This window comes from Triticum aestivum, chromosome 4D (genome assembly GCF_018294505.1).
Source record: "Triticum aestivum cultivar Chinese Spring chromosome 4D, IWGSC CS RefSeq v2.1, whole genome shotgun sequence".
Taxonomy (NCBI): domain Eukaryota; kingdom Viridiplantae; phylum Streptophyta; class Magnoliopsida; order Poales; family Poaceae; genus Triticum; species Triticum aestivum.
Genome location: NC_057805.1, coordinates 506,109,340 through 506,181,428, shown reverse-complemented (window position 1 = coordinate 506,181,428; position 72,089 = coordinate 506,109,340). Strand labels below are relative to the sequence as shown.

General features: G+C 45.3%; 1 protein-coding gene across 1 annotated transcript; it reads left to right on the top strand.

Moving 5' to 3' along the window:
• The first annotated feature begins 35,094 nt into the window (after nt 1-35,094).
• Nucleotides 35,095-41,749, top strand: LOC123099110 (trans-cinnamate 4-monooxygenase). The gene is made up of 4 exons (XM_044521252.1): nt 35,095-35,497; nt 39,302-39,738; nt 40,367-40,488; nt 40,954-41,749. The coding sequence occupies exons 1-4, from the start codon at nt 35,153-35,155 to the stop codon at nt 41,550-41,552; spliced, it is 1,503 nt and encodes a 500-aa protein (XP_044377187.1). The 5' UTR covers nt 35,095-35,152; the 3' UTR covers nt 41,553-41,749.
• Nucleotides 41,750-72,089: the final 30,340 nt, after the last annotated feature.

Genomic DNA, 72,089 nt, shown 5'->3' with positions numbered 1-72,089 from the left:
TGCCGAGCTACAGGCCGGGAAGGGGCCCTCATGGACCATATTAAGTCGCTGGATGTGATTGCCGATAGTGCTGGTCTCTCTGTCGATGAGTTGATGTTGCGCTATAACCTGGAAGCCTCCCTTATGGTTGTCTTCAAGGGTGAGGAGCTATTTTGGCAACGTAGACGGGTCAGAATTGGCTCTTGAAAGGGGGACGCTAATACTACCTAATTCCAAGCCATAACTAATGTACGACAACCGAAGTGCTCCATCCCTTGTTTATGGGATCGAGAGGTGCTGCTCGAACACCCTAATGAGTTTAGTTCCCACACTTATTCCTTTTAGGTGGGGTTTTTGTGACAGATGACTTTTGGCCAACTGAGGCCAGTGCCTTCGACTTTGAGAATAGGAAGCTGACACACCCATTCCTTCCGGAGAAGGTCGGCAGCGGGATCATGGCCATGAAGGCGAGCCCTGCTCCTAGGCCAAATGGCCCGCCGATGGCCTTCTTTTAGAAGTTTTGGCCTCGGTTTCAGCCGGTTATCATGCAGATATTCCATGAATTCTACATTGGGGAACTTGACATGGCGGGCTTGAACTTTGGTGTCATTACCCTTATCCCCAAAATAGTTGGGGCAATGGATATCCAACAATTTAGGCATATCACGGTGATTAATTCATGTGCTTGAGCGTAATTTTGCGAAGGTTTGTGCAACACATCTGGCATCTATTGTGGAGCGTCTGCACACCCCTTCCAATCTGTGTTCCTGAAGGGTCGCCGCATCCATGATGGGATCTTGGTGTTGCGGAACGCAGTAATTTCAAAAAAATTCCTACGATCACGCAAGATCTATGTGATGCATAGCAACGAGCGGGAGAGTGTTGTCCACGTACCCTCGTAGACCGTAAGCGGAAGCGTCAAGTGACGCGGTTGATGTAGTCAAACGTCTTCGCGATCCAACTGATCAAGTACCAAAAGCACAGCACCTCCGCGATCTGCACACATTCAGCTCGGTGATGTCCCTCGTACTCTTGATCCAGTTGAGGCCGAGGGAGAGTTCCGTCAGCACGACGGCGTGGTGACGGTGATGATGAAGTTACCGGCGCAGGGCTTCGCCTAAGCACTACGGCGATATGATCGAGGTGTGTAACTATGGAGGGGGGCACCGCACACGGCTAAGAGAAACTTTGTTGTGCCTTTGGGGTGTCCCTTGCCCACGTATATAAAGGAGGGAGGAGGAGGAGGCCGGCCCTAGAGGGGGCGCGCCAAGTGTGGGGAGTCCTTCTAGGACTCCCAAGTCCTAGTAGGATTCCACTTTTCCTTTCCGGAGTAGGAGAGAAGAAAGAGGGAAAGAGAGAGGGAGTAGGAAAGGGCAAGGGGGGCGCCGCCCCCTTTCCCCTAGTCCAATTCGGACCCGGAGGGGGGGGGGCGCCTCCTTCCCTTTGGCCTGCCTCCTTTATTCCCGTATGGCCCAATAAGGCCCAATACTTCTCCCGGCGAATTCCCGTAACTTTGCGGTACTCCGAAAAATACCCGAATCACTCGGAACCTTTCCGATGTCCGAATATAGCCTTCCAATATATTGATCTTTACCTCTCGACCATTTCGAGACTCCTCGTCATGTCCCCGATCTCATCCGGGACTCCGAACAAACTTCGGTCATCAAATCACATAACTCATAATACAAATCGTCATCGAACGTTAAGCGTGCGGACCCTATGGGTTCGAGAACTATGTAGACATGACCGAGACACATCTGCAGTCAATAACCAATAGCGGAACCTGGATGCTCATATTGGCTCCTACATATTCTACGAAGATCTTTATCGGTCAAACCGCATAACAACATACGTTGTTCCTTTTGTCATTGGTATGTTACTTGCCCGAGATTCGATCGTCGGTATAACCATACATAGTTCAATCTCGTTACCGGCAAGTCTCTTTACTCGTTCCGTAATGCATCATCCTGCAACTAACTCATTAGTCACATTGCTTGCAAGGCTTATAGTGATGTGCATTACCGAGAGGGCCCAGAGATACCTATCCGACAATCGGAGTGACACATCCTAACCTTGATCTATGCCAACTCAACAAACATCATCGGAGACACCTGTAGAGCATCTTTATAATCACCCAGTTACGTTGTGACGTTTGATAGCACACAAAGTGTTCCTCTGGTAGTCGGGAGTTGCATAATCTCATAGTCATAGGAACATGTATAAGTCATGTAGAAAGCAGTAGCAATGAAACTGTAACGATCATAATGCTAAGCTAACGAATGGGTCTTGTCCATCACATCATTCTCCTAATGATGTGATCCCGTTCATCAAATGACAACACATGTCTATGGCTAGGAAACTTAACCATATTTGATTAATGAGCTAGTCAAGTAGAGGCATACTAGGGACATTATGTTTGTCTATGTATTCACACATGTACTAAGTTTCCGGTTAATACAATTCTAGCATGAATAATAAACATTTATCATGATATAAGGAAATATAAATAACAACTTTATTATTGCCTCTAGGGCATATTTCCTTCAGTCTCCCACTTGCACTAGAGTCAATAATCTAGTTCACATCGCCATGTGATTTAACACCAATACTTCACATCGTCATGTGATTTAACACTCTATAGTTCACATCGCCATGTGCCAATACCCAAAGGGTTTACTAGTCAATAATCTAGTTCACATCGCCATGTGATTAACACCCAAAGAGTACTAAGGTGTGATCATGTTTTGCTTGTGAGAGAGATTTAGTCAATGGGTCTGCCACATTCATATCCGTATGTATTTTGCAAATTTCTATGTCTACAATGCTCTGCACGGAGCTACTCTAGCTAATTGCTCCCACTTTCAATATGTATCCAGATCGAGACTTAGAGTCATCCAGATCGGTGTCAAAGCTTGCATCGAGGTACTTTACGACGAACTCTTTATCACCTCCATAACCGAGAAATATTTCCTTAGTCCTCTAAGGATAATTTTGACCAATGTCCAGTGATTTACTCCTAGATCACTATTCTACTCCCTTGCCAAACTCAAGGCAGGGTATACAATAGGCCTGGTACATAGCATGGCATACTTTATAGAACCTATGGCTGAGGCATAGGGAATGACTTTCATTATCTCTCTATCTTCTGCCGTGGTCGGGCTTTGAGTCTTACTCAACTTCACACCTTGCAACACAGGCAAGAACTCCTTCTTTGACTGTTCTATTTTGAACTACTTCAAAACCTTGTCAAGGTATGTACTAATTGAAAAAACTTATCAAGCGTCTTGATCTATCTCTATAGATCTTGATGCCCAATATGTAAGCAGCTTCACCGAGGGCCTTTTTGAAAAACTCCTTTCAAACACTCCTTTATGCTTTCCAGAAAATTCTACATCATTTCCGATCAACAATATGTCACTCACATATACTTATCAGAAAGGTTGTGGTGCTCCCACTCACTTTCTTGTAAATACAGGCTTCACCGTAAGTCTGTATAGAACTATATGCTTTGATCAACTCATCTAAGCGTATATTCCAACTCTCAGATGCTTGCACTAGTCCATAGATGGATCGCTGGAGCTTTCATACTTTGTTAGCACCTCTAGGATCGACAAAACCTTCTGGTTGCATCATATACAACTCTTCTTTAAGAAATCCATTTGAGGAATGCAGGTTTAACATCCATTTGCCAAATTTCATAAAATGCGGCAATTGCTAACATGATTCGGACAGACTTTTAAGCATCGATACAAGTGAGAAAATCTCATTGTAGTCAACACCTTGAACTTGTCAAAAACCTTTTTCGACAAGTCTAGCTTTGTAGATAGTAACACTACTATCAGCGTCTGTCTTCCTCTTGAAGATCCATTTATTTTCTATGGCTTGCCGATCATCGGGCAAGTCAACCAAAGTCCACACTTTGTTCTCATACATGGATCCTATCTAAGATTTCATGGCCTCAAGCCATTTCGCGGAATCTGGGCTCATCATCACTTCCTCATAGTTCGTAGGTTCGTCATGGTCAAGTAACATGACCTCCAGAATAGGATTACCGTACCACTCTGGTGCAGACCGTACTCTGGTTGACCTACGAGGTTTGTAGTAACTTGATCTAAAGTTTCATGATCATCATCATTAATCTTCCTCACTAATTGATGTAGGCATCACTGGAACTGATTTCTATGATGAACTATTTTCCAATTCGGGAGAAGGTACAATTACCTCATCAAGTTCTAGTTTCCTCCCACTCACTTCTTTCGAGAGAAACTCCTTCTTTAGAAAGGATCCATTCTTAGCAACCAAGATCTTGCCTTCGGATCTGTGATAGAAGGTGTACCCAACATTTTCTTTTGGGTATCCTATGAAGACACACTTCTCCGATTTGGGTTTGAGCTTATCAGGTTGAAACCTTTTCACATAAGCATTGCAACCTCAAACTTTAAGAAACAACAGCTTAGGTTTCTTGCCAAACCATAGTTCATACGGCGTCGTATCAACGGATTTAGACGGTGCCCTATTTAACGTGAATGTAGCTGTCTCTAATGCATAACCCCAAAACGATAGTGGTAAATCGGTAAGAGACATCATAGATCGCACCATATCTAATAAAGTGCGGTTACGACGTTCGGACACACTGATACGTCTCCGTCGTATCTACTTTTCCAAACACTTTTGCCCTTGTTTTGGACTCTAACTTGCATGATTTGAATGGAACTAACCCGGACTGACGCTGTTTTCAGCGGAATTGCCATGGTGTTATTTATGTGCAGAAACAAAAGTTCTCGGAATGACCTGAAACTCCACGGAACTTATTATTGGAAAATATTAAAAATATTGGCGAAAGAATCAAGGCCAGGGGGCCCACCACCTGTCCACGATGGTGGGGGGCGCGCCCCCTGCCTCGTGGGCCCCCTGGAGCTCCACCGACCTCAACTCCATATATTCATGTTCGGGGAGAAAAAAATCAGAGAGAAAGATTCATCGCGTTTTATGATACGGAGCCGCCGCCAAGCCCTAAACTCTCTCGGGAGGGCTGATCTGAAGTCCGTTCGGGGCTCCAGAGAGGGGAATCCGTCGCCGTCGTCATCATCAACCATCCTCCATCACCAATTTCATGATGCTCACCGCCGTGCGTGAGTAATTCCATCCAGGCTTGCTGGACGGTGATGGGTTGGATGAGATTTATCATGTAATCGAGTTAGTTTTGTTAGGGTTTGATCCCTAGTATCCACTATGTTCTGAGATTGATGTTGCTATGACTTTGCTATGCTTAATGCTTGTCACTAGGGCCCTAGTGCCATGATTTCAGATCTGAACCTATTATGTTTTCATCAATATATGTGAGTTCTTGATCCTATCTTGCAAGTCTATAGTCACCTACTATGTGTTATGATCCGGCAACCCCGAAGTGACAATAATCGGTACCACTCCGGGTGATGACCATAGTTTGAGGAGTTCATGTATTCACTATGTGTTAATGCTTTGGTCCGGTACTCTATTAAAAGGAGGCCTTAATATCCCTTTGTTTCCATTAGGACCCCGCTGCCACGGGAGGGTAGGACAAAGGATGTCATGCAAGTTCTTTTCCATAAGCACGTATGACTATATTCGGAATACATGCCTACATAACATTGATGAATTGGAGCTAGTTCTGTGTCACCCTATGTTATGATTGTTACATGATGAACCGCATCCGACATAATTCTCCATCACCGATCCAATGCCTACGAGCTTTTCACATATTGTTCTCCACTTATTTACTTTTCCGTTGCTACAGTTACAATCACTACAAAACCCAAAAATATTACTTTTGCTATCGTTACCGTTATTTCCATAATACTTTGCTACTATATACTTTGCTGCAGATATTAAGTTATCCAGGTGTGGTTGAATTGACAACTCAACTGCTAATACTTGAGAATATTCTTTGGCTCCCCTTGTGTCGAATCAATAAATTTGGGTTGAATACTCTACTACTACAGGAATCAGCTAATTTGTCGTCCGCCAAGGCGGACGACAAAGGCACGGACGGCGGACGGCAAAATGCACCGGCAAAGAATGGATCGGTAAGACCTTCTTTGCCGTCTGCTTTCTGAAGCGGACGGCAAAGGGGCCTTTTCCATCAGCGGCTGACGGCAAAGGAAGCCGACGGCAATAAATTTGCTGTTAGTCCGTTAGGTGGCTAACGGCATTATTTGCCGTCCGCGGCTGACGGCAAATAACATCAGGCCTTTGCCGTCCGCCTAATGACGTCAGTTGGATGTCACTGCCCACCAAGGCTTTGCCGTCCGCCGCTATAGTCAAAGGCTTTGCCGTCCGCCACTGTAGGCAAACTGACCAAATGGGTCAGCTCCCAGGAAGCACAGTTGGCTGCCACGTGGCTTCTTTGCAGTCTGCCGCGGATGGCAAAGAGCCCATTGCCGTCGATGGCTGACGGCAAAGAGCCTGCATTGGCTCTTTTTTTTCTTTTTTTTAAATCCAACAATTTTCACAGCAAATATATGTGACATATATAGATATATTTCACAGGGTTATTTCACAGCAAACATATGACATATCCAGCACATAAGTTTCATCGTACATACATATATAGTTCCATCCATTCATACATAGAAAGTTGCACATACACATTGTTCCATCATAGCAAGCTAAGAATACTAGAAGAGAATGAAAGAAAAAACAAGCACTCCATCATAGCAAGCTAGCTTCCGTGAAGTGAGTGAGATCTGCAAAATGGCAAATAAGAAAGTTAGAAAAAAGGTGACTAGAAGAAGAAGTATATGTCATTTATGAGCTAACTTAGGTGAAATGGATCATTTATGAGCTAGCTTAGGTGAAATGGATCGTTTATGAGCTAACTAAGGTGAAATTGATCGTTTATGAGCTAACTAAGGTGAAATGGATCGTTTATGAGCTAACTAAGGTGAAATGGATCATTTTAGAGCTAACCTAGGTGAAATGGATCGTTTATGAGCTAACTTAGGTGAAATGGATCATTTATGAGCTAACTTAGGTGAAATGGATCGTTTATGAGCTAACTTAGTTGAAATGGATCGTTTATGAACTAACCTAGGTGAAATGGATCGTTTACGAGCTTAGCTAGGTGAAATGGATCATTTATGAGCTAACTTAGGTAAAATGCATCATTTTAGAGCTAACCTAGGTAAGATGGGTCATTTTGGAGCTAACCTAGGTAAAATGGGTCATTTTAGAGCTAACTTGGGTAAAATGGATCATTTATGAGCTAACTAAGGTAAAATGGGTCATCTTAGATATAACTTAGGTAAAATGGATCGTTTATGAGCTAACGAAGGTAAAATGGATCATTTTAGAGCTAACTTAGGTAAAATGAATCGTTTATGAGCTAACTAAGCTAATTATGCCATTTTTGACATAAGTAAGCTAAGTACATGTCATTTTGGAGGAAACAAAGCTAAGTATAGATCGTTTTAGAGCTAACTTAGGTAAAATGGATGGTTTTGGAGGTCAGTAAGCTTATTAAGTCATTTTGGAGGAAATAAAGCTAAGTCTAGGTCTTTATGCATTTGTTAAGCAAAACACTAGAGAAACTTACCGTGATCATGGAGGTGTAGGAGCGGGCTACTAATAATCTCGATCACTATCATCAATAAATGCATAATCATCATCATCACTATCATCAATGACGTGCTCATAGGGTTCAGCGGCATCAACATGTGGAAGGCCACCTTGACGTAATCGTTCAAGCATTGACAAGTCATCCGCAGCAGTAACCTCTTCTTGTTCCGGCTCTTCTTGTTCCTCCTCTGGGGTCATGCCGGATTCACTGTCGCTGTCTACTCCAATGTTTTGGGCTGAAGTATAGCGGTTCTTGAAACGTTTTTTGGAAAGACGTGTCTCTTGGAAGAATTCTCCTTCATATGTGTCTGGGTTAATGTGAGGTTCATAATCCTCTTCCTTTGGGGGAGATAGTCTAGCACGTGGCGGCACTTCATAAACGACATCCCAACCTTTCAGATTTGGATTAGTTTGGCAGGCCCACGGTAGATAGAATACTTGGGTCGCCTGTTGAGCCGTAATATAGACATCAGGAACATCTAAATGGGTGCTTTGTTTGATTTCAACTAGCCCTATATGTTCATGAGTCCTTCTAGTCTCCTTCGGCTGAAACCAATAACATTTGAAGAGTACGACATTCGGTGGGTTTTCACCATAGAATAGAAGTTCATAAATTGCTTCAACTCTCCCGTAATACTCGGTACCTCCTTCGCCGATAGCAGATACACAACAATTTGTAGACTTTCGGTCAGCCATAGATAGCTCTTTGCCATAGGTACGAAAGCGATACCCGTTGATGTCGTATTTGTCAAATGAACGGACCTTATAGTCAAAACCATTAGCGACTTGTCTCAATTCGGCGTCCATAGACTCTGAATTAGCCTACAAGTTTAATATGAAAGGATTGTTGCATTAGGCACAAATTAGCAAATGAAATGAAATGGTCTAATAGAAATTACCGTTTGTTTGAACCAAGAGATGAAACCGGGATAGCTGCCTCCTTGCTTTGCGAGAAGCTCATACTCTTCGGCGGAATCCTTTTGGATCACCGCTCCATATGAGAATATGGCGACGTATCGACTGTATGAAATATCCAGGAATAAGAGCAGTTCAAAGGAAATAGAAGTTGCGAAACAATGTACCGAGAACTTACTCGATGTACGTCCGCACTTCTGTCAGGTTGTTGAAGATATACAACGTAATGGTCCGCCATTCTTCGTTATCCAAAGATACTGGTTTCGAACCACTGGCTGGTGCGAGATTCCCTTTGAATAGGCTGAGGTTGGATCCACCCTTTTGAGGTTCGTCAGCATTGTACCGAGGCTTCGGATTATGCAAATGACGATTTTTGGCTTCGTAGTGTACTGTCACGAAGTTTTCCGCCTCCTTAGTGATGAATGCCTCAGCCATCGATGCTTCAATTCTACGATTATTTTTACATTTTGGTCGAAGCGTCTTCTGCATCCTCTCAGTTGGGTAGCACCAACGATTTTGCATGGGCCCCCCCAATCTTGCCTCGGTCGGGAGATGCAAAATCAAATGCTGCATTGGATTAAAGAAGCCCGGTGGAAAGATCTTCTCTAACTTGCAGATCAACTCCGGCGCCAACTCTTCCATTTCTTCTAGCACGCCAGGCGATAGTTCTTTCGCACAAAGAACACGGAAGAAATAGCTGAGTTCTGCCAGTACTAGCCATTCATCCTCAGGGATGAAGCCACGCAACATCATCGGCATTACCCGCTCAATCCATATGTGCCAATCATGACTCTTGAGACCAAATATCTTCAATTTATCAAGATTTGCTCCCCTCTTTAGATTCGCTGCATACCCATCGGGGAACATCAACTGTTGTTGCACCCACAAGATAATTTCCCTCATAGCTGGCCTTCCAAGATTGAACCATGCCTTTGGCTTCTTCTAGTTCTGCTTTCCTTTCGGTTCTTTCGTGTTTTGTAACGGCCTATCACATAGCGCCTCCAGATCGACTCTAGCCTTAGTATTATCCTTTGACTTCCCATCTATGCCGAACAATGTACCAAAAAGTGCCTCGGCGATATTCTTCTCAGTGTGCATCACGTCGATGTTGTGTGGGCAAAGGAGGTCTTTGAAGTAAGGCAGATCCCATAAGCATGTCTTGTGAGTCGCGTGTTTAGAATTATACCCCTTGAAGTACCCTGGACACTCTGGATCTGGCTTGAGAGCGTTTAACTGATCAAGGGTCTGTTGGCCTGTCAACGCAGGTGGTGCAGAGTTTTTGACAACTCTACCTCTGATGAAGTTCTTCTTGTCTTTCCTGAACTTATGGCGAGGATCCAGGAACTGTCTATGCATGTCGAAGCAAGAAAACTTGCGACCAGCCTGAAGCCAACGAAACTCAAGAGCTCCCTTGCATGTGGGGCACGGGAACCTTCCATGCACACACCAGCCAACGAATAGCGCATACGCCGGCAAGTCATGCGTTGAGTACATGTACCAGACACGCATTATGAAGTTCCGTTTGCTATAGGCATCGTATGTCTTGAACCCATTATCCCAGGCTTCTTGCAATTCGTCCTTAAGCGGCTGCATGTACATCATATTTTTCCCCGGATAGTTGGGCCCTGGAATTATCAACGTCAGGAAAATGTTCTTTCTTTGCATAATCTGTCCGGGGGGGAGATTGAGTGGAAAGACAAATACGGGCCAACAACTGTATTGGGTTGCCATCAGAGCAAACACACTAAACCCATCCGTGCTGACGCCGACTCGAGGATGCCTCGGATCTGCCGCTTTGTCATCATGTAATCATCAAACTTCTTCCACGCAACACCATCCGATGTGTGTACCATCATCAGATTCCCATCTGCATCTAGTTTGGTTCTTTTGCCCGTTTTGTGCCATGTCATCTGTCTGGCCGTCTCTTCAACCATGAAAAGACGTTGAAGTCTTGGTACGATTGGCATATACCGAAGAACACTGACGGGGATTTTGGTCTGGGTCTTCTCACCCATACCGTTGTCTACCACAACATACCTGGAAGACTTGCGAATGGGACAATAGTTCAAGTCCGCATATTCAAGCCTAAATAAGGCACATCCTTTCTCACAGGCATGTATCTTCTCATAGGGCATCTTCAGTGCACGGAGGATTTTGTCCGACTGGTACAGGTTTGCAGGCATTACATGGCCTTTGGGTAGAAAGCGTCCAAATACTGTCATAATTGTGTCGTAGCATTCTCTACCCAAGTTGAACCGAGCCTTCAGAGCCATTACTTGTGAGATGGCATCCAACTGACAAAGCTCAGTGTGCTCGTGGAGCGGACGTTTTGAAGACTCCAACATTTCATTGAAGGCCTTTGCAGATTCCTCCATCTCCTCGTCCGAATCCCGAGCATCATCCAAGTCTTTCACCATGTTTTCCATCCCAGTACTATGCTCGTCGGTGCGACGACGAACCACCTCAGCTCGGTCACGTTGGGCAGACTCCCCATGAAATGTCCACACCGTATAATTGGGCGTAAAACCACTCTTCTGCAGGTGTTTGCCCATTTCAGCCTCTGTCCTCTTTTCCCAATTGTCGCACCGGGAACAGGGGCACCAGGTTTTCCTCTGGCCATTTGCAAATGCGGCATGCACAAACGCCTTGGTTTTTGTGAACCATTCAGTGCTCCATTTGTTCTGACCAGTGTGACCGGTGTACATCCACGCACGATCACTCATCTTGACTTTCAGAGCTACTGGACACACAACAAATATATATATATATATATATATATATATATATATAATTCACCATGTATATATTCTTCAGTTGATCTAGTTTGTCAATTTTATTACGTCCATGCAACCTACACTCTAATAGGTAATGATAGGTCCTAATCCCACCCGAGTATGTGTAGATTGGGGTCCTTTTCTCCTGCTATGCTCCGGATCCGACGCAAAATTTCGGCAGCACCTCCCCGCTGTTCTCCTGATACACGTCTCTGCAATAAACAGAGAGGATGTGTACCCGGAGAACAACAGGGGGGCACTGACGAAATTTATGCGTTGGATCCGGAGCAAAGCATATGGGAAAACGAACCCAATCTAGACATACTCAGGCTGTCCATGGACAGCGTTGAACAATTCGAAAGAATCACGGTTACAAATATGCAAATGCATGCATATTTATAGATGTAACCCTTTCGAACGGGAGACGCATAGTGGTTACGCATACTGATGATTGACACCTATAGCTAGCAAGTTTCATCGGCACGAAGACCGGAACAGAGCAAATGAAGGGGGGAGGAGGAGTTGTCATTTGTGCTCACCAACGAACGCAGGGGCGGAGCTCGTCGAACACACGGGGAGGTCGTCAAACACCACACCCTCGCAGCGACGAAACAACTGCACATTTGAATTCACCCGAGAAACACAAATATGTATGATGTTTTGCATAACAAAATCGAAAAATATACGACCTAACTCATAATTCACAAATATATGACCCCGTCGGCCTCTGGAAGGCCAAAGAGCACCTTCTACATATTCTTCTTTTCTTCTTCTTCTTCTTCTTCTTCTTCTCCTCTCCTCTTCTTCTCCTACACTTTCTTCTTCTTCTTCTCCCCTCCTCTTCTTCTCCTACACTTTCTTCTTCTTCTTCTTCTTCTTCTTCTTCTTCTTCTTCTTCTTCTTCTTCTTCTTCTTCTTCTTCTTCTTCTTCTTCTTCTTCTTCTTCTTCTCCCCTCCTCTTCTTCTTCTTCTCCCCTCCTCCTCCTCCTCCTCCTCCTCTTCTTCTTCTTCTTCTTCTTCTTCTTCTTCTTCTTCTTCTTCTTCTTCTTCTTCTTCTTCTTCTTCTTCTTCTTCCCCTTCTACATATTCTTCTTTTCTTCTTCTTCTTCTTCTTCTTCTTCTTCTTCTTCTTCTTCTTCTTCTTCTTCTTCTTCTTCTTCTTCTTCTTCTTCTTCTTCTTCTTCTTCTTCTTCTTCTTCTTCTCCCCTCCTCCTCTTCTTCTTCTTCTTCTTCTTCTTCTTCCCCTTTACATATTCTTCTTTTCTTCTTCTTCTTCTTCTTCTTCTTCTTCTTCTTCTTCTTCTTCTTCTTTTTTCATCTTTTTTCTACTTCTTTTAATTATATGACTAATTATCTAAAACCCGTGCACTAAATCTAACACTAACACATATATATCTAGCACTAAACATAACACTAACAATTAAACAGCAAAAAAAAGAAAAATAACTCACCGGAGCCGACGGGGGCCGGGGCTTCGCAACGGCAGGGTGGCGGTGGCGACGGGGGTCGTAGGGCTCCGGCCGGGGCGGTGGAGCTCATCATTGGGGAGGGGCGGTGGAGCTCATCAGGGGGAGGGGCGGTGAGCGGAGGCCCTGAGCCGGCAAGGAGGCGGGGGCGATGGGGCCGCGGTGGCGGGTGGCGGGGGCGGCGGCGGCGCCGGGGTGGTGGGGCGTCGGGGCGTCGGCGGGTGGGTGAGGCGGCGGGGTGGTGGGGCGACAAGGCAAGCGGCGACGGCTGGTGGGGGCGGCGGCGGGTGGCGGGGGTGGCGGCAGGGGGTGGGGGCGGCGGCGGGTGGCGAGGGCGGCGGCAGGTGGTGGGGGCGGCGGCGTGGTGGCTCGGGGAGGAGAGAGGGAGAGAAACATAGAGATGGATCCGGGGCGGGGTGTGTCTCGCCGTTAGTTAGGTTAGTTCTTTGCCTTCAGCTTTTTTTCTCTTTGTCATCCGCTAGCTGACGGCAAAGAGGGGGGCCGTTAAGTTTTTTTAATCAGCTCGTTAGTGGGGACCACCACTCTCTTTGCCATCTGCTAGCTGACGGCAAAGATTCTTTGCCGTGCGCTAGCTGACGGCAAAGATTCTTTGCCGTGCGCTAGCTGACGGCAAAGAATTAGCTGATGGCAAAGACCGTTCTTTGCCATCAGCCAGTTCTTTGCCTTCCGTTTTCTGTATGCGGACGACAAAGACCTTCTTTGCCGTCAGCCAGCAGACGGCAAAGACTTGGCTGATGGCAAATAAGCTAATTCCAGTAGTGTACCCTCGAAAACTGTTGCGATCCCCTATACTTGTGAGTTATCAAGACTATTTTCTGGCGCGGTTGCCGGGGAGCATAGCTCTATTCTTTGAGTCACTTGGGATTTATATCTGCTGGTCACTATTAAGAACTTGAAAGACGCGAAAACAAAAATTTATCCCTCAACTACGAGGGGAGATAAGGAACTGCCATCTAGCTCCGCACTTGATTCACCTTCTGTTTTGAGTAAGGTTGCGACACCTAAACCTGCTTCTGCTATTAATTCTGATATGTCGCATGTTATTGATGATGCCACTTCTGCTATGCATGATACTTATGATGAAACTACTTCTATGCTTGATACTACTGTGCCACTTGGTGAATTTCTTGATGAACAACTTGCTAGGGCTAGAGAGAATGAAATTATTGAAACTGATAATATTGATGAAAGTGATGATGAAGGCTCCCCTAATAAATATGAATTGCCTGTTGTGCCTGAGGGCTATGTTATGGATGAAGAAACTAAAAGAGACTTTCTTGCTTGCAATGATAGAAGTGATCTTAAGAAATTATTAGCTAAGCTTAAACAAAAAACTCTGAATGCTAGAATGAAATATGATCCTGCTTATGCTACTTCACCTATCTTTGTTAATGATAAGGATTATGAATTCTCTATTGATCCTGATATAATTACTTTGGTTGAATCCGATCCTTTCTATGGCTATGAATCTGAAACTGTTGTGGCGCATCTTACTAAATTAAATGATATAGCCACCCTGTTCACTAATGATGAGAGAACTCGCTACCTTTATATCCTTAAAATCTTACTAAATATTTCCGTTCACTAGTGATGCTAAGATATGGTTTAATTCTCTTGATCCTGGTTGTGTGCGTAGTCCCCGGGATATGACTTATTACTTCTCTGCTAAATATTTCCCTGCTCATAAGAAACAAGCTGCTTTAAGGGGTATATACAATTTTGTGCAAATTGAAGAAGAGAGTCTCCCACAAGCTTGGGGGAGGCTTCTCCAATTATTTAATGCTTTGCCTGATCATCCTCTTAAGAAAAATGAAATACTTGATATCTTTTATAATGGACTAACCGATGCTTCCAGAGATTACCTGGATAGTTGTGCTGGTTCTATTTTCAGGGAAAGAACACCGTATGAAGCTGAAATTCTATTGAATAATATGTTGACCAATGAAAATAATTGGACACTTCCTGAGCCAACTCCTGAACCTATTCCTAAACCAACTCCGAAGAAGAGAGGTGTTCTATTTCTCAGTCCTGAAGATATGCAAGAGGCAAAGAAATCTATGAAAGAAAAGGGTATTAAAGCCGAAGATGTTAAGAATTTACCTCCTATTGAAGAAATACATGGTATTAATTTACCGCATGTTGAAGATATATATGATCTTAATTCATCACCTATTGAAGAAACGCATGGTCTTGATAACCCGACACAGGTAGTAAAGGTAAATTCTCTCTATAGATATGATAAAGCTGAAATCCCTCCTACTAAGTTTGCTAGCCAATGTTTGGATGAGTTTGATAACTTTATGGCTAAGCAAGAAGACTTCAATGCTTATTTTGGTAGACAATTAAAACAAAATGCTTATATGATTGAACACTTGGGTGATTATATGTCTAGAGTTAAAGGTGAACTTAAACTAATTAGTAAACATGCTTCTATGGTTACCACTCAAGTAGAACAAGTACGTAAAGCTCAGAATGATTTGCTCAATGAATTAAATAGTAAGAATAATGACTATGCTGTTAGAGTGGCTACTAGAACTGGTAAAATAACTCAGGAACCTTTGTATCCTGAAGGCCATCCTAAGAGAATTGAGCAGGACTCTCAGATAAATAATATAGATGCACCTAGTCCCTCTAAAAAGAAGAAAAAGAAAAATGATAGGACTTTGCATACTTCTAGTGAACCTATTGCTGAACCACCTGAGAATCCAAATGATATTTCTATTTCTGATGCTGAAACACAATCTGGTAATGAACATGAACCTAGTGACAATGTTAATGATGATGTTCATGTTGATGCTCAACCTAGTAATGATAATGATGTAGAAATTGAACCTGCTGTTGATCTTGATAACCCACAATCAAAGAATCAACTTTATTATAAGAGATACTTTGTTGCTAGGAAACACGGTAAAGAAAGGGAGCCATGGGTTCAGAAACCCATGCCTTTTCCTCCCAAGCCATCCAAGAAAAAGGATGATGAGGATTTTGAGCGCTTTGCTGAAATGATTAGACCTATCTTTTTGTGTATGCGATTAACTGTATGCTCAAAATGAATCCTTATGCTAAGTACATGAAAGAAATTGTTACTAATAAAAGAAAGATACCGGAAGCTGAAATTTCCACCATGCTTGCTAATTATACTTTTAAGGGTGGAATACCAAAGAAACTTGGAGATCCAGGAGTACCTACTATACCATACTCCATTAAAAGAAATTATGTTAGAACTGCTTTATGTGATCTTGGAGCCGGTGTTAGTGTTATGCCTCTCTCTTTATATCGTAGACTTGATTTGAATAAGTTGACACCTAATGTAATATCTTTCCAAATGGCTGATAAATGAACTGCTATACCTGTCGGTATTTGTGAGGATGTGCCTGTTGTGGTTGCAAATGTTACTATTTTAACAGACTTTGTTATTCTTGATATTCCTAAGGACGATAGTATGTCTATTATTCTTGGAAGACTCTTTTTGAATACTGCAGGGGCTGTTATTGATTGCAACAAAGGCAATGTCACTTTTCATGTTAATGGTAATGAGCATACGGTACACTTTCCGAGGAAACAACCTCAAGTCCACAGTATCAATTCTATTGGAAAAATTCCATCGATTATTATTGGAGGTTTTGAATTTCCTCTTCCTACTGTCAAGAAGAAATATGATATTCTTATTATAGGGGATGTGCATATCCCCGTTGAGGTAACATAGTGTTATTCGAAATTTCTCCGGTTCCATGTTATTCGAAATGAGTTTGTTAACAAGACCTGATCAACCTTGTTAGTGGATTCCTTTTGATGAGCATGAGATGGATGAAGTTATAAAGCACAACCTTCTGTATCCTCCTCTACTTTCTGTTATTTAGTTGAAATAAAGTAAAAATAGTATTTCTGTCAGTTTTCTGAATTATCCATGCAATATAAAAATACCCAAAAATAAAAGTTCTCCAAATGCCCTGAAATTCAAATATGATTTTTTTCTAGAATATTTGAGAATATTTGGCACTGAGAACACAGCAGGGGGAGCAAGCACCTGGGCACGAGGGTCCAGGGCACGCCCCCTGCCTCGTGGGCCCACGGTGGCTCCCCTCCACTTATTCCTGCACCCACACACTTCTTCTTCCTCCCAAAAAAATCACCATCCAGCTCAAGCACGAGTTGTAGCTCATTTTGCTGCGATTTTCGATCTCCTTGATCAAAGCACCTCTCACAAAACTGCTTTGGGGGATTGTTCTTTGGTATGTGACTCCTCCATTGGTCCAATTAGTTTTTGTTCTAGTGCTTTATTCATTGCAAATTTGTGCTGCCTAGGTGACCATGTTCTTGAGCTTGCATGTCAAATTTATATGGTTCCAAGTAGTTCTAATGCATGATATAGTCTCTAGGCACTTGTGGGAGTAGTTGCTATCAATCTTGTTGAGCTTGGTTCACTTTTATTTGAAGTTACTAAAATTTTCAGAAATTTTTCAGAGGAAGAAATATGTTTAGGAAAATGTACCAATGTGGTTCTTCAAGGAAGCAAGGACCCAGGCTTGCAATGCGTGATGCTGACGATGAACCACCAAGGGACGCTCCAGTGCGGCCTTGTGAATGGCCTTCAGAAGACTTTATGGATCGAGCGGGAATCAAGGAAGAATTTAACACATGTGTGCGTAACGCTGATCTTGTGAGCTTCGAGGCAGACAAGTGCCGTCAGTACCACTATCTCACTAGTTCCTTTGTGAGGAGGTTTGAACTTTCATCTTCACGTAATTCTCAAACTGTCCTGTTTGATCTCTATGAAAATTCTTATACTATGGACCTAGAGGACTTAACCACTGCTTGCAAACTTCCACAATGGGGTAGTACTAGTGAACCTCGGAAATCTGAATTTAGAGATTTTCTTGCTAGTATAACTGTGGGGGAATCTAGTGACATAGCACAAGCTACCATAGGGAGCATTCATTTTCCTGCTTTACATTATTTTGCTCTCTTCATAGGTAGGTGCATAAATGGTAAAGATGAAGCATGTCACATGTGTGTCCCTGACCTCAGTATTCTCAGGAGTGCTGTGTTAGGAGATAAACATTATAATATGGGAGCCATTGTTGCATGTAGGTTGCATCATAATAGATTTAATGGAGTTTTCTTTGGTGGAATTTATGCAACCCGTATAGCTAATTTTCTTGGTATAACCATACGTGAGGATGATATTGAGTTGCCTCCTGCTTATTTGGATTATGAGGCTATGATTCGTCATCATTTTGTTGAGAGGAACGATCAGTTCCTCCAGTACCGACTAATCTTTGACAGACGATGCACCTATCACGTCGCTCTCCCTGCTTCTACCTTCTTTGACTCTGAGGCAAAGGGGAGATATTACATAACCAGAGAGGAGGCGGAAGAGTATAAGAGGAAGGCTGAGATAGCTCGCCTCCAAGCTGCATCCCACGATGCAATGACTGCTGCATCTCAGTACGACCCCAACTATAATTTTGGATATCCGCCAGGCCATCCGTGGCAATAGACCAACTTAGGCTAAAAACCTAAGCTTGGGGGAGTACGTATTTCCCACCGACATTACATTTATGTTTACACACTCATTGCTAGTTGTCGGTGCTCATACTCTTTCACTGTAATATCCATGCTAGTTTATTTTCTTTTTCTGCTTTCTTCTTGTGTGTTTGATAAACCTTAAGAAAAACCAAAAAAAATAGTAATAGCTTTTAGTTAGTTTACTTTTCTTGTTGTAGTAATAATTAAAAAGAAAACCCAAAAAGATTTCTCGTTCTTCTTTTGCTTGTTGGGAGCTTTCCCGTGTAAATAGTTTTATTTCTTTTCTTTTCTGTGGGGGGTCGATAGGAGAAGACCATGATGAAATTGTTGAAGTGGCTCTTATATGCATTATTGTTGATTTAACCAAGAGCCCATATTGCCTTGTCTTCTCCTATTTATTGAATGCTCGCAGATTCCAGCTTAGTCCAATGCACGTGCACTATTATTATTATTCACATCGTTCGACCGTGCAAGTGAAAGGCAATTATGACGATATATGATGGACTGACTGAGATGAGAGAAGCTGGTATGAACTTGACCTCTCTTGTTTTTGTAAATATGATTAGTTCATCGTTCCTGATTCAGCCTATTATGAATAAACATGTTTGCAATGACAATTAGAGATTATAGTTGCTTATGCCATGCTTAATTAGCTAGGAGTTTATAATGGTTTACCTTGCGTGCCAACATGCTATTAAAATGGTTGTGATGTGGTATGATGGGGTGGTATCCTCCTTTTAATGATTCAAGTGACTTGACTTGGCACATGTTCACACATGTAGTTGAAACAAATCAACATAGCCTTCACGATATTTATGTTCATGGTGGATCATATCCTACTCATGCTTGCACTCAATGTTCATTAATTTTAATGCATGTTCATGACTATTGTCGCTCTCTAGTTGGTCGCTTCCCAGTCTTTTGCTAGCCTTCACTTGTACTAAGCGGGAATACTGCTTGTGCATCCAATCCGTTAAACCCCAAAGTTATTCCATATGAGTCCACTATACCTTCCTATATGTGGTATCTACCTGCCGTTCCAAGTAAATTTGTATGTGTCAAACTCTAAACCTTCAAATGAAATTCTGTTTTGTATGCTCGAATAGCTCATGTATCAACTAGGGCTGCCCGTATCTTCCATGTTAGGCGGGTTATTGTCAAGAGGAGTGGACTCCGCTCCTCACTCACGAGAAAATGGCTGGTCACCGGGATGCCCAGTCCCATGCTTTATGCAAATCAAATCAAAATAATTGCAAACAAAACTTCCCCCGGGACTGTTGTTAGTTGGAGGCACTCGTTGTTTCGAGCAAGCCATTGATTGATGCTTGTTGGTAGAGGGGGAGTATAAACTTTACCATTCTGTTTGGGAACCGCCTATAATGTGTGTAGCATGGAAGATATCGCCATCTCTTGGTTGTTATGTTGACAATGAAAGTATGCCGCTCAAAATATTATTCATCTCTATTTCAAAATCGAGCTCTGGCACCTCTACAAATCCCTGCTTCCCTCTGCGAAGGGCCTATCAATTTACTTTTATGTTGAGTCATCACCCTCTTATTAAAAAGCACCAGCTGGAGAGCACCGCTGTCATTTGCATTCATTACTATTAATTTATATTGGGTATGACTATGATTGGATCTCTTTTACCATGAATTACAATATCTAGTCAGTCCTTGATCTTTAAAGGTGCTCTGAATTTATATTTTGTGGTCTCAGAACGGGCTAGCGAGATACCATCTTGTTATATCATATTATGATTGTTTTGAGAAAGTGTTGTCATCCGAGGTTTATTATTATTGCTCGCTAGTTGATTATGTCATTGATATGAGTAAACATGAGACCTAAGTGTTATTGTGAATGTGGTTAGTCATAATCTTTGCTGAAAACTTGAATGCTGACTTTACATATTTACAACAACAAGAGCAAACAGAGTTTGTAAAAGTTTTTCTTTATCACTTCTAGTTTATCAACTGAATTGCTTGAGGACAAGCAAATGTTTAAGCTTGGGGGAGTTGATACGTCTCCATCGTATCTACTTTTCCAAACACTTTTGCCCTTGTTTTGGACTCTAACTTGCATGATTTGAGTGGAACTAACCCGGACTGACGCTGTTTTCAGCAGAATTGCCATGGTGTTATTTATGTGCAGAAACAAAAGTTCTCGGAATGACCTGAAACTCCACGGAACTTATTTTTGGAAAATATTAAAAATATTGGCGAAAGAATTAAGGCCAGGGGGCCCACCACCTGTCCACGAGGGTGGGGGGCGCGCCCCCTGCCTCGTGGGCCCCCTAGAGCTCCACCGACCTCAACTCCAACTCCACATATTCGTGTTCGGGGAGAAAAAAATCAGAGAGAAAGATTCATCGCGTTTTACGATACGGAGCCGCCGCCAAGCCCTAAACTCTCTCGGGAGGGCTGATCTGGAGTTCGTTTGAGGCTCCGGAGAGGGGAATCCGTCGCCGTCATCATCATCAACCATCCTCCATCACCAATTTCATGATGCTCACCGCCGTGCGTGAGTAATTCCATCGTAGGCTTGCTGGACAGTGATGGGTTGGATGGGATTTATCATGTAATCGAGTTAGTTTTGTTAGGGTTTGATCCCTAGTATCCACTATGTTCTGAGATTGATGTTGCTATGACTTTGCTATGCTTAATGCTTGTCACTAGGGCCCTAGTGCCATGATTTCAGATCTGAACCTATTATGTTTTCATCAATATATGTGAGTTCTTGATCCTATCTTGCAAGTCTATAGTCACCTACTATGTGTTATGATCCGGCAACCCCGAAGTGACAATAATCGGGACCACTCCCGGTGATGACCATAGTTTGAGGAGTTCATGTATTCACTATGTGTTAATGCTTTGGTCCGGTACTCTATTAAAAGGATGCCTTAATATCCCTTAGTTTCCATTAGGACCCCGCTGCCACGGGAGGGTAGGACAAAAGATGTGATGCAAGTTCTTTTCCATAAGCACGTATGACTATATTCGGAATACATGCCTACATTACATTGATGAATTGGAGCTAGTTCTGTGTCACCCTATGTTATGATTGTTACATGATGAACCGCATCCGGCATAATTCTCCATCACCGATCCAATGCCTACAAGATTTTCACATATTGTTCTCCGCTTATTTACTATTCCGTTGCTACTGTTACAATCACTACAAAACCCAAAAATATTACTTTTTCTATCGTTACCGTTATTTCCAAAATACTTTGCTACTAAATACTTTGCTGCAGATATTAAGTTATCCAGGTGTGGTTGAATTGACAACTCAACTGCTAATACTTGAGAATATTCTTTGGCTCCCCTTGTGTCGAATCAATAAATTTGGGTTGAATACTCTACCCTCGAAAACTGTTGCGATCCCCTATACTTGTGGGTTATCACACACCATTACGTTGTTGTGTTCCAGGTGGCGTGAGTTGCGAAACTATTCCGCATTGGTTCAAACGAAGACCAAATTCGTAACTCAAATATTCTCCTCCACGATCAGATCGTAGAAACTTTATTTTCTTGTACGATGATTTTCCACTTCACTCTGAAATTCTTTGAACTTTTCAAATGTTTCAGACTTATGTTTCATCGAGTAGATATACCCATATCTGCTCAAATCATCTGCGAAGGTTAGAAAATAATGATACCCGCCGCGAGCCTCAACACTCATCGAACCGCATACATCAGTATGTATTATTTCCAATAAGTCAGTTGCTTGCTCCATTGTTCCGGAGAACAGAGTCTTAGTCATCTTGCCCATGAGGCATGGTTCGCAAGCATCAAGTGATTCATAATCAAGTGATTCCAAAAGCCCATCGGCATGGAGTTTCTTCATGCGCTTTACAGCAATATGACCTAAATGACAGTGCCACAAATAAGTTGCACTATCATTATTAACTTTGCATCTTTTGGCTTCAATATTATGAATATGTGTATCACTACGATCGAGATCCAACAAACTATTTTCATTGGGTGTATGACCACTGAAGGTTTTATTCATGTAAACAGAACGACAATTATTCTCTGACTTTAAATGAATAAATGTATTGCAATAAACATGATCAAATCATATTTATGCTCAACGTAAACACCAAATAACATTTATTTAGGTTCAACACTAATCCCGAAAGTACAGGGAGTGTGCGATGATGATCATATCAATCTTGGAACCACTTCCAACACACATCGTCACTTCACCCTTAACTAGTCTCTGTTCATTCTGCAACTCCCATTTCGAGTTACTACTCTTAGCAACTGAACCAGTATCAAATGCCGAGGGGTTGCTATAAACACTAGTAAAGTACACATAAATAACATGTATATCAAATTTACCTTTGTTCACTTTTCCATCCTTCTTATCCGCCAAGTATCTAGGGCAGTTCCACTTCAAGTGACCACGCCCTTTGCAGTAAAAGCACTTAGTCTCAGGCTTAGGTCCAGACTTGGGCTTCTTCACTTGAGCAGCAACTTGCTTGCCGTTCTTCTTGAAGTTCCCCTTCTCCCCTTTGCCCATTTTCTTGAAACTAGTGGTCTTGTCAACCATCAACACTTGATGTTTTTCTTGATTTCTACCTTCGTTGATTTCAGCATCGCGAAGAGCTCGGGAATTACTTTCGTCATCCCTTGCATATTATAGTTCATCACGAAGTTCTAGTAACTTGGAGATAGTGACTAGAGAACTTTGACAATTACTATCTTATCTGGAAGATTAACTCCCACTTGATTCAAGCAATTGTAGTACCCAAACAATCTGAGCACATGCTCACTGGTTGAGCTATTCTCCTCCATCTTGTAGGCAAAGTACTGTCAGAGGTCTCATACCTCCCGACACGGGCATGAGTATGAAATACCAATTTCAACTCTTGGAACATCTTATATGCTCCGTGACGTTAAAAACGTTTTTGAAGTCCCGGTTCTAAGCCGTAAAGCGTGGTGCACTAAACTATTAAGTAGTCATCATACCGAGCTTTTTCAAATGTTCAAAACGTCTGCATTTGCTCCTGCAATAGGTCCGTCACCTAGCGGTGCATCAAGGACATAATTCTTCTGTGCAGCAATGAGGATAATCCTCAGATCACGGACCTAGTCCGCATCATTGCTACTATCATCTTTCAACTTAAGCGCGAGCTATTGATCTACAACATAGATATGCAAATACTATCAGGACTAAGTTCATGATAAATTAAAGTTCAATTAATCATATTACTTAAGAACTCCCACTTAGATAGACATCCCTCTAGTCATCTAAATGATCACGTGATCCATATCAACTAAACCATGTCCGATCATCACGTGAGATGGAGTAGTTTTCAATGGAGAACATCACTATGTTGATCATATCTACTATATGATTCACGCTCGACCTTTCGTTCTCAGTGTTCCGAGGCCATATCTGCATATGCTAGGCTTGTCAAGTTTAACCCGAGTATTCTGCGTGTGCAAAACTGGCTTGCACCTATTGTATGTGAATGTAGAGCTTATCACACCCAATCATCACGTGGTGTCTCGGCACAAAGAACTGTCGCAATGGTGCATACTCAGGGAGAACACTTATACCTTGAAATTTTAGTAAGGGATCATCTTATAAAGCTACCGCCGAACTAAGCAAAATAAGATGTATAAAAGATAACCATCACATGCAATCAAAATATGTGACATGATATGGCCATCATCATCTTGTGCTTTTGATCTCCATCTCCAAAGTACTGTCATGATCTCCATTGTAACCGGCATGACACCATGATCTCCATCATCTTGATCTTTTATCACCGTGTCGTCACATGGTCGTCTCACCAGCTATTGCTTTTGCAACTATTGCTATCGCATAGCGACAAAGTAAAGCAATTACATGGCACTTGTATCTTATGCAATAAGGAGACAACCATAAGGCTCCTGCCAGTTGCCGATAGCTTTAACAAAACATGATCATATCATACAACAATTTATATCTCATCACGTTTTGACCATATCACATCACAACATGCCCTGCAAAAACAAGTTAGACGTCCTCTACTTTGTTGTTGCAAGTTTTACGTGGCTGCTACGGGCTGAGCAAGAACCGTTCTTACCTACGCATCAAAACCACAACAATTTTTCGTCAAGTATGTGCTGTTTTAACCTTCAACAAGGACCGGGCGTAGTCACACTCGATTCAACTAAAGTTGGAGAAACTGACACCCGCCAGCCACCTGTGTGCGAAGCACGTTGGTAGAACCAGTCTCGCGTAAGCGTACGCGTAATGTCGGTCCGGGCCGCTTCATCCAACAATACCGCCAAATCAAAGTATGATATGTTGGTAAACAGTATGACTATTATCGCCCACAACTCATTTGTGTTCTACTCGTGCATATAACATCTAAGCATAAACCTGGCTCTGATGCCACTGTTGGGGAACGCAGTAATTTCAAAACTTTTCCTACGATCACGCAAGGTCTATGTGATGCATAGCAATGAACGGAAGAGTGTTGTCCACGTACCCTCGTAGACCGTAAGCGGAAGCGTCAAGTGATGCGGTTGATGTAGTCGAACGTCTTCGCGACCCAACCGATCAAGTACCGAAAGCACGGCACCTCCGCGATCTGCACACGTTCAGCTCGGTGACGTCCCTCGTACTCTTGATCCAGTTGAGGCCGAGGGAGAGTTCCGTCAGCACGACGGCCTGGTGACGGTGATGATGAAGTTACCAGCGCAGGGCTTCGCCTAAGCACTACGACGATATGACCGAGGTGTGTAACTATGGAGGGGGGCACCGCACACGGCTAAGAGAAACTTTGTTGTGCCTTTGGGGTGTCCCTTGCCCACATATATAAAGGAGGGAGGAGGAGGAGGCCGGCCCTAGAGGGGGCGCGCCAAGTGTGGGGAGTCCTACTAGGACTCCCAAGTCCTAGTAGGATTCCCCTTTTCCTTTCTGGAGTAGGAGAGAAGAAAGAGGGAAAGAGAGAGGAAGTAGGAAAGGGCAAGGAAGGGGGGGGGCGCCCCCTTTCCCCTAATCCAATTTGGACCCATGGGGGGCGCGCGCCTCCTTCCCTTTGGCCTGCCTCCTCTATTTCCGTATGGCCCAATAAGGCCCAATACTTCTCTCGGCGAATTCCCGTAACTCTGCGGTACTCCGAAAAATACCCGAATGACTCGAAACCTTTCCGATGTCCGAATATAGCCTTCCAATATATCGATATTTACCTCTCGACCATTTCGAGACTCCTCGTCAGATCCCCGATCTCAACCGGGACCCCGAACAAACTTCGGTCATCAAATCACATAACTCATAATACAAATCGTCATCGAACATTAAGCGTGCGGACCCTATGGGTTCGAGAACTATGTAGACATGACCGAGACACATCTCCGGTCAATTACCAATAGCCGAATCTGGATGGTCATATTGGCTCCTACATATTCTACGAAGATCTTTATCGTCAAATCGCATAACAACATATGTTGTTCCTTTTGTCATTGGTATGTTACTTGCCCGAGATTCGATCGTCGGTATCACCATACCTAGTTCAATCTCGTTACCTGCAAGTCTCTTTACTCGTTCCGTAGTGCATCATCCCGCAACTAACTCATTAGTCACATTGCTTGCAAGGCTTATAGTGATGTGCATTACCGAGAGGGCCTAGAGATACCTCTCCGACAATCGGAGTGACAAATCCATATTTGTAACTCCATCTCTTGCCATTTTCGGCTATGTGTTATGATATTCCCTTCGTGGTCGGGTTTTGTTTTTCGTTTTTGCATTTTGTTCATGTCATGCATCTCATATCATGTCATCATGTGCATCTCCTTTGCATACGTGTTCGTCTCATGCATCGGAGCATTTTCCCCGTTGTCCGTTTTGCAATCCGACACTCCCACGTGCACCGGCGCACCCCTCTTGTTTCTTTTTGTGAGCGGGTGTTAAACGTTCTCGAAATGGACCGAGGTTTGTCAAGTGGCCTTGGTACACCACCGGTAGACCACCTGTCAAGTTTCGTTCCATTTGAAGGTCGTTTGACGCTCGAACGGTTAACCGGGTAACCGCAAAGTCCTTTTGTGTGTTGCAGCAAAACCCTCCTCCAAACAGCCCAATAACCCGTCTAAGTCACCTCCATGCTCTCGGTCGTTCGATCACGATCGTGTGGGCGAAAACCGCACTCCATTTGGAGTCTCCTAGCTCCCTCTGCCTATATAAACACCCCCCTCCGAAATTTCGGATCAAACCCTAGATCAATTCCCCTCCGCGCCGCCGGACGTTTCTTCCTCAGCCGGCCGGACATGTCCGCCGCCCTCACCGCGCCACGTGGCGGCTCCTGATTCGCCGAGCCGCCGCGCCCACTTCGCCTGCGCGCCGGCCCGCCGGCGCGCGAGGCCCACGCGAGGCCCCCCGGAGCCCGAGCCGCGCCCCACGGCTCCGACCGCGCCCCTCCACCCGCGGATCCCCGCCGCCGCCGCCGTTCCCGCCGCCCGCCGCCTCGCTCGGCGCCGCCTCCTCTCCCCGTCTACGCGCCCGTCCCCGACCACCGCCGCCGTCCTCGTCTCCTCCCGCACCTCCTCCGGCCGCCGCCGTCTCCCTCCGTCTCCGGCAGCCGCGCCAGCCCCGCCTCGGAGTGCGTGCCGGATCTGGATCCAGTGAGGTTGACCCCGAAAATCCCCCAAGTCCCGTATATTTCACATTATGTGCTCTTGTTCATTGCATCACATCTCATCGCATACTGCTCCATTTTGCGTGCATGATATATCGAAATGTTCGTCTCAAGATGCTCTTCATTTTGTTCCATTGTGCCATGTTCGTTTGAGTCCATATTGATGCCCAAATCTCTGTCGCAAGAGTGCTATATGATGTTTACTGCTGTTACTTATCAGAACTTCGTGTTTTGTTATTTTTGTTGCATTTGATGTGTGCATCTTATGGGCATGAGCTCTACAGGTGTTTTGATCTATGCCATGCCATATTTACAGAGGTATATGCGATGTATTTTTTTGATCTATGTGGTGACTAGCAGAAGCATGTAAACTAGGCTTCGTGATGTTTCTGTTTTCAGGGACTTAGAATTTTGCTAAGTCTGTGACTGCTGTTATTTTGTTTCCATGTATCCATGTGTCTACAGAGAGATCCATGCTTCTTTTGGGAATGTTCAGGAAGGATGTTTTGTATATATAGTTGTGCTCTATCCATCCATGCCCCTGCTTGCAATTATAGAGTGACATAGGATGTCTTAATCTTGCTCTACTTTTGCTATAAAATGTTTCTGGCAAATTGTTAACATGATATTCAATTTTCCAAGGTTGTTGTAGTTGATCCATACATTCTATGAACTTTGCTTTTGCCGTGGTTAGCTTCATAAACATGCCATCTTCCTATAGGTATGCTTGTTTTGTCATGCATTGCTTTGTGATGAGTGAATCAAGCTCACAAAGATGCCCTCATAATTTCTGTTAATGCCATGCTCTATTTTCTGCTAAGTCTGAAACCTGTTAACGAAACTTGCTATGTTTACATGGGTGCCATCATATCTTCAGTGCCTTTTTGGCTCATGGTCAGTAAGGGACTTTTGTTCTATGCATTTAGTAGATTCATGCCATGCCTTGTTTTGCTATGTTAAGTTCCTGTAGCATGTTGATTGCTTGCTCTGAACATTCCTACCTGATGCTGTTTCAGCCATGTCCAGTAATTTCACCAAGTCGGTGAACCTGATATCTTTTGCACTTTTGCCATGCTTGTTTGAACCTGTTATGGTGTGATCTAGCCATAGCTCAGTGTTCATCTTTTGTCAAGCATCTCCTGTAGATCATTACCATATGTTTTGTTACTATGTTGGAGTGCTTTAGCATAGTTACTTGTTGCATTCTAAGTGCTATCATGCTGTTGATCGCAGAATCGTGTCATTCTTGTTTTGCTTGCCATTTGCAAACCGTGCATCCGTTTCCGGTGATCTTTATATCAATTTCGACCGAAATCATCTCATCTTTCCAGTGGCATACTTGGTTTGCCAAGTTACTGCCTTGTTCATCCTTTTTCTTCCGGAGCACGCATACGCATCACATATCATATCTCGCATATCATGCATGTATTGCATCATGTTGCTTGTGCATTTCCCGTGATTGATTATGGTTCCATTGCTTGTGTTCTTGCTGTGGGTAGAGCTGGGAGACGAGTTCGTGAACGAGGAACCTGTTGAGTACGCTTACGAGGATCAAGCTTTCGACAACTCTGAGAACCTTGCAGGCAAGATGACCATACCCTCGAAATCACTTCTATCTTTGCTTTGTTAGTTGTTCGTTCTATTGCCATGCTGCGCTACCTACCACTTGCTATATCATGCCTCCCATATTGCCATGTCAAGCCTCTAACCATCCTTTTCCTAGCAAACCGTTGTTTGGCTAAGTTACCGCTTTTGCTCAGCCCTTCTTATAGCGTTGCTAGTTGCAGGTGAAGTTGAAGTTGGTTCCATGTTGGAACATGGATATTTTGGAATATCACAATATCTCTTATTTAATTAATGCATCTATATATTTGGTAAAGGGTGGAAGGCTCGGCCTTATGCCTAGTGTTTTGTTCCACTCTTGCCGTCCTAGTTTCCGTCATACCGGTATTATGTTCCTTGAGTTTGCGTTCCTTACGCGGTTGGGTGATTTATGGGACCCCCTTGACAGTTCGCCTTGAATAAAACTCCTCCAGCAAGGCCCAACCTTGGTTTTACCATTTGCCACCTAAGCCTTTTTCCCTTGGGTTTTCGCGAGCCCGAGGGTCATCTTTATTTAAACCCCCGGACCAGTGCTCCTTCGAGTGCTGGCCCAAACTGGGCGATGTCCGGCGCCCCCTGGGCAACCAGGGTCTATGCCAACCCGACGTCTTGCCCATCCGGTGTGCCTTGAGAACGAGATATGTGCATCTCCTATCGAGATTTGTCGGCACATTCGGGTGGCTTTGCTAGTCTTGTTTTACCATTGTTGAAATGTCTTATAAACCGGGATTCCGAGACTGATCGGGTCTTCCCGGGAGAAGGTTTATCCTTCGTTGACCGTGAGAGCTTATGATGGGCTAAGTTGGGACACCCCTGCAGGGTATTATCTTTCGAAAGCCGTGCCCGCGGTTATGAGGCAGATGGGAATTTGTTAATGTCCGGTTGTAGAGAACTTGTCACTTGACTTAATTAAAATACATCTACCATGTCTGTAGCCGTGATTGTCTCTTCTCGGCGGAGCCCGGGAAGTGAACACGGTTTGAGTTATGCATGAACGTAAGTAGTTTCAGGATCACTTCTTGATCATTTCTAGCTTCGCGACCGTTGCGTTGCTTCTCTTCTCGCTCTCTTTTGCGTATGTTAGCCACCATATATGCTTAGTGCCTGCTGCAGCTCCACCTCATTACACCATCCTTTCCTATAAGCTTAAATAGTTTTGATCTCGTGGGTGTGATATTGCTGAGTCCTCGTGACTCACAGATTCTACCAAAACAGTTGCAGGTGCCGACGATGCCAGTGCAGGTGACGCAACCGAGCTCAAGTGGGAGTTCGACGAGGAACGTGGTCGTTACTATTTTTCTTTTCCTGATGATCAGTAGTGGAGCCCAGTTGGGACGATCGGGGATCTAGCATTTGGGGTTATCTCATTTTCATTTGGATGTGACCGTACTCGGTCTATGTGTGGATTTTGGATGATGTATGAATTAATTTATGTATTGTGTGAAGTGGCGATTGTAAGCCAACTCTCGTTATCCCATTCTTGTTCATTACATGGGATTGTGTGAAGATGACCCTTCTTGCGACAAAACCACAATGCGGTTATGCCTCTAAGTCGTGCCTCGACACGTGGGAGATATAGCCGCATCGTGGGCGTTACAATTGATCTATGCCAACTCAACAAACATCATCGAAGACACCTGTAGAGCATCTTCATAATCACCCAGTTACGTTGTGACATTAAGTGTTCCTCTGGTATTCGGGAGTTGCATAATCTCATAGTCATAGGAACATGTATAAGTCATGAAGAAAGCACTAGCAATGAAACTGTAACGATCATAATGCTAAGCTAACAAATGGGTCTTGTCCATCACATCGTTCTCCTAATGATGTGATCCCGTTCATCAAATGACAACACATGTCTGTGGCTAGGAAACTTAACCATCTTTGATTAACGAGCTAGTCAAGTAGAGGCATACTAGGGACATTCTGTTTGTCTATGTATTCACACATGTACTAAGTTTCCGGTTAATACAATTCTAGCATGAATAATAAACATTTATCATGATCTAAGGGAATATAAATAACAACTTTATTATTGCCTCTAGGGCATATTTCCTTCACTTGGCCCTTCAGGAAGTTGTCAACGAGGTTAGTAGGCAACGTCATAAGGGCGTTTTCCTTAAGCTCGATTTTCAGAAGGCGTATGATCGCCTTGATTGGTCCTTCTTGCGCTTGGTGTTTGAGAAGAGGGGGTTTGATAACTGGTGGTTCGTCTGAATCATGCAACTAGTCTGTGTACCAGGAGCACGTCCATTAATATTAATGGTGAGGTCATCTCCTTCCATTCCTTGAGGGGGGTGAGGCAAGGGGATCCTATTTCCCCTCTGAGGGAGTCCTGGACTCAGGGGTCCTCGGGCGTCCGGCCTGTTCGCCATGGGCCGGACTGGTGGGCTGTGAAGATATGAAGACCGAAGACTCTACTCGTGTCCGGATGGGACTCTCCTTGGCGTGGAAGGCAAGCTTGGCTACCAAACGTGAAGATTCCTTTCTCTGTAACCGACCTGATGTAACCCTAGATCCTTCCGGTGTCTATATAAACCGGAGGGCTTAGTCCGGATCGGCAATACTCATAAGCATAGTCATACATGCTAGACTTCTAGGGTTTAGCCATTACGATCTCGTGGTAGATCAACTCTTGTAATACTCATATTCATCAAGATCAATCAAGCAGGAAGTAGGGTATTACCTCCATAGAGAGGGACCAAACCTGGGTAAACATTGTGTCCCCCGTCTCCTGTTACCATCGATCCTAAACGCACAGTTCGGGACCCCCTACCCGAGATCCGCCGGTTTTGACACCGACACCCTCTCCTCTTCAACTTTGCGATGGACGCCCTTGCAACCATACTGGATAAGGCTAGGATGGCCGGCCACCTCACGGGTGTGGCGGGTCACCTAATCCCTGGGGTGGGGCCACTCATCTTCAGTATGCGGATGATACCATGATTATGGTAGAGGCTTGGACCTGGACATCGTCAACCTTAACTTCCTCCTCCTCTGCTTCGAAGCCATGTCTGAGCCGAAAATAAATTTTGACAAGAGCACGGGGGTCGTGTTCGGCTATTATGAAGCCGAGAGCAGTGGATCGTGGACAACCTGAATTGCAGGTTGGCAGCCTTCCCTATAGAATATTTGGGGATGCCATTGTCTGATTCAAGGTTTCCTTTGAGCAGATTTGACCTTCTCACGGGGAGGGCCGCCGCACAGGCCGATCCGTTGTATTGGTGGTTTACTTCCAACGAAAGTAAGACGGTCCTGATTGACTCTATTCTCTCTAGCATCCCCATGTATATGATGGGGTTGTATATTTTACCGAAGGGAGTGCATAGCTCGTTCGATAAGGACATCTCACGTTTATTCTGGCAAGCGATGAATGGCCGACAGAAATATCACATGGTGAAGTGGGACGACATCTGCTTGCCAAAGGACCTAGAAGGGTTGGAATCCTTGCCTCCCGTTGTATGAATGTGTCTCACATGCTTCTGTGGGTCTGGCAGATCATCCGAGGGGAGGGGGACTTTGATAGCAAATTCTTCAGGCAAAGTACCTTCAGGGCTTGCCGCTTCTTGCGTGCGCATGCTCAGAGGGTTCCCAATTTTGGAAGTCCATCTAGAAGATCAAACATGATATTTGCCTGGGCTATCCTTTTTTATCGGCAATGGCGAGGGTGCCATGTTTTGGCAACTGGGTTGATGGAGCCTCGTTATGCACGGGGTTTCCAAACCTAGTTGTCGTTTATGTGGATCCGTTGCTCTTGGTCTCCGCAGTGGTTGAAGATGGCCACTGTAACATCTTGTTCCATCGTTCTTTTGGGCCAGTGGAGGTGTTGGAGTGGGCTAATTTGCGAGCGGCCCTCCAACCTATGCTCTCGGACTATTCAAACACCATCTCTTGGAGCCTCTCTTCCTAGGGAGATTTATCCATTGCCTCGGCCCTCCAACCTGTGCTCCCGGCCTATGGAAGGTGCCCCTACCCTTGAAGATCAAAAATTTTGTGTGGTGATTGTTGAGGGATCGCCTTCCATCGGGGACAGAGGTGCTCAATAGGAATGGCTCAGGTAATGGGTTATGTCCCCTTTGTGGTCTACCAGAGAGAGGGACCCACATCCTCTTCTCTTGCATGGTGTCTCGCGCACTTTGGAGTTTCGTCCAAGAGGCACTATGGCCTGATTGAGAGGCTCCGGACTTAGCCGGAATATTCCTTCAGGCTAGAGCTATCCAGACCAGTAGGAAGAGATGCCTCTTCTGGCTAGTGTTTGCGCCGTTAGCTTGGACACTTTGGATGACGCGTAATAAGATGATGATCGAGCGGGTCTTCCTTCAGCGGGCCTCCGACTCAATCTTCAAATTATTGTGTTCTTGCAGCACTGGCACCAGCTGGCTAGGCAGCGGGACCGCCACCGGCTGGGGCAGATGTTGGATGCGCTACAAGTCACCACTCGGCGTCTCTCTTCGCTGCAGACCCCCTGATGTTGTGGCCACTTGGTAGTATTTTTTCTATCTTTCTCTAATGCTTTATTTGGGCGTGCTTGTGTTGATGCCCTAGCAGACTATTTTATCTCGATGACCCGCTACTTGTTGTGTGGACAAGTTGATTGCTTTATTAATAAAGCGGGGCGGAAGCCTATTTTAAGAAGTTTTAATAGTGGGGAAGTCGTATACACTTTCTGAAACGGAGGCAGAAAACTTTGCCTCGATAAAAGCAAATATAATAAGGTACAATCAGCAGACTGTAAGAATTAAGCTATTATATTTCCGCTGAGTTGGATAAGAGAAAGGAAGATAGAGAAGGGAAACGGGTTGTAGATTGACAGCCGGCTGAAACACGGAATCCAAGAAACATTATGAGAGTGTAAGGTGGGCCATGCATTAATAAAGTAATACTACTTAGCAACTACCCTCTTTGTCCCATAATATAAGAGCATTTTTGACACTAGTGTAAAAAAACATTCTTATATTACAGAACAAAGAGAGTAGTTACTATACATGTTGGCTATTAGGTTGACTATACCTGATGTGGCAACTTTATATAGCCAGTTATTAGCTCGCAATACCCTTTTGGAGGCCAAGCTCCATGGGGGCCGATTTTTGAAAAACTCAAAATTCATATATTTACATTTCAAAAAATTCAGAAAAAATACAGATATACATGGAGGCATAATGCACACGTGTGTAACTTTTCAGGACGAAACACACTGAAACGAGGGCCGTGCAAAAAAAACAAATCTAGAGCTTTTTAACACATGATACTATTTATTCTCTCTGGCCACGAATTTGTTTTTTTGTACATTATCACATTTCAAGGTATTTCATCCTGAATTTTTACACACATACACATAACATCCTTGTTTACTTGCACATTTTCTAAGATTTTGTCTAAACTGAAAATTTTGAATTTTTCAAAAAATCTAAGGCCGAGAGCCAAAACGCCTCACTCGTTGTTGGCTATACTATTAACCATAACCATGCTCTGAGAGAGACTACTCTGGCAACAAGTGGCCTCAAGATGCTTTGCACCTCGGTCTCGGTCTTTATCTTTCCTATGACAACGGTGTGCAAGTAGAATATATAGAAATAATCAGGAGCGAGCTGAACTGGCATTTAGCTGGCGAACATACTCTATCGTGGCTCCATGTTACATGTTACATGTTACAATAAAGTCAGACGTTTCATCAGTTAGCTATGTGACAGACAGAGTCTACGGCATTATTCAAAACCCTGGCAACTACAATAAAGTAGCTCGAACGTTGGCGTGCTAGTGGAGTCCTAAAATAAATCCTCAGTTGCCAGCTACCCGTATATGATACTAGACAGAGTCTCCGGCATTATTCAGCACTACGACAGAGCATCCGATACCCTTGACATCGTCGTGGAACTTAGGAAACAGACTCCCGCTCTGCTTTACAAATAAATCACAAATCAAAATACATGACCGACCGATATAATAGTTAGGGAGTTCTCCTACAAAGCAAATCCCATGAAACCACAACAACTAAAAAGAAAATTCCCAGGATATCAGACAACAAAAATCATACTGAAAAGGGCAAAGGGTGAAAAGCAAAAATGACTATGTTGTCGAAAGATAGTATAGGAGGGTCCGAAGAATCGGTATGACTCATGCTAAGGACACCTAGCCTCCACGACAACAGTTTTAGAAAGGAAGACGGCGTGAAGCGTCGCCCCTATGGAGTCCGAGGCGGACAAGGGTTCTCACTAAAAACCCTGACACGGAGAGAGCAACCACAACAACGTCCTTAATAAAAGAGCGGCACCCATAGGCGACGCCGTCAACGGCAAAGCGTGAAGCTTTTACTCAGCTTACCCGTACCACCACGAGACGCCTAGAACATCTGCGACAAGTGCAGAGCTTTGGGTCGTCGTGCAACTTTGATGATGCAGCTTTGGCGTCCTAATCCACCTACCATCCCACCGGCGGACATGTTACTCTTGCATGCATGTGGCTTTCAAGTTTTGACCAGATCCCGATTAGCAACAATGTCAACCTCCATATATACAAATGGTTTCGAAACCGTAGTGGCTCCGCACCAACCTCCATCTCTATAAGTTTCCTCTGATCCCATTAATCCATCCATCCACCCCGCAGCAGCAACACACAGCCACACCACACACAAGTACACGAAGATGGACGTCAACCTCCTGGAGAAGGCCCTCCTGGGCCTCTTCGCGGCGGCGATGCTCGCCATCGCCGTCGCGAAGCTGACAGGCAAGCGCTTCCGGCTCCCCCCCGGCCCCTCCGGCGCACCGATCGTGGGCAACTGGCTCCAGGTGGGTGACGACCTCAACCACCGCAACCTCATGGGCATGGCTAAGCGTTTCGGTGAGGTGTTCCTGCTCCGGATGGGTGTCCGCAACCTGGTTGTCGTCTCCAGTCCCGAGCTCGCCAAGGAGGTCCTCCACACCCAGGGCGTCGAGTTCGGCTCCCGCACCCGTAATGTCGTCTTCGACATCTTCACCGGCAAAGGCCAGGTAATAAATCAGTTCGTTGAATTTGCAGTTCTTGCATATACATACTAGTTCTTGATATAGTTTGGACGCAACCGCCCCCGCGTCGTCCGGACGGACGGCACGGGCGGCTCCCGATCCAGTTTCTTCGGGACCTCCCCACCTCTCTCGCTTCCCTCGCCGCCGCCGGACGACGCTGCCGGGCAAAGCCTGTGTGGCTGACGGCGGCGGCGGGGCTCCGGGCGATGGCTTCTACGCAAGGCGCTGAACGGCGCGCGAGGTGAACAACAACTCAGCAGCGATCTTCATGCAACGTCCGAAGGCTAGAGCGATCTGCGCATGGACATGCAGCGGCAGGCGATCTGTGCACAGGGACATGCATAGGTCAATGGCTAGAGCGATCTGGGATTCTGAACTGGGCAGCATGGTGATGCCTTGGCAATGGCCTGGGTGGAGATGACCATCCATTCTCCTCCAGCAGCCTGCGGTCAAGATCATGCAGGTTCGGACCGAAGCTTCCTCCGGCTGTCCAGTACGTTGAGCATGGCAGCGTTGGTGATAAGGGTCATCTTCCCAAGCGACCCAAGACGCTCGCCGCTGTTGCCGCCGGCAGATCACAAGGCCGAAGGAGGTTGGTGGTGGCGCCTTGGGACTTACATCGGTTGACCGATGCTTGTCACTTGGCCGCAGGTGGTTCGTCCGATCGATGCGAGGGGGCAATTTTCGTCCTGACCATGGCGGCACCGTCCGGCCACTCGAGCCGCAGATTGCAGTGGCCATTCAAGGGTCTTCATGAGAGTTTTTTCTTAGGATCCACTGGTTGTTGCCAGCAGCTCGCACTGGCGAGGTTGTGTGATGTAACCGGAAGGCTCCATTGGGAGTTTCGGTGGCTCTCAATCTGGCCAGTTTGCATTCAGCGGTGAGATAAATTCTATGGATGACGGCTTGACGCAGAGGAGATGGTTGTGCAGCGGCAAGCCATGCCGGCATGTAAAGACTGTGCCTCACTTTTAGCTGCTGGGATCGCGGAAAGTGGTGGCGACAACATGATGACTTTGATTTGGTGGTGCTTCTTGAGTACCCGGTCTCGAGTTCCGGGGTGAAAACCCTAGGTCTGACCTGAATTGGTTATACCTGGCGATGGCGATGTTTTTGCGTCGTTACCTTGATGAAGGCATTGCTCGGATGTGCTCGGACTTGTTCTTCAGGGTGAAAACCTAGAGTCTGACCTTTGTTGGTCGGGTCCAGTGACGGCGACGTTTAAGCGTCGTTTCCTTCCTGAAGGCGTTGCTGTTGAAGAAACTTTCTCGTTGCGCTTGTTCTGTCAAGAGATGGTTGGTGCGGATATGGTCGTTGATGTAGTTTATCAACCGTTGTTTTGATCGTTTCAGAGTGTTTTTTTCTTTTTCTTTTCCCTCGCTTAGGCATAGCTTGAGTCTTGTATGACTTTGCTCTTTGCTGGCGTTTTTTTTCCTCTTTTGTGTGTGTTGGTGTTGGCTGTGTGCATCCTGGTTATGCAGAGGCCGGGTGTGTGCTCAATGTGTTTGTATCCCCTTGATGCTTCATTTTGAGTTAATAAAATCCACCCTTTGTCGAAAAAACATACTAGTTCTTGATAGATACTAATGGTTGGTTTCAAATGATTTTAATTTTAATTTTCACTAATTTCTGTACGCATTGAAATAATTATCTTTAGGTCCAAATATTCGGCAATTTCAGTAGTACACACGAATTAAGAAAAATAAAATACAATCAAGTTCAAATAGAAATCCGATCCTTGTTGTTGCCGTCTAGCCCTAGCTCTCGCCTACCTCTCGCTCTGTCTCGCTCTGTGATGCGAACCGAGGTAGAAGAAGAAAGGAAGAAGAAGACTCAAATGGATAGTGGACTTTGCCAGCGCACGAACGCCGCGGCCGCAACGACAGCCGTTTCCCTCAAGCTCGAACTTGAGCACCAAGCCACGCCATTACAACGAGCACCGTGCGGGGTCTTATGCCCAGAGCCAGCGCCCGGGCACGTACCCACGCTCCCTCTCCCTCGCGCCCGCGATCCGCTAGCCTCGCGCGTAACCACGATGCGCTCCAACGCACGCCGTTCACGGCGGGTCTCCAACGGAACGCACGCGAGCACCCCGCACACTACGCCAACGGCTTGGCCCTGGTCCTACGCACTGGGTCACGCACACACACGCACACCCGTGCAACTCATGCACACACACATGACCCAGACCTGCCCCATACACCGGTCGGACACAGGTCAGACCATGGCCAGACCATGAACAAGTCGGACCATGGCCAGACACACACGCACGGCCACATCACATGGGCATGGCATGCTGCTAACATTCACGCCCCAAGCCATGACCTTGCACATGTCAGGCTCGTCGTCGACGACGCGCCATGGCCGCTCCTACGGCCTCCTCGAGGCTTGACGTTGCACTCCGCCATGATCAGCATGCCCTCAGCTCCCCGGCTGGCGCACCCGTCGCGCTCGGACGCGAACGACGCGGCCGTCTCCAGTGCGGCGACGCGGTCACCTCCTCGGCGATCGACCCCGTGCTCCACACGCCCCCAGCTCGCGACCTTGATCACGCACCAAAGCGATCAACGCGGCCGATCCAGCGTGCACAGGAGCTCGGTCTTCTCCTCACCGAGCCACGCCCTGCACGCCCCGGCTCGCGCACACGATCACGCACTGACGTGATCGACGCGGCCGCCCTGCGCTCCGCTGGACGTGTTCTCCTCCGGTGATCCGCACGCCCGTACGCGCGCCCGCGGTCCCGATGCGTCCAGTGCGCACCCATAACACGCACCGGTCGCGCCCGGCTCGCCGCCGTGGCTTATTGCCCTGCACCGCTGCACCCTCAACCGCAGCACAGCAGCTCCACGGTCGTCGCGCCGAGCCGCCGCGGCCTCTGCGCCACCACGCAGGTCCTCCGCGACCTCCTCGTCTCCGCGACTGCCGTGCTAGTCTCGAGCACGACATCACACCGCACGGCCGCGGACTCGCCGTGCGTCAAGGTCGCCATGCGCTCCCCGCGCGCCATGGCCTCTGGTCGCCGCGCGCGCCGCGGACGCCGCCGCGCACCACGGCCGCCCCTCAAACCTTGTGGCTCTGTATACCAATTGTTGTTGCCGTCTAGCCCTAGCTCTCGCCTACCTCTTGCTCTGTCTCGCTCTGTGATGCGAACCGAGGTAGAAGAAGAAAGGAAGAAGAAGACTCAGGTGGATAGTGGACTTTGCCGGCGCACGAACGCCGCGGCCGCAACGACAGCCGTTTCCCTCAAGCTCGAACTTGAGCACCAAACCACGCCATTACAACGAGCACCGTGCGGGGTCTTATACCCAGAGCCAGCGCCCGGGCACCTACCCACGCTCCCTCTCGCTCGCGCCCGCGATCCGCTAGCCTCGCGCGTAACCACGATGCGCTCCAACGCACGCAGTTCACGGCGGGTCTCCAACGGAACGCACGCGAGCACCCCACACACTACGCCAACGGCTTGGCCATGGTCCTACGCATTTGGTCACGCACACACGCGCACCCCCCGTGCAACTCACGCACACACACACACGACCCAGACCTGCCCCATACACCGGTCGGACACAGGTCAGACCATGGCCAGACCATGAACAAGTCGGACCATGGCCAGACACACACGCACGGCCACATCACATGGGCATGGCTTGCTGCTAACAATCCTTTGGTCGAAATAAAAACCAAAATCACTGAATTTCAATGCAATTCGATAATTTCAACAATGACTGGAATATTTCTGAAACTGAAATTCAATACCATATTACTAACACAAAAATGATTGCACGTGTGTAGGACATGGTGTTCACCGTGTATGGCGACCACTGGCGCAAGATGCGCCGGATCATGACGGTGCCCTTCTTCACCAACAAGGTGGTGGCGCAGAACCGTGTGGGGTGGGAGGAGGAGGCCCGGCTGGTAGTGGAGGACCTCAAGGCTGACCCAGCATCGGCGACGGGGGTGGTGATCCGCCGCAGACTGCAGCTCATGATGTACAATGACATGTTCCGCATCATGTTCGACCGCCGGTTCGAGAGCCTCGCCGACCCGCTCTTCAACAAGCTGAGGGCGCTGAACGCCGAGCGCAGCATTCTCTCCCAGAGCTTCGACTACAACTACGGCGACTTCATCCCCATCCTCCGCCCCTTCCTCCGCGGCTACCTCAACCGCTGCACCAACCTCAAGGCCAAGAGGATGAAAGTCTTCGAGGAAGACTTCGTCCAAGAGCGCAAGTAAGCTTACTTAATTGCCTGTTACATTTATAATTTGATCGATTGTGTGTCAATCGATGTTTGCCAGGACATGTTGATGTTAATCGATGCTGCATTCATTAAGCAAGCAAGTACCAAGTGGGACATGTTAATTCCGTTTGCATGAGCGTCGATTTCTTTGGGAGTACTCATCCTGCATCGGTTGCCTGGATACATTGGACACTGGTGTTGGCGGTAGTTGACCAGCTGCAGTGCATCAGTGACCACGTGAGAGTAGCTAGGGTTCATTTTCACGAGGTGATAATACAATACATACACCGACAGTGGAAGTACATATATAGGTTTTCTTTTTGCGAGATAAGTACTGTACATATATAGGTTGATGGAAGTACACCAACAGATCACCAGCGCTGCCGTGACCATGTGAGAGTAGCTAGGATTCGGTATCACCAGGTGACAATACAATACACACACCGACAGTGGAAGTACATATATAGGTTGATGAAAGTACACCAACAGATCACCAGTTTTTTTTTTTCCTTTCATTCAATTAAAATTGGATCGGGTTTCACTATCAGATATAACGGAGGTCACCAGTTATGCAACAGGGAGATTAATAAGCATCTACTGCGCTATCTCACAATTGCAGGAAGGCGTTGGAGAAGAACGGTGAGATCAGATGCGCCATGGACCACATCCTCGAGGCCGAAAGGAAGGGCGAGATCAACCACGACAACGTCCTGTACATCGTCGAGAACATCAACGTCGCAGGTAAAACTCATCAGCAATTAGATATAATTAACATGTATACATCTTTCTGTCCAACCTAGTTTTGACTTTTGAGAAGAAGAAAATGCTCTACCTAACATTTTATTAAGAAGAATGAAGACCATTTCTTTGTTAATAAAAACTAGCACGCACGATTGCAATTGTTATCTCAAGACAATGCAACTAGAGATAGTGATGAGCAGATAACGAAGAGCCAACATTATGCCTTGAACATGCGGAGAGCCTAAATAGTTGTCGGTGCAACAATTTCTGGTGTAATTCATCATGAATTTATTGATACAAATTTGTTATGGCACGTAGGCATTATTATGTTTCTCAATAAAGTTGATTAAACCTAGAGAAGTTTGACTTTAGAAAAAAACATTTTGGATAGAGAGGGTACTAATTAATTTAGCACAAATGTTGACAAGGGAATGACCTTGAATTAATTCTTTTGCATACATGCAGCAATTGAGACGACCCTGTGGTCGATCGAGTGGGGAGTTGCGGAGCTGGTGAACCACCCGGACATCCAGTCAAAGCTCCGCCAGGAGATCCTTGCTGTGCTAGGCCCCGATGCAGCGGTGACAGAGCCAGACCTAGAGCGCCTCCCTTACCTGCAGTCCGTCGTGAAGGAGACTCTCCGCCTCCGCATGGCCATCCCGCTCCTCGTGCCACACATGAACCTCAAGGACGCCAAGCTCGCTGGCTACGACATCCCCGCCGAGTCCAAGATCCTCGTCAACGCCTGGTTCCTCGCCAACGATCCCAAGCGGTGGGTGCGCGCCGACGAGTTCCGTCCAGAGCGGTTCCTCGAGGAGGAGAGGGCCGTCGAAGCCAACGGTAACGACTTCCGGTTCGTGCCATTCGGTGTCGGCCGGAGGAGCTGCCCGGGGATCATCCTCGCGCTGCCCATCATCGGCATCACACTCGGCCGCCTGGTGCAGAACTTCCAGCTGCTGCCGCCGCTGGGGCAGGACAAGATCGATACCACGGAGAAGCCCGGACAGTTCAGCAACCAGATCCGCAACCACGCCACCGTCGTCTGCAAGCCACTCAAGGCTTAGAAGAATTTACGATCCGACGAACTAGACGGCAGATCCGCTGGAATGCGCGCACGTGTTTGTATAAGAATTTTGCAGTATCTGTAATAAGTTTGACCTTTCTTGGTGAGTTCGGTTGTTTTTCTTCATGTGAGGCGTTGGGTTGTTGATTTGCAAAAACTTGGTAACGTTGATGTAAAACTTTTTTGGCTCCAAATTCACATTATTAATTACTCAATTCGTAAACGCCGGCACAGTGAGTTGGCATGAAACTAGTCCGAGCCAATCAAGTCGTTGGTGCTCATTTTCGACAATGTTGTAAGGAGGTAGCTGATTTTTTGGTGGGGCCAACGATTGACAGATCGGAATGTCTGCACTAAGAGACAAGGACGATCTTCCTAGTGTCGGGCCCTCTCGAAGGAGGTAACACCCTACTCTTGCTGTTGTAATGTATTGCACTATGTGACGGTCAGAGGTCCGTGAGATCTTAGCAAGGCATCTTGTTTACAAGGTTATACTAGCGGAGGCGGAGGTGGGAGATAAAGTGTTAGGTGAGGAACCCTATGTCTCAATTGGTGAAGTGTTATGCTGAATCAGCTTACCTACCAGATGCCCTCAGAATGATATATGCAACCATTTTATTAAGCAACAACGCGAAAATAAAGTCTGTAGTTTAGTACCGGCTCACAAACACTACTAGGAAAATGCTTATAGATAGAAGTTTACCAGTAGCGTTTGTTTATAACCCCACGCTACTAGTAGTTAATACTAGAGCTGGCTATAAAGAGCGCTATTGGTATCAGTTAGCAGCAGCGCTTGTTACCTAGCCCCACACTACTGCTAAGTGTAACACACCACACCCCCTGGTAAAAAAATAGCAGCAGCGCCTGTCATCCAACCGGCGCTACTGCTAGTTTAGGATCTATAGCGCATGTTTATCTAAACGCGCCACCGCTAATTTTTCTATGTATAACATTTTACCAGTAGCGTGTGTTTCTGGCCCGCGCTATAAGTAGTGCAAGACTAGCCGTAGATATTTTGCAAGCTGCCATAGTAGTAGCGCGTATAGGTGACCCGCGCTACTGCTATGCCAGCCAGCCACCTACCACCTTTCCCCTTCTTCCTCTCCTCTCTTCTTCCCCCTTCCTTGCTCCCCCTTTCCTTGCACCTTGCTTGTTCCTTTCAATGCTCCCCCTCCACCACCCCTCCATTAGAGCCCTCCCTCCCCTTCTTCTTTGCCCCTCCACCACCCCTCCATTATAGGCCCCCTCCCTCCTCCTCTTCTTTGCCCCTCCACCACCCCTCCATTAGAGCCCCCTCCCTCCCCCTCTTCTTTGCCCCTCCACCACCCCTCCATTAGAGCCCCTCCCTCCCCCTCTTCTTTGCCCTCCACCACCCCCCTTTTCTTTGTGCCCTCCACCACCACCCCCTCCATTAATGCCCTCCCCCCCTCTTCTTTGCCCTCCACCCCCTTCCATTAATGCCTTCCCTCTTCTCTCCCTCTCCTCTCCCACTATATCCCTAGCTCTCTCTCTCTCCCTACCTAGCTAGCTAGTTAGAGCTATATATCTAGAGCTACTAGGTAATTAAGAAGAAAGGTGCTCGATATCCCTCTCGACACATAGGTGAGCAAAAAAAAGGTGTCTGTGTGGATAGGACCGAAACTATATATATATATATATATATATATATATATATATATATATATATATATATATATATATATATATATACCGAATTGTGTGTGGCATAATTTGAGTTGCCTACATTGTGTATTTGATGAAATAATGTGGGTGACATGAGTTGCCTATTGTTTTGCCGAAATGTCGATTCAATTATGTTTCGGTGAATTTCGGGCAAACTCAATATGTCCTATGTTTAGGGAAGGTCATGCCGAATTTTTGTATGAATTTGATCCATGCATGCATATATACGTGGTTATAATATTTGCTCCGCGCTCAGGTGATCATGAAGGTCAATGGAAGGATGGTGGAAAGATACTGGCAATCGCTATGGACGACATGTATGAAAAAAGACTGAAGGATGTTTTATGTCCGTGTCGAAAATGCAAAAGAATAGTCAGGCTCGACCCCTTTGAGGGTGGCACATTCAAGGCGCACCTGCTCATGCATGGTTTCATGCATGGCCATACTCGGTGGATAAGTGAAGATGATGATGATGATGATGAGGATGTCGACGGGGCAGGAAATAACGACATGGGGCCACCAGACGAAGAGATGACCGATTATGTGCCCGAGGAGGAAGACGGCCTCGGAAATGTCGATGGCGAAGAGGCAGTTCAAGGCGGAGAAGACGCGAACACGCCGCCGTCTTCGTCGCTACTAAGTTCAGCCATGCAGGACCCGCATGTTCGAGACCTGCTTCGCAAGAAGACGACTAGCGACAGAGCTGCTTCTAGAGAGGAGGCCAATCTGGAGCAACTGGAGGTAGACTCAATGACTCCTTTCTATGATGGTTGCAATCCCGAGGTGACCCGCTTGAGTTTCACACTAGAACTTCTAAAGACGAAGGCAAAAAACAAATGGAGAGATACAAGCCTGGATGAGCTTCTGAAGTATCTAAAGAAGGTTCTTCCCGCGGGAAGCCTGTGTCCTACTAGTGTCGAGGAGGCAAAGAAAATCGTGTGCCCTCTTGATCTGCCACACATTAGATATCACACATGCATCAATGATTGCATTATATACCGGAACGAGCACGCGGAAAAAACCATCTGTCCAAAGTGCAATGCTTCACGATATAAAAAGGCCGGAAAGAAAGCTCCACAGAAAGTTGTATGGTACTTTCCGATCACTCCGCGTCTAAAGTGGTATTTCGTAGATCCTAAGGAAGCAAAGCTTATGCACTGGCACGCGGAGAGGGTGAAGCTAGATGACGGAGATGAGCCGAAGCTGAGACACCTCATAGATGCTAGCCAGTGGAGAGCATTAAATGCTGAATTTGATTTTTTCGCAAATGATCCAAGGAACATCGTGCTTGGCGCTAGTAGTGATGGCATGAATCTATTTGGCAACCATAACACCAATCGTAGCAATGGCCCGTGTTTGTATGGATGTACAACCTCCCCCCTGGTTGTGCATGAAGGAAAAATACATACACATGGTTATGCTTATTCAAGGGCCGAGACAACCGGGAAATGATATAAATCTGTATCTCGGGTTATTGAAAGAGGATCTACAGACCTTATGGACAACGCCGGCCAAGACATGGGATGCAAGCAAAGGAGAGTATTTCTACATGAGAGCCACGCTGATCATGACGGTGCAGGACTATCTCGGTTACGGCTATCTCTCCGGCCAGGTGTGCCACGGATATTGCAAATGCATGAGGTGCATGGATGATACAACTTCTCTGCAGCTATTGAAAGATGGCGGGTGTTCGAAAATCGTGTACATGGGGCATGAAAGATGGTTCGAGAAGGATGACCCGTGGAGAAAGCGTGGAGATCTATTCAATGGTAAGGCTGAGCATCGAGGTCCTCCACATAAGCGTAGCGGTGGAGAAATATATAAGTTATTGAAGAACTGGGAAGAGTGCCCCTCGCAGGGAAAGACGAAGAAAAAGGCGCCGGAGCCCCTGCTGAAGGTATGGAAGACGAGATCAGTTTTCTGGGACTTGGAATACTGGCCCATACTCGACACGCCTCATAGCCTTGATCAAATGCATATCACAAAAAATATCCTTGAGAGTTTGCTTGGAACATTGATGAACATGCCGGAGAGGACCAAGGATGGGCCAAAGGCAAGAAAAGACTTGGAATTTTTCAATATCAGGAAAGATCTCCAAATGCCCGGTAAAAGGTCGTCAGAGGAGACCGAGACGGAGACGGAGACAGAAGATAGGGGCAAAAAAGTAAACAAGAAGGAAGAACAATATTACCCCCCCCCCCCTCTTGCTTCACCTTAGATCCGAAGGAGGTCGATCAATTGTTCAAGTGCCTTGCCGGAATCAAAGTTAGTTCCGAATACTGTGGGAAGATAAGCAGATATATGGACACTAAGAAAAAGAGGTTTAGTGGGATGAAGTCTCACGAATGTCATGTGATGATGACGTAGTTACTCCCGGTTGCACTTAGAGGGATTATGGACACACATGTGCGTGAGACGCTTACTGACCTATGTCACTTTTTTGATGCTATCTCTCGAAAGTCGATCAGTGTGAAGAAACTCCATAGGCTACATGAAGAGATCGTTGACATACTAAATGATCTAGAGATGCACTTCCCGCCCGCGTTCTTTGATGTCATGGTGCATCTATGTGTCCACATCGTGGACGACATCATCGACCTAGGGCCGACATTCCTGCACATCATGATGCTGTTCGAGAGGATGAATGGCGTCATCAAAGGATTCGCTCGTAACATGTCCCATCCAGATGGAAGCATAGCCCAGGGACATCTGACCAAAGAGTGCATCTCTTTCTGTGAGAGTTATATAGTAGGCACTGGAGACCCTATTGTTGGTTTGCCCGTCAACAAGCACTGTGGAAGGCTCGAAGGCGAAGGTCACACCAACGGTCATAGGGATGTGAATGTGTTACGCTCGGGCCGACAAAACGACCTTGACAGGGCAAACTTAGTAGTGCTACAACACCTAGATGTGCTCGAAGATTTCGTGACACTGCACAAAGAGACCATCGCAAAGAAGTACCGTGACCGTGGGGTGCACAGGACGGACATTGAAGTTATTAGAGAGCACAACTCCACTTTCTTGCGTTGGTTCAAAGAGCGAGTTCTGGCTAATCCCTTGGAAGAGGGTTGTCCGAACGGAACGCTCATATACGCCTTAGCACATGGCCCCTCGACCAACCTTGCGACTTATCAAGCATACGATATCAACGGATACACGTTCTACACGGAGGAGAAAGATATAAACAGTGATGACCAAAACTCAGGGGTGACGATGGAAGCCATGACCGGGAATGTAATTGAAAGATATTATGGAAGGGTCGAAGAGATATGGGAGCTTAACTACTCTGGATTGCATAGCGCGACGATGTTCCATGTCAGATGGGCTAAGAATGTACGGAGAGAAAACCGACATTTCACTACCATGTGTATACCCGACTCCGATAGCGGTACCGTCAACGCCATCGCCAAAAATGAGCCATGGGTACAAGCTAAACACGTGACACAATGTTTCTTCATAACTGATCCGATCAATCCCAGCCGTGTTGTCGTGAGGAGAAGCAAAAGGAGCATCGCCGGAATGGATGGAGTCGCCAACGAGGAAGACTACGACCAGTACGGTGATCCGATGAGGGAAGATGATGCTGATGACGATGAAACATACGTCAAAAGAAGAATGAAGACTACATTACCTACGAAAGATCGTAATCCCTAGAGATGGAAAAGTCACGACCATGGGCTCAATTATTTGACAACGAACAAAAGAGGGAAGATCAGTCTGAAGCGTCGTCGTCGCCCAAGCTGACAAACTAATCCACAAATTTTGTGTGTGTCTATTTTGTATACCGGCGTTAGCTGTCAAATGATGTAATATATATTATACTAATTATTATCCGGAGGGTAACAGTGGTATTGCTCCAACGACAGACCAAATTAAAGGAAAGAAAGTGCAAAATAAAGATAAGAAAAAGAAAAGTGCAAATGAAAGAAAAAGAAAAAGAAAAAGAAAAAGAAAGGAAGTTTTGCAAACTGAAATGAAAGAAAAAGAAAAAGGAACTAATAAGTTGTGGAAAATGAAATGAAAGAAAATAAAAAGAAAAAGGAAGGAAGTTTGTGGAATATGAAAAAGAAAAAGAAAAAGAAAAATAAAAAGAAAAAGAATAATAAAAATATAAAGAGAAATATAAATAAAATAAAAAGGAAGAAAGTTTGTGGAATATGAAAAAGAAAAAGAAAAAGAAAAAGAAACAAGAAAAAGAAACAAGAAAAAGAAAAAGAAAAAGAATAATAAAAATAAAAAGAGAAATAAAAAATATAAAAGGAAGGAAGTTTGTGGAATATGAAAAATAAAAAGAAAAAGAAAAAGTTAGCAGTAGCGCGTTTTGCCAAAACACGCTATAGCTAAGAAAAAGAAAAATAAATAGAAAAATAAAAAAAATAAAAAGTTAGCAGTAGCGCGTTTTGGCTTGGCAAGCGCTATAGCTAACTTAGCTATAGCGCTTTTTGCCAAGACGAGCTATAGCTAAGTTGCCTATACACAGCCACTGCACCCATCTCTTTCCTCTCTCCCACTCTCGCTCGATCCGATCCCGTTTCTCAGCTCACTCCACCGCCCACGCCGCCGTTGACGCGCGCCGCAGCCGACCCCTCCCCCCGTGCCGCCCTCCCCCGTGCCACCGGCCGCCCGTCACCCCCTCCCCCTGTGGCGCCCCCGGCCGGCCCCTCCCCCCGTTTCGCCGCTCCCCCCGTGCAGTCCCCACCACGGACGCCATCTTCTCCCCGACGGCAGGTATCTCTCTCTCCCTCCCTCCCTCTCTCTCTCTCTCTCTGACCAGGATTGGTCTCTACAGATCGACAGGGCTCAGCGAGGAGGAGAAAGACGCCCTCAGCCCTGGCGACCCCGACCACGACGCCGACGTCCTCAACCCCGACGCCACCCCCTCAGCCCCGGGGAGCCCTGACCCCGACGCCACCCCCTCCGCCCCGGCGACGCTGACCCTGGCCCGCGGTGAGCCACCCCTCCTTTCCTGTTGTTCTTTAGTTAGGGCCAATTTTTTCTATGTAGGGTGTCCAAATTGAGTTCATGAGAAATAGCATTTGTTAGCTTATGTTTCTGTCCATTTGAAGTTTTTTAAATTTGTAGTTGATGTCCATTTGTAGTTCGTGAGGCAAAAAAAACTAAATGAAAATGAAATTGATGATTTTTTAATTTGTAGTTGCTGTCCATTTGAGGTTTTTTAAATTTGTAGTTGATTTCCATTTGTAGTTCATGTGGAAAAAAATAAAAAGTAAATGGAAATGAAATTGAGGATTTTTAATTTGTAGTTGATGTCCATTTTGGAAATGAGGATTTTTAAATGAAAATGAAAATTAGCTTATGTTGTTGTCCTTTTTGAAAATGAAAATAAGGTTTGTTGTGTCGTGATCTACTAGCACAGACCATAAAATTAGCTTATGTTTAATTTGTTATAGTCAGCCTGCTCTGCTCTCAGTCACTTAGTAGTTTTATGAATGTTCTCGTGTTGATTCCGTGTTCTCGTGTTACACAAAGCAGAGCTAGTAGATCAGGCCATCCTCACTGCATAAAAACGTAGTGTTTGTGATATGCCACCAATATCAATGGTTATCAATACTGTTCACTTATTCAGAAGGCAATTAATCTGATAGACCTAGCCGATAGCTCATGGTTTGTTCCTGTACCCTTCTTGTTAAATGGGCAGCTCATGGTTCTGTGTAGCACAATCTGTTTAAGTTTTCTGGGGGTACCTTTTTTACTCTGAATAAGCAACAGCAGTACTCAACATGCTTCATACATAACCCTGAACATTTATGGTCTCTGTTGTTATGTCTCACTTGACATGCAGATGAGTATGTTAGTGAAATGCTACTTCAGCATATAGTGCTTATTGTCATTTGCAGGGAAACCGATTGCGAGTGACCTATGTTTTGCCAGAAATGTTGATTCATTTCCATTCCGGCAAATTTCAGGCGCTCTATATGTGCACTTTCTAGCAAAGGTCATGCCGAAATTTTCCGTGAATTTCGGCATGACTTGTGCTAGAAAGTTGGACATATCGAGTGCTCAAGATTTGTCGCGACGGGAATGAAACGACATTTCCGGCAAAACAAAGGTCACTTTTTTTTCATTATTCACTTTATTATATAAAGCTCGATAATTAAACGACTACGACATTGAACCCTAGGAAACATGACCGACACCGATGAGGCCGGAGGTTCTCAGTCCTAATTAGGTCGAGCACATGCCTACCTCGACTTTCTGGCGGATCAGGAGAGACAACAAGCTGGGTGTCAGGACCCCCTTGTCATGACGGATGACGACAGTGGTAGCGCCGGTGCCGACGCTGATGCCACCAACGACACCGGCACTGAGACTGGCGCTGATGATGTTCCTAACTACAGCACGGATGGTGGGACCTCCCAAGCCAGTGAGGGAAAGAAGGAAAAAAGGACACGACGCCGAAATGAGCTCGACACCGGGAGACTGGTGGTCACGGCGGTGCACCCTGGCGAGTTCGATCCAATAGAGCCGCGGGAAGTGGCAGCGTGTTACGGCAACCAACAAGCATGCATCCTACGGGATACATCTAACATCAACACCACGAAAATACGGAAGAATGAAAATTTGAAGAAGCTGCTCCTAACTAGGTTGCATGCAAGACCTGTTCCCCGGTCGGAATGACGATGTCGACCCATGGGATGATGATGCCATGAAAAAAATCAACAACAAAGCCCTAGGGAAGTTCAGCAACGCATTGAGCGCTTGGAAAACTAGGGTGAAAAGGGCGATTGAAGTAGACCATGAAACCTACGCCGAGATTGTTACAGACAATCCGAAAATTACGATAGAGGACTTTGAAAAGTTCAAGGAGACTTGCAATGAAGAAGCTGCCAAGGCCAGGTCGGAGAGAGGCAAGCAGCTGCAGGCAAAGAACTGAAGGAAATATGCCCTAGAGGCAATAATAAAGTTATTATTTATTTCCTTATATGATGGTAAATGTTTATTATTCATGCTAATGTATTAACCGGAAACATAATACATGTGTGAATACATAGACAAACATAGTGTCACTAGTATGCCTCTACTTGACTAGCTCGTTGATCAAAGATGGTTATATTTCCTAGCCATAGACATGAGTTGTCATTTGATTAACGGGATCACATCATTAGGAGAATGATGTGATTGACTTGACCCATTCCGTTAGCTTAGCACATGATTGTTTAGTATTCTGCTATTGCTTTCTTCATGACTTATACATGTTCCTATGACTATAAGGTTATGCAACTCCCGTTTACCAGAGGAACACTTTGTGTGCTAGCAAACGTCACAACGTAACTGGGTGATTATAAAGGTGCTCTACAGGTGTCTTCGAAGGTACTTGTTGGGTTGGCGTATTTCGAGATTAGGATTTGTCACTCCGATTGTCGGAGAGGTATCTCTGGGCCCACTCGGTAATGCACATCACTATAAGCCTTGCAAGCATTGCAACTAATGAGTTAGTTGCGGGATGATGTATTACGGAACGAGTAAAGAGACTTGCCGATAACGAGATTGAACTAGGTATTGAGATACCGACGATCGAATCTCGGGCAAAGTAACATACCGATGACAAAGGGAACAACGTATGTTGTTATGCGGTCTGACCGATAAATATCTTCGTAGAATATGTGGGAGCCAATATGAGCATCCAGGTTCCTCTATTGGTTATTGACCGGAGATGTGTCTCGGTCATGTCTACATAGTTCTCGAACCCGTAGGGTCCGCACGCTTAAAGTCCGATGACGGTTATATTATGAGTTTATGTGATTTGATGTACCGAAGGTAGTTCGGAGTCCCGGATGAGACTGGGGACATGACGAGGAGTCTCGAAATGGTCGAGACGTAAAGATCGATATATTGGACGACTATATTCGGACATCGGAAATGTTCCGAGTGATTCGGGTATTTTTCGGAGTACCGGAGAGTTACGGGAATTCGCCGGGGAGTATATGGGCCTTATTGGGCTTTAGGGGAAAGAGGGAGGAGAGGCTGTGCGCCCCCCAAGGCCTAGTCCGAATTGGACTGGGGGGAGGGGCTGCGCCCCCTCCTTCCTTCTCTTCTCTTTCCCCTTTCCTTGACTCCTACTCCTACTACTTGGAAGGGGGGGGGGGAATCCTACTCCCGGTGGGAGTAGGACTCCTCCTAGGGCGCGCCAAAGAGAGGGCCGGCCCTCCCCCTCCTCCACTCCTTTATATACGGGGAGGGGGGCACCCCTTGGAGACACAACAATTGATATCTTGATCTCTTAGCCGTGTCCGGTGCCCCCCTCCACTATAATCCACCTCGATAATATCGTAGCGGTGCTTAGGCGAAGCCCTGCATCGGTAGAACATCATCATCGTCACCACACCGTCGTGCTGACGGAACTCTCTCTCAAAGCTCGGCTGGATCGGAGTTCGAGGGACGTCATCGAGCTGGTGTGCTGAACTCGGAGGTGCCGTGCGTTCGGTACTTGATCGGTCGGATCGTGAAGACGTACGACTACATCAACCGCGTTGTGCTAATGCTTCCGCTTTCAGTCTACGAGGGTACGTGGACAACACTCTCCCCTCTCGTTGCTATGCATCACCATGATCCTGTGTGTGCGTAGGAAATTTTTGAAATTACTACGTTCCGCACACTACTAGGAAAAGGGCTATAGATGGAATGGCCACTAATGGCGCACCAGACATGTGGTGCGCCATTGCTATATAGCAATGGCGCACCATGTGCTGGTGCGCCATTAGTGTGAAAGACACTAATGGCGCACCAGACAAATGGTGCGCCATTAGTAACAATTTTTTTTTATTTTGCCAGACATACTAATGGCGCACCAGGACATAGTGCGCCATTACTAGTTGTAACTAGTAATGGCGCACCAGCAACATAGTGCGCCACTAAAATATTTTTTTTATTTTTTACTTTTTTGCAAAACTACTAATGGCGCACCTGGTGCAGTGCGCCATAGTAATGGCGCACTGCTCCCCGTGCGCCATTAGTGTATATTTCATGGACACTTGATCTCGATCCCCCTCCATCTCGCGATCGCTATCCCACCTCGCCAGATCCGGTCCCCCTCGCCGCCGAGCACCCCCTGCACCCTCTACCCCGCTCCACCGGGCGCCGCCGCCGACCCCCCGCACCCTCCCCCGCTCCACCGCCGCCGACGACCCACCGCACCCTTCCCTGCTCCGCCGCCGCCGCCGACGACCCACCGCACCCTCCCCCGCTCCACCGCCGCCGACGACCCACCGCACCCTAGCTCCCCTGCTCCACCGCCGCCGATGACCCACCGCACCCTCCCCAGCCCGCTCCACCGCCGCCGACGACCCCCTGCACCCTCTCCGGCCTGCTCCACCGTCGCAAATGAATGCTATAGCTAATTCCTCCCTCTCCCTTGCCAGTCCCCCTTCGTCCCTCTCCCCCGCGCCAGTTCCTCTCCGTCCGCTCCCAATCCGCGCCCCCGCCGCCTCCCTCTCCCCATCCTCCCCTCCGACCCCACCCCACTCTCGCCTGAGCAGCGCCGCAGGGCCGACACCAACCTCGCCCTCGCCCGCGCGCGCCACAACCTCCGCCTCGCATTCAACAGCTACACATTCTACACCGAGGACAAGGACATGAAGAGCGATGGTTATCAGAACTCCGGGATAACGATGGAATCCTACACCGGTAACGATAAGGACAGAGCACCCCCCGCAACCCCCGACGACCCACCGCACCCTCCCCCGCTCCACCGCCGCCGAGCACCCCCGCACCCTGTTTTTATAAAAATTATTACTTTTTTTATAAAAAAATATTACTGTTATGATTTAAACAATTTTCAACATATTTAAACACAAATAAATATCAAACAGCATTTTAAATGCATTTTTTATAAAAATCATTACTGTTTTTATAAAAAATATTACTGTTATGATTTAAACAAGTTTGAATATATTTAAACACAAATAAATATCAAACAACATTTTAAATGCATAAAAAAAATGGGGAGCCTGGGAATCGAACCCAGGACCTCCTAGTGTGTGTGCTGCGTGCTGACCAGTCGTGCTAGTGGGCGTGTTCTAATGGAGATAGGGTTAGGTGGGATATAACCTGACCAGTCGGGCTAGTAAGTACTTATGGCGCACCAGGGGGAGGTGCGCCATTAGAATTTTTATACTTGTTCCCCTCGCACTGTCGCCTCCCTCCCTCCCTCGCTCGCCAGATCCCCCACTCCTCGACCCCAACCGTACGCCGCCGCCCCCTTGCTCCGACCCTCCGTCCGCCGCGCCTGCACGCCGGCGAGCGCGGCCCCGACGCGCCCATCCCGCCTGCCCCTGCCGTGCTCCGCCACCGGCCCCTGCTCTCCTTCGACCGCAGCGAGCGAGGACCCGGAAGAGCTCGGATCCCGACCGCGACCCCTTCACCGACCCCGACCCCGACCCCTCCGGCGACCAGGTACCTCTCCTCCTTCCTCCTTCCTCCCTCTCTCCACCATTCCCCATTCCCTCCCACCTGTCCAGCGCCGACTCCATCACCATGGACTGACTCCCTCGCAGTCGAGATCCGCCCCGTCGACGTCTAGCAGCCCAGCTCGACCTCCAGCCACTCCAGCTCCCTGGTGCGCCAAAAAGGTGGCATCTCGTAGGTAATAACACAGAAGCTCAAGGTGACCAGGGCTCAAGGTACTAACACAGAAGCTGACAATGGCCCATGCTCTAGTTCGGTCCATTCTCTACCACTTCGAGGGTAACTTTGAATTTCAGAAATTTCCGAAGAAACAAAATATGAACTGTATGATACAATATAGAGCAGACTTGGTGAGTCAAGTTTTAGCTCCTTTCTCCGAACTTCATCTCGTAGCTGACAGTAATCCAAGGCCTGAAATGTCGAATAATATTTTTCAGATAAGTTAAGAAGATCATAGGGCCTCTGTATTTGAGAAATGCACACACCCATATTGTGAAGACATATCAAACTAAAAAACAATTGCGAGCACTTTAAAAGAGGGTCCTCTGTTTCTGTTATTTTCTAATTCACTATGACCACTTTGCACACACGCAAATGTAATCAACATAACAACATCTGTATTCATCAACCTCTGATATGGATATCATACTCGTGTATTCAGTGATGGCCTAGTGTACACAAAAGTCAGTCACACACCAAACATTGGGAATGCATAGCCTGTTGGAGTATTCCTTCTTGAGCCAGGCTCGTAGCCTCGTACATTGCTTTCAGTATGGGTGTAGAATCTCTAGCAGATAGTTCACTAGTATAACAACAATGGTCATTGTTTAGTATTTGGCACTTCTGTTTAGGTTAAAACAATGTTATTTTTTTGTTCTTTTGCAAAGATTAGAGTGCAGCAGCCCTGTAGATTGTGATTAATTACTATATGATTCAGTTCTAAATATTTTGTTTTATGATCCCAGTGCAAAGGAATTCATATTTTAGTTTACATTTGTCTATGTAGTGTGTTGTGAAGGCCAAGTTTGAGAAGTGGTGGTGTCGCAGAGCAATCCTCTCCCTTGACAGGTACAATGTCCACTCTTCCACATGTCTTAGTTTTTTTAATGCAATTGCTTCATTGCCATATTACATCATTAACTGTTATATATTCCAAATCGTGCAAAACTTCAATAGGGCAAACCTTATGTGATGATACAGGTTGTTAGTTGCTACTAGAAAGTGTTGAGAGATATTAAAGCGGTGTAACAATTGCTGTCGGGTTTAGCAACTGATATCTTCTTCATCTCCTTTTGCACTGCTTACATGTAAGGTATTGTAGTTTAGGTGCTTCTTTCACCAGCTGCAAAACAATGCAGCTGGTGCTTGATGCAAGTGTTAATGCATGCATAATGCTAGTAAGCTCCTGTTATGGGTCTCAAGCATGAATGTACCCCAAGATTTCTATTGGAACTGGACATGTGTTAATGCAATTAGGTGCTTCTTTCACCAGCTGCAAAACAATGCAATTTCATACGTTTTCACCAGCTGCAAAACATCATAAAAATACCATTAGGTACTTCCGTAAACACAAAAATAGAAACAATGCAAGACATGGCTTGTCTCTGATCCTCTGTTTTCTTTTTTCATTGGTTGCATTTTGATCCTAAATGTCAATCAATAAGTCTATTATTAGGAATCAGCAAAGTTGATTATCTATTCTACATAATTTCTAATCTGATGTTTGCATTTCCTAACTGTAGCATTTTTTTGTCAGACCAAGGCAAATGAAATCGACTAAAGAAAGAAATAGCATTTACCAATTACCACTAACCATGGCACTAATGTTTCACCTTAGATCATATGTTTGTTCTCTGATACACATGTGGGAAAACCTTCTAAACAACAACCTATTAATGGTAGTTGTTCTTTGTATTGTGGAATACATCGCATGTTTTATAAATGGGGTCAGATGTATAATTAGTCGATGTATAATCCTGGTACTAATTGGTCTCTTCTGCTGCTTATCAGAGATGGGGGGAAGCAGCCACCGCCGCTCTGCCTCACCGGAGTACGAGTTGGATGCTTTCGAGTTCTTCAGTATCATACTTGGGACTTCAGTATCAGCCACGAGGCAGGTATATAAAACGAGAGATCTCCCCTTCACCCATCTCATTATGATAACTCTGTTGTTTGCTACATCACTCCTTGTCCCAAATTGCAGAGGCTGCCTGACACTTTTATGAACATGCTGGGTGAAGATCCGCCACATAATGTGAAGCTCCGACAGGCCGGCAGCGGGGTTCGCAGGCTGTGGGACGTGGAGTTGGTGATCGAGGAGGGCCACATGTACATGTGTCGTGGCTGGGAGAAGTTCTACAGTGCCTACGACCTACGGACCGGGTACTTTCTTCTCTTCAGGTACGATGATGACGCCACAATGCTCATCGTGAAGGTTTTCAACACGACTATGTGTCGCATGCGCTACACTGACGACGAAGATGCCAGTGCGTTCTGCCTCTTCTTATTCCTCTACATTTGGCTTTGTCTCACATCGATTGTTAACGGCCATTGTTGCATTTGGACAGGCAATGGGAGCAGCAGCAGCGACACTGGCTACAGCCAAAGCAGCAGCGATTATGGTTGTAGCAAAAGCAACAGCGATTCTGGCTTTAGCGAAAGCAGCAGCGATTCTGGCAGCAGCAAAGACAGCAAGAAGGATGATCCGGACTGGAGTGGGGGAGAAGAGGAGCAGAGTGGGCCGCTGCAGGATGACGATGGGCATCAGGCTGAGGATGACCTAGCGCTGGTGGTGGATGACCAAGGGCAAGAGATGGTGGTGGCTGACCATGGGCAAGAGATGGTGGTGGCTGACCATGGGCAAGAGATGGTCCTGGCTGACCATGGGAAAGAGATGGTGCTGGCTGACCATGGGCAAGAGATGGTGGTGGCTGAGGATGACCTAGCGATGGTCGTGCCCGTCCCGCCTGAAGGTGGCCTCGCGATGGTGGTGGTGCCTGACAATGACCACGCACCGGTGGTGGCGCCGGCGATCCCACAGCTGGGCGACATGACCACGCCAATTGTGATAGAAGACTACATCCCACAGCTGCCTCCACCGCCTCGCCGCTCTTGGCGCATCAGGCTGAGGAAGGAGAAGGAGAAGAACAATGAGAACTGAACTATGTGAAACTTTTGTAATATGGTGTTGGATGGATAACGATGTTGGATGAACAATGTGAAACTTTTGTAATATGTAACGATGGAACTATGTGTTGGCTATGTATGTATATATGATGAAACTTGTGTGTTGGATATGATTGTTATATGGATGCTTGTTGTATATATATGTATTGGATATCTCATATGTGAAATAGTGACCTGAGATTAAGAAAAAAACGATTTTTTTAAAATGCTACTAATGGCGCACTTCCATCTGGTGCGCCATTAGTATACCAGTTACTAATGGCGCACCTGTGGGATACTAATGGCGCACCCGTGGTGCGCCATTAGTATACCAGATACTAATGGCGCACCTGTGGTGCGCCATTACTAAAATATTCTAGTGGTGTGGTGCTAGTGCCGCACCAGTAGTGCGCCATTAGTAGGCAAAACTGGTGCGCCACTAGTAAGCCGTTTTCTAGTAGTGCCAACAGTGGTATCCGAGCCTGGTTTTATGCGTTGATGTAATATGCACGAGTAGAAGACAAGTGAGTTGTGGGCGATATAAGTCATACTGCTTACCAGCATGTCACACTTTGGTTCGGCGGTATTGTTGGATGAAGCGGCCCTGACCGACATTACGCGTACGCTTACGCGAGACTGGTTTTACCGCCGTGCTATGCACACAGGTGACTAGCGGGTGTCAGTTTCTCCAACTTTAGTTGAACTGAGTGTGGCTACGCCCGGTCCTTGAGAAGGTTAAAACAGCACCAACTTGACAAACTATCGTTGTGGTTTTGATGCGTAGGTAAGAACGGTTTTTGCTCAGCCCGTAGCAGCCACGTAAAACTTGCAACAACAAAGTAGAGGACGTCTAACTTGTTTTTGCAGGGCATGTTGTGATGTGATCTGGTCAAGGCATGATACTATATTTTATTGTATGAGATGATCATGTTTTGTAACCGAATTATCGACAACTGGCAGGAGCCATATGGTTGTCGCTTTATTGTATGCAATACAATCGCCCTGTAATTGCTTTACTTTATCACTAAGCGGTAGCGATAGTCATAGAAGCAATAGTTGGCGAGACGACAACGATGCTACGATGGAGATCAAGGTGTCGCGCCGGTGACGATGGTGATCATGACGGTGCTTCAGAGATGGAGATCACAAGCACAAGATGATGATGGCCATATCATATCACTTATATTGATTGCATGTGATGTTTATCTTTTATGCATCTTATCTTGCTTTGATTGACGGTAGCATTATAAGATGATCCCTCACTAAATTATCAAAGTATAAGTGTTCTCCCTGAGTATGCACCGTTGCGAAAGTTCTTTGTGCTGAGACACCACGTGATGATCGGGTGTGATAGGCTCTACGTTCAAATACAACGGGTGCAAAACAGTTGCACACGCGGAATACTCAGGTTAAACTTGACGAGCCTAGCATATAACAGATATGGCCTCGAAACACGGAGACCGAAAGGTCAAGCGTGAATCATATAGTAGATATGATCAACATAGTGATGTTCACCGTTGAAACTACTCCATCTCACGTGATGATCGGACATGGTTTAGTTGATATGGATCACGTGATCACTTAGAAGATTAGAGGGATGTCTATCTAATTAAGTGGGAGTTCTTAAGTAATATGATTAATTGAACTTAAATTTATCATGAACTTAGTCCTGGTAGTATTAACATATCTATGTTGTAGATCAATAGCTCGCGTTTAGCTCCCCTGTTTTATTTTTGATATGTTCCTAGAGAAAACTAAGTTGAAAGATGTTAGTAGCAATGATGCGGATTGGATCCATGATCTGAGGTTTATCCTCATTGCTGCACAGAAGAATTATGTCCTTGATGCACCGCTAGGTGACAAACCTATTGCAGGAGCAGATACAGATGTTATGAACGTTTGGCTAGCTCAATATGATGACTACTTGATAGTTTAGTGCACCATGCTTAAACGACTTAGAATCGGGACTTCAAAGACGTTTTGAACGTCATGGACCATATGAGATGTTCCAGGAGTTGAAGTTAATATTTCAAGCAAATACCCGAGTTGAGAGATATGAAGTCTCCAACAAGTTCTATAGCTAAAAGATGGAGGAGAATAGCTCAAGCAGTGAGCATGTGATCACATTGTCTGGGTACTACAATCGCTTGAATCAAGTGGGAGTTAATCTTCCAGATAAAGTAGTGATTGACAGAATTCTCTAGTCACCATCACCAAGTTAGTAGAACTTCGTGATGAACTATAATATGCAAGGGATAACGGAAACGATTCCCAAGCTCTTCGTGATGCTGAAATCGACGAAGGTCGAAATCAAGAAAAAGCATCAAGTGTTGATGATTAACAAGACCACTAGTTTCAAGAAAAGGGCAAAGGGAAAGAAATGGAACTTCATGTAGAACGGCAAGCAAGTTGCTGCTCAAGTGAAGAAGCCCAAATTTGGACCTAAGCCTGAGACTGAGTGCTTCTACTGCAAAAGTACTGGTCACTGGAAGCAGAACTACCCCAAATAATTGGCGGATAAGAAGGATGGAAAAGTGAACAAAAGTATATTTGATATACATGTTATTGATGTGTACTTTACTAGTGTTTATAGCAACCCCTCGGTATTTGATACTGGTTTAGTTGCTAAGAGAAGTAACTTAAAACAGGAGTTGCAAAATGAACAGAGACTAGTTAAGGATGTAGTGACGATGTGTGTTGGAAGTACTTCCAAGATTGATGTGATCATCATCGCACAATCCATATAACTTCCGGGATTAGTGTTGAACCTAAATAAATGTTATTTGGTGTTTGCGTTGAGCATGAATATGATTTGATCATGTTTATTGCAATACGGTTATTCATTTAAGTTAAAGAATAATTGTTGTTCTATTTACATGAATAAAACCTTCTATGGTCATACATCCAATGAAAATGGTTTGTTGGATCTCGATCGTAGTAATACACATATTCATAATATTGAAGCCAAAAGATGCAAAGTTAATAATGATAGTGCAACTCATTTGTGGCACTGCCGTTTAGGTCATATTGGTGTAAAGCGCATGAAGAAACTCCATGCTGATGGGATTTTGGAATCACTTGATTATGAATCACTTGATGCTTGCGAACCATGCCTTATGGGCAAGATGACTAAAGAATCCGTTCTCCGGAACAATGGAGCGAGCAACAGACTTGTTGGAAATAATACATACTTATGTATGCAGTTCCATGAGTGTTGAGGCTCGCGACAGGTATCGTTATTTTCTGACCTTCACACATGATTTGAGCAGATATGGGTATATCTACTTGATGAAACATAAGTCTGAAACATTTGAAAAAGTTCAAAGAATTTCAGAGTGAAGTGGAAAATCATCGTAACAAGAAAAATAAAGTTTCCACGATCTGATCGCGGAGACGAATATTTGAGTTACGAGTTTGATCTTCAATTAAAACAATGTGGAATAGTTTCACAAACTCATGCCACCTGGAACACCACAACGTAATGGTGTGTCCGAACATCGTAACCGTACTTTATTTGATATGGTGCGATCTATGATGTCTCTTACGGATTTAACACTATCATTTTGGGGTTATGCATTAGAGACAGCTGCATTCACGTTAAATTGGGCACCATCTAAATCCGTTGAGATGACACCGGATGAACTGTGGTTTAGCAAGAAACCAAAGTTGTCGTTTCTTAAAGTTTGGGGTTGTGATGCTTATATGAAAAAGTTTCATCCTGATAAGCTCAAACCCAAATCGGAGAATTGTGTCTTCATAGGATACCCACAGGAGACTGTTGGGTACACCTTCTATCACAGATCCGATGGCAAGAAATTTGTTGCTAAATTTGGATCCTTTCTACAGAAGGAGTTTCTCTCGAAAGAAGTGAGTGGGAGGAAAGTAGAACTTGATGAGGTAACTGTACCTGCTCCCTTATTGGAAACTAGTTCATCACAGAAATCTGTTCCTGTGACTAGTACACCAATTAGTGAGGAAGCTAATGATGATGATCATGTAACTTTAGATCAAGTTACTACCGAACCTCGTAGGTAAACCAAAGTGAGATCTGCACCAGAGTGGTACGATAATCCTGTTCTGGAGGTCATGTTTCTTGACCATGACGAACCTACGAACTATGAGGAAGCGATGATGAGCCCAGATTCCATGAAATGGCTTGAGGCCATGAAATCTGAGATGAGATCCATGTATGAGAACAAAGTATGGACTTTGATTGACTTGCCCAATGATCGGCAAGCCATTGAGATTATATGGATCTTCAAGAGGAAGACGGACGCTGATAGTAGTGTTACTATCTACAAAGCAAGAAGTGTCGCAAAAGGTTTTCGACAAGTTCAAGGTGTTGACTACGATGAAAGTTTCTCACACGTATCTATGCTTAAGTCTGTCCGAATCATGTTAGCAATTGCCGCATTTTATGAAATCTGGCAAATGGATAAACAAAACTGCATTCCTTAATGGATTTATTAAAAAAGAGTTGTATATGATGCAACCAGAAGGTTTTGTCAATCCTAAAGGTGCTAACAAAATATGCAAGCTCCAGCGATCCATCTATGGACTGGTGCAAGCATCTCGGAGTTGCAATATACACTTTGATGAGTTGATCAAAGCATATAATTTTATACAGACTTGCGGTGAAGCCTGTATTTACAAGAAAGTGAGTGGGAGCACTACAGCATTTCTGATAAGTATATGTGAATGACATATTGTTGATCGGAAATAATATAGAATTATTCTGCCAAGCATAAAGTAGTGTTTGAAAGGAGTTTTTCAAAGAAAGACCTCGGTGAAGCTGCTTACATATTGAGCATCAAGATCTATAGAGATAGATCAAGACGCTTGATAAGTTTTTCAATGACTACATACCTTGACAAGATTTTGAAGTAGTTCAAAATGGAACAGTCAAAGAAAGAGTTCTTGCCTGTGTTACAAGGTGTGAAATTGAGTAAGACTCAAAGCCCGACCACGGCAGAAGATAGAAAGAGAATGAAAGTCATTCCCTATGCCTTGGCCTTAGGTTCTATAAAGTATGTCATGCTGTGTACCAGATCTATTGTATACCCTACACTGATTTTGGCAAGGGAGTACAATAGTGATCTAGGAGTAGATCACTGGACAGCTGTCAAAATTATCCTTAGTGGAATAAGGATATGTTTCTCGATTATGGAGGTGACAAAAAGGGTTCGTCGTAAAGGGTTACGTCGATGCAAATTTTGACACTGATCCAGATGACTCTAAGTCTCAATCTGGATACATATTGAAAGTGGGAGCACTTAGCTAGAGTAGCTCCGTGCAGAGAATTGTAGACATAGAAATTTGCAAAATACTTACGGATCTGAATGTGACAGACCCATTGACTAAAATTATCTCACAAGCAAAACATGATCACACCTTAGTACTCTTTGGGTGTTAATCACATAGCGATGTGAACTAGATTATTGACTCTAGTAAACCCTTTGGGTGTTGGTCACATGACGATGTGAACTATGGGTGTTAATCACATGGTGATGTGAACTATTGATGTTAAATCACATGGCGATGTGATCTAGATTATTGACTCTAGTGCAAGTAGGAGACTGAATGAAATATGCCCTAGAGGCAATAATAAAGTTATTATTAGTTTCCTTATATCATGATAAATGTTTATTATTCATGCTATAATTGTATTAACCGGAAACATAATACATGTGTGAATACATAGACAAACATACTGTCACTAGTATGCCTCTACTTGACTAGCTCGTTGATCAAAGATGGTTATGTTTCCTAGCCATAGACATGAGTTGTCATTTGATTAACGGGGTCACATCATTAGGAGAATGATGTGATTGACTTGACCCATTCCGTTAGCTTAGCACACGATCGTTTAGTATTCTGCTATTGCTTTCTTCATGACTTATACATGTTCCTATGACTATGAGATTATGCAACTCCCGTTTACCAGAGGAACACTTTGTGTGCTACCAAACGTCACAACGTAACTGGGTGATTATAAAGGTGCTCTACAGGTGTCTCCGAAGGTACTTGTTGGTTTGGCGTATTTCAAGATTAGGATTTGTCACTCCGATTGTCGGAGAGGTATCTCTGGGCCCACTCGGTAATGCACATCACTATAAGCCTTGCAAGCATTGCAACTAATGAGTTAGTTGCAGGATGATGTATTACGGAACGAGTAAAGAGACTTGCCGATAACGATATTGAACTAGGTATTGAGATACCGACGATCGAATCTCGGGCAAGTAACATACCGATGACAAAGGGAACAACGTATGTTATTATGCGGTCTGACCGATAAAGATCTTCGTAGAATATGTGGGAGCCAATATGAGCATCCAGGTTCCGCTATTGGTTATTGACCGGAGACGTGTCTCGGTCATGTCTACATAGTTCTCGAACCTGTAGGGTCCGCACGCTTAAAGTTCGATGACGGTTATATTATGAGTTTATGTGATTTGATGTACCGAAGGTAGTTCGGAGTCTCGTATGAGACTGGGGACATGACGAGGAGTCTCGAAATGGTCGAGACGTAAAGATCGATATATTGGACGACTATATTCGGACATCCGAAAGGTTCCGAGTGATTCGGGTATTTTTCGGAGTACCGGAGAGTTACGGGAATTCGCCGGGGAGTATATGGGCCTTATTGGGCTTTAGGGGAAAGAGAGAGGAGAGGCTGCGCGCCCCCCAAGGCCTAGTCCGAATTGGACTAGGGGGAGGGGCTGCGCCCCCTCCTTCCTTCTCTTCTCTTTCCCCTTTCCTTGACTCCTACTCCTACTACTTGGAAGGGGGGGGATCCTACTCCCGGTGGGAGTAGAAGTCCTCCTAGGGCGCGCCATAGAGAGGGCCGGCCCTTCCCCTCCTCCACTCCTTTATATACGGGGAGGGGGGCACCCCTTGGAAACACAACAATTGATCTCTTGATCTCTTAGGCGTGTGCGGTGCCCCCTCCACCATAATCCACCTCGATAATATCGTAGCGGTGCTTAGGCGAAGCCCTGCGTCGGTAGAACATCATCATCGTCACCACGCCGTCGTGCTGACGGAACTCTCCCTCAAAGCTCCGCTAGATCGGAGTTCGAGGGACGTCATCGAGCTGAACGTGTGCTGAACTCGGAGGTGCCGTGCGTTCGGTACTTGATCGGTCGGATCGTGAAGACGTACGACTACATCAACCGCGTTGTGCTAACGCTTCCGCTTTCGGTCTACGAGGGTACGTGGACAACACTCTCCCCTCTCGTTGCTATGCATCACCATGATCCTGTGTGTGCGTAGGAAAAATTTTGAAATTACTATGTTCCCCAACAAGAACATGGGGAACCACCGCCTTGGAAGTCATGGTTACACGGGAAAGAGGCCCGTGTGGGCTAAGGAGGACGCAGTGAACGTCAGGGGATCCAAGACCCATTGGCTGAGTTCACCGACCAGCAGGAGCACGACTACATGAGGGCCCGATTCTCGTGGGACCCAAAAAAATATTTTTTTTCACCGACGGGCCGACTAGGAAATTCATGAGATTACTGGTAATTATCCTTTTACCGCCTTACATATTAGCTTCTAATCAACGAAGTGTACTACATTCTAGTCGCATTCGTAAATGATTCACGGTCCATTTTGCAGACAGAGCAACACAAGCTTGCGGCCGAAAGAGACTCGCCGACTCAGTCGACTCAGTCGTCGGCGAAGTACAAGTGGGACACTCCTTTCAACCGGGCCATGAACATAATGATGGGACAACTGCCCGGCCAGCGGACGCAATATGGACGTGTGCACGGCGCCGGGGATGGCGCCACGTGGAAGTACTATTATAACGAGGACACCGAGGCCAAAACACAGAGAATGAAGTTCCGTCAAGTGACTATCAACGAGAAGGTGGCGCGGGCGATGGAGAAAGCAAAAGCTGAGACCAAAGCTGAGATAATCGCTGCCTGTAGAGATGATATGGTGGCTGCCTTTACAAGCTTGATTCCAATTGTGGTCACATCAATGCAACAAAATCCAAACGCGCCACCAAGTGATTTTCCCATGCCCAGCTTCACCGGGAGAAACTGAATGAACATCGCACCCATACCGTACCTAGTATGGCAACCGCACCCGCACCTCCTCCAGCACCTATTCCTACACCCAGCTCTCACAGCAGCCCTAGCTCCATCTCTGGCTTGAATGTCAGGCCGTCGACATTGGCTGAGCTCGAAGCCCTCACGGTAAATACGCGTCGCACCTTCATCAACTCAACTAATTAATTAATCTTTAGTTGCCGTTCTTTTTGGATCTCTGACGCCGCACGTATATGTCTTTGTAGGCTGACTCCACTCCGTGCACCCTCCTTTACCACATGAAGGGCGGGTTGGTGGATGTGGAGAAGGGTACTATAGTGAAGCCCAAGGATCGATTGTTCCACCGCCGACAGATGCCTGATAACGCCTTAAGGGTCTCCGTGGCGAGTGTGAAAGCGGGCTATGAGGGTTTCCCTCGTCCGATACAAACCGATGGAGAGGATGACGCGACCCCCACGCAGCTTGGCCAATGCAAAAATTGGCCGATCCTGTGGCCGAAAAATCTTCTTCGTGTCGAGGTGGCCGGGAGCACACCAACGGGACCTCAGGAAGGTATGACCACAACCCCGCCTACACAAGTACAACCATCGTCTGTGCTGATTGCTGAGATCGAGAGACACGAGGAAGGAGGGCCAACCGTTCTGGCAGATGATGCCATCTGCCCAATGGAAGAGGTGTAGGAGATATGCCCTAGAGGCAATAATAAATGATATTATTTATCTCCGAGTTCATAATTATGTTTATGTTCCATGCTATAACTGCAATGATTCTCGAGTCTGCAATATCCACGAGGCTCGGAGGAAGACTCAAATGCACGTGTGGAATAATAAACGGTAAAAAGTATTCCTAGTCTGGCCTCTAAGACTAGCTCAAGTGTTGCATGATGATTCTGTTTTCCTGGTCATGGGCATGTCTATGCCAGCAACTTTGAATCGACCCGGATTGATGTTATGCTATGAGATTCATTCGTCACAAGTTTATTGGTACATAACACAGAGATGGTTAACGTTTGCATGATTCCTTAGACCATGAGAGTATCGAGTTTCTTCATGCTTGCTTCATGAACTTTGGGGTTTGTTAAACGTCATCCGTAAATGGGTGGCTATTACGGCGGCTTACGGGTTCATGGAAAAGTGTGTCAAGTAACTTGATAGCTCAAGATTGGGATTTGCTCCTCCGACGATGGAGAGATATCTCTAGGCCCTCTCGGTGTTACGGTATCCATCATCGTCTGGCCAGACACTTTGTGATTTGATCACGGGGATGCCGGAACACGATAACGAGAAAAGAGAACAATACCGGTAACGAGGTAACTAGCATAGTGGACAAGTTGTTGATCCACGGGAATGCCAACATGTCTCACCTCGGGTATTTGTAACATATCGCGAAGCAACAGGAATAGCACACGGCAACTGGAGGTTCACTCGAATATTTATTCGTGTGGGTATAGGGGTCAATATGGGTGTCCACGGCTCCGATGTTGATCATTGATCGGAAGGGGTTCCGGGTCATGTCTATACTTCACCGAACCTATAGGGTCACACGCTTAAGGGTCATCTATCTGCTGAATACTAGACAGGGAGTCTGAGAGAAAATCACCGAAAAAGTTTCGGACACCGAAAAGTTTCGGACAGCGGAATCGTACCGCAGAGAGAGGTCACCGGATGAGTTTCGGTGAAACCGAAAAAGTTGTTTCGGGGTATGCCATTAAGTCAAAATGGTTTCGGCACATGCCTGATAATTCTTGGAGGGTGCCAGAATCATTCTGGAAACTTTTTGGAATTTTCAGAAATAAAAACCGAAAATGTTTCGGAGCTGCCGGTACCGCTTTGGCTGTTTTTCGCAGATGAAATTCACTAATCTGAAATTGTTTCAGAACGAATCCAAAATCATTTTAGTGGGTACTGGAATTATTCTAAGACCCACAGAAATATTTTCGGATTTAGTGGACGCGAAAAATTGTCTTCATGAATAGTGAAAACGCATTCTTGTTTGCTTTTCGCAGATGAAAATCACTAAACCGAAATTGTTTCGGAACGCGTTGAAAATTATTTTAGTGGGTACTGGAAATGTTCTGAGCCCACATAAATATTTTCAATTCGAATGGACGCTGAAAAATGTCGTCATGAATAGTGAAAGTGCTTTTTGCTTGGCTTCTTGGAGAAGCCACCTTGAGGGCCTTTTTGGTATTTCCCCCCTTGGCTTCTTGGAGAAGCCACCCTTGGGCTTGGCCTATAAATAGGGGTGGAGGGGGCTGCCTAAAGGATCATCCCTTCTCACATACATGCCATTGCAATGATCTGGCTTCTTCTCTCCCTCCCAGCGAAATAGTTTCGTATAGCCGAAAGGCTGTCTGGGTTCCGGCAGGAACTAGTTCTGGACGGCGAAGCCCTGCCGGATAGCTGACACCGTATGTGTGCAACTCTGTAGAGAGATCGTAGTTTCGGTCTTAGTTCGTGAGTGCCTCCCGAAGGGCTGTCCGTGTGACCGTCCGAGTTTCGAAGGGCTGTCCGAGTGACCGTTCGAGTTTCGAAGGTCCTCCCGAAGGGCTGTCCGTGACACCGTCCGGGGGGCTGTTCGACCGCCTCCCGGAGGTCTGTCTGAGGAGCAGATGAGGGTATACATCCTCGCGGTTGGGAGGTTGTAAATCCTAGCTGCGGGGATCTGCACCGCCGATCGTCATCGACTCTACTTCCCGCTGCGCTAAGAGTCGGTAACGAAAAAGATCAAACCATGTATGCAGTCTCCATAGTGGTCCTGGGCTGGTGCGTAGGTCGGAAAATTTTTGTTTTCTGCTGCGTTCCCCTACAGTGGCATCAAGAGCCGTGCTATGCGTAGATGCAGGTTTCGATCTAGAATACATGGAGATGTATGGGTATTGCATAATATAATTAGGTAGTAGATGAGATCTATTGCTGAAATTATTTATGCGGGTGACAGATGAAATCTGTTACCCGAGGTTCTTGTTGCTTCCCTAGAATTTGCGTTTGCTCAATCTCGAGACAGCATGGTGGAATTTTACAAAGTTCTGGCAATCCGTGATCCTGATTGATCATGGAAGTGCTATCAGTTCTTTGGGTTCTGCCGTAGTCAAAAGAAAGATGAAATTCGCAGATGAAAGGGCATTGCAGATATTATCTGCACGGGGGTCATGCGTATGACGAAGTTTAGTATGGGGCTCGAGATTTAATTATCTCGTGTTTCATACACCCCGAGATGTTAATGTAGCAACTTGAATAATCATACTTGATGATAAAATGTTGGTAGCTGCGGTTTAAGTCAAAACCTTACAAGCCACGTAAAATAAAATTTTGCATAAACCTATTAGAGGCGTCTAACTTGGTTTTGCAGGATGTGCATGTGATGTGGTATAGCAGTGCTCATACTAATTCGATTATGTATGAGATGACTATATGATGTAATTTGATTAACATGACCTGCGTGTCATGATTCGGCATGATGGCTGGAGCCATATGATTGCACTTTAATGACCTGCGTGTCAACCTTGTTGTAATGCATTATTTTGTTAGCTATAGAGATAGCAATATTATCTGGTGCATCAACAAGGTGGTGGCAATCTTCGCGAAGGTGAACACCGACGCGAATGCCAAAGACGAAGAAATGAAATACTTCTCCGTCAGAAAGGGCTATACCATATCATGCTATTATGAATTGCCTGAGATGTTTATCCCTTATGATGCACCCTTCTTGATTGCGCGGTAGTCGCTTTTATTAGGGTGATCTCTCACTTAAAATATCAAGTAGCTAGTGTTCTCCCAAGTGTAGCACCGTCACGGCACCTATCTTTTCGGGGTGCGCCATGGATGCATGGGTACGAACGATTAGAGAAGTGTGAGGCGGGTGAGGTCAGACCTCGCAGCAAGATCACTTGGTTGTCTTGACGTTCATGGCAGGATCGTCCTGAGCTCGGAACACACGCATCGAAAGATGAGCAAGAGTCACATAGAGATGTGATCGGCAAGTTGGCCTACCGATTAAAATTCCCGTTATGAGATGATGATTCTATGGCGATGAATTGAAGTCTGGATCTTGTATCACTCAAAATTAATTGTGAGAGTATTGATTTGAGTGGGAGCGCACTGTTGAATTAACATGTTTAATTCTCAGTGCAATTAATTATGAACACTGTCTAAGTGTTTCTTGCATAATAGTTGTAGAATAATGGCTCGCGTTTCCACCTTCCCTGTTAAAATTGAATAGCTGTTAAATATCTGGTTAAAACTTTACGATTGGTACCGTAATATGAGGATTGTCCTCAAAAGTGCCGAGAAGGACTTTGTCCTATCGCATGCTTTCCGTATCCTCCCGCTAATGCTATGGATCATGTGACTCTCGTCCTTCGATCCAAAAGCTATAATTCCGTTTCAGTCAAGTGCAATATGTTTGCTTCCATGAAACCCAAACTTCGAAAGTTGGGATAGTTATATGATATTCATGGAACTGAAAATTATTTTCAGATACAAACAAAGCAATGTTTGTTTGCAAGTATTAGTAAAAGTGTTTACTATGCATTTGACTGTTGGGAAAGGGATCCAGAAGAACGCCTGTCATATAATGAAAGGTGAATAAAACAACAACTTAAAGAGAAAGGAAGTGTCCAAAGGGTGTTAGTATGACTTACACGCCTAGGAAGTCCGGGGCTAACGCCACTCTTAAGTTGGGTGCTTCTTTTGTGAGTAGGAGAAATACTAAAAAGTTAAACTGTTAGAAGTATAAAGGCAGAAAGAAAGATGACTGGAATATCCAGCTCATGTATGAATGTCATACAAGTTTTTGATGTATAGTAGGCTGGTCAAAGATATAGTTCTTGGGAATTATGGTTAAACATGTTAATCACTAATTCTTGGGTATTGTGAGTTAATCACAAAGATACCCGCTCGATTGCATTCAATTGCGAATCACTGTAAGAGCTACTATGGCCTAAAAAGACTAGCCAGAAATGAGGTTAAGGTATACACAGGGAACATAGTAAATGTTACTATACCTTCCATCGGTGTATTGCAGTCTGTATTTATTTTCATAATTCATTTAGAGTTTTAAAAACTCTAGCCCATTGCATAAGGTATCTTGCAAGAAGGTTGTTCATAAGAGAACCTTTTATGTTCGATGTTATGAATAACACAAGGGCCATACTTTCATTATGAATGAGATGTATGTTATGAATATTGATAATAATACAATACCTCTGGGTTTACTTTCATAATTCATTTTAGAGTTTCATACACTCTAGCCCATTGCACAATGTTTGTTGCAAAAGAGTTGTTCGTAAAAACAACAATTGTTGTTAAGTATTATGAATAACATGAAGGGCCATGCTTCCATCCAAGATGGGACGTATGTTATGAATATTGAGGGTAATATGATACATCCATAACACTGACGCTAAATGTCGCAAGACTAAAAGAATACCACACAAGTGTGGCACTACATTTGGTCACATTGGAGAAACCCGCATGAAAAATTCCATTATGATGGATTTTGAAGTCTTTTTGATTTTGAATCATCTGACACTTGCAACTTTCCTCCGAAAAGTGAAGTGACTAAAATACCGTTCACAGGCCATAAGGAACGAACAACAAACTTATTAGTGATCACACATTTGATGTGTGTAGTCCGATAAGTGTTGTTAGTGGTGGATTTATTTATCTTCAGAAATGACTCAAGTAGATATATGGATATTTACTTGATGAGACGTAAGTCTGGATCTTTTGAAATCATTCGAAAGGTTTTCAAAAATGAAGTAGAAGTTATTGTAACAAGAAAATTATGTTTCTGCAATTTGATTGCACAAAGGAATATTTGAGTTACATGTTTAGCGAATGTCTGATGAGATGTGAAAGGGGTTTCATAAACTTGCACCTCCCGGAACACCACTGCAAGTGGAAAGTCTGTGGAGATGTAATCAAACCATTTATGACATGGTAAGGTCAAAGATGACATAAATAAATTTGCCATTATCCCTTTTAAAGTGATGCTTTAGAGATTGCGACTTTTACACTGAAAAGAGCTACATCGGGTCTGTTGAAATGAAGCCATGGTATGGTACGCCCAACCATGTTGTATCTTTTCTTAACATTTGGAATATGGGGCTTGTGTAAAAGGTTACAAACCTATTCCAAATCAGACAAGTGCTACTTTGTAGGTTATCCCAAGTCATTGGGTATTCCTCTCTCACTATACCGAGGCAAATAGGTTTGCCACAAAGAACGGTATGCTTTTAAAGAGAATGGTTCTTTCTAAAAGGTGAGTGGGAGAATAGTGCAACTCGACGAGATAAACAGTATCTTCATCAGATCAAAGGAAAGAGACCTTGGATGTAATTCCAGAGTTTCCTACTGCGACTGATACGGAAGTCTCTACAATAAAATGTATGAACTTCGGTCGAACTTGCAGCTGAACCACGTAGGCAAGGCTCGTGCAAACCTCTCAGGTGCGCAAACGAGATATTGTTGTTAGACAACATTATACCTACGATACACAAGGAAGCGTTGATGGGCCCTGACTCCAGAATTGGCTAAATGCCAATACAACCCGAGTTAGTTTCCATATAAGTGATTCAAGATTAAAACCTTGATACACCTTTCGGAAGACTTAGAGTCTAACGAACATTTATGGAACTTAAAACTGATACGGATAAAAATGTTTTATCCATAAAGCTCGACTTGTTGAAATAACAAGTTCAAGAGTTAACTACGATGAGGTTGTTTTCATCGTAGCGATGCTTAAAGTCGGTTCGGGTTGAACTAGCAATTAATACATATTTCAATCATGAGATATAAAACATGGATGATAAAAGGATTTCCATCTGATGGAAATGAAAGCTAGGACTTGTATATGATACAGCCCAAAGTAATTTGTCGATCCAGAGGATGCTAGTAGGTATGCAAACTTCAGAGTTCCAACAATGGACAGAAGAGAGCAAAATGGAGTTGGAATCTTCGTGTTTTGATGAAATAGTCAAAGGGGTTTTGACTTCATCAATGGGTAACGAAGATGCTTGTAATTCAAGAAAGTAAGTGGGAGCGTAATAATATTTCTAAAAACCTTATGTGCTTGGCACATTGGTAATTGGAAATAAATTTCTTGACACGAATTAGGACTTCATTTGAAAATAGTTTTTCGATGAAGTGCTTAGGCTAAATAGCCTCAATATTAGGCATGATGATCTATGGAGATAGATTTACCTAATG

Bases quoted from the DNA above. Each gene is read 5' to 3' on its own strand.
- LOC123099110 (XM_044521252.1), top strand. From the start codon at position 35,153: ATGGACGTCAACCTCCTGGAGAAGGCCCTCCTGGGCCTCTTCGCGGCG. The intron at 35,498-39,301 runs GTAATAAATCAG...GCACGTGTGTAG, and splicing joins TCTTCACCGGCAAAGGCCAG to GACATGGTGTTCACCGTGTA. The intron at 40,489-40,953 runs GTAAAACTCATC...GCATACATGCAG, and splicing joins CGAGAACATCAACGTCGCAG to CAATTGAGACGACCCTGTGG.